We start from the raw sequence: 72089 nt of genomic DNA, 5'->3' as shown, positions 1-72089 counted from the left end.
GAAAACCCAGTTCACATTCTGGCACTCAGAATTTGAAGTGAATTACTTGTACTTGTCAACTCACTTCTCACAGACAAACAAGTGGGCAAACTTAAAAAAAAAAAAATTACCCAGAAGTACTTTGGCCTTAGAATTGAGGTTGAAGTAGAAAATGAATTATAGCCCACTCATCTTCCTGCATAAAACATGGTTATAGAGAGTTAACTATGTGCCAATTGTTAGTTTTTGTTTCTTTTATTTTCTTTGGTTTTGAGTTTGCATCTTCCATTTCACAAATATTTTTCTGTCATTAATTAACTTTACTGTCAACCCAGAGTTTACCAAGATTGGAATCACAGCATGCATCTTTTCTCTAAGACCTTGGTTTATTGATGTAATTGAAGATATTTTTAATTGTGTATTTTAATAATAAGCAAATTCTGCAATATAAAGCATCCTAGTATACAAAACATAGCATAAATGTAGCAAAAAAATTGCAGAGGAAATCTCCATAGCCCTTAATTCTGTTACTTACTAGCCTCACACATATATATATATATATATCTTAGGAAAACTATACTTTGAACAACATATACCAAACATATGCCAAACATTGAACAACATATACCAAACATAATTTAAAATTTTAATGAATTACAAGTTATATGCAGAAGATTATTACCTACCAGATAACTTTCAAAATGCCAATCAATATCTAAGCACTCATTCTGGTTGGTGTTCAAATCTCAATCTTTTTTTTTCCTCAAAAGTGAATACTTGCTATGCTCTCAGTAGGAATCCCAAGGACCGAAGCATAAAGCACTTCCCTTGGTCTCTGAGGTCTTTAGCAGCAACAACATCAAGCAAAGGTCTGGCCATAAAAACAAACAAACAAACAAACAAAAAAACACACACACACAACAAAACTATCCTAATCAGAAAAAAATCTGATTATATTTATTTCTTTACTCTCTTTCATCCTCTCTGAGATCTTTTCTCCATTTAATTTTTTTTTTATTTAACCTACTGAGTTTTTCCTTCATTTAGCTTGGCTAAAGTCAAACTTTTTTCCTCCTTATGATAAAGGAAGATCTTTCATTATTGATGAAGTTACATTATTCCATTGATGTGACCACTCTCTTTTCAAGAAATCTCTAATTCCTTCTTTCCACTCTCTCAACACATACCCCTTGTCTTACTTTCTTAAGCAAAAACAAAAACAAAACATGATTATAACATGACCAAACTTCTGGTGATTAGCATTTTCTAAAATAGTTAGACTAGTCTTTCAACATAAGATGAAGTCTGGCTGGTTCTGGTCTTGAAACCTTAAGATTTCCGTTGAGTCTGCCAGATATTCTTTCCCTGTGTAGCTGTTGATAATTCAGGCTTCTCTTCACATAATAAAGTGTACCTGGAGTAAACATTAGTGGAAAAGTAAAGGAAAATACTATGACAAAGGCAACATTTTGAGAATGAATTTTTAAAATTTTATTTTTTTCAGATTATATTTTCATACAATTTCTTAATGTTTCTTTTTTGATATTTTGTAATCCATGTTCTCTCTCTCCCATCCCCTCTTCCTAAAAAAGGCAGGTCTATGACATCATTTGTACATATATTATAAAATGTGTATTTCAATGTTCATCATGTTGTGTAAGAAGACACATATTGCAAACATAGAGAAAAATTCATAGAGGAAATAAAGTAAAGAATGGTATGTTTCAACTTGCATTTGGACTCCATCTATTCCTTCTATGATGATGGATATCCTTTTGTTGTCACACGTCTCTTGGAATTTTCCTGGATCCTTGCATAACTGTTAATAGTTTTTATTCACACTTGATCATCATCATTCATCATTGTTGTTACTATGTAAAAAGTTATCCTTGTTCTGTTCACTTCACTTTGCAACATTTAATTTAAATCTTTCCATGTCTTTTTGTGATCATATTTTTGTCATTTCTTATGGGACAATAATATCCCATCAAAAGCATATACAACTTATTCAGCCATACAACAATTAATGAACTTCCACAAAAAGAGCTACTATAAATATTTTTGTACAGATCTGTTCTTTGACCTATCTTTAATTAATTTGGGATACAAACCTAGTAGTGGTATTCTTGGGTCATGGGGTATGTATAATTTTATGACTCTTTGGGAATGGTTCCAGATTGTGTTTCATAATGGTTGTATCAGTTTTCAGCTCCACCAGAAGTGTATTAGCATCCCAATTTTTCCATATCCCCTTCCTGCATTTATCATTTTCCTTTTATACTGAGAATTTTAAAAGTAATTTTGTGTTTTAATACATATATATGTATTTTAAAATTAGTTTATAACCTTTCTCTTACTATAATTCACATCAAAATTTTTCTACAGTAAAGGCTCCTTCAACTGCTTTTCTTTATTAGTAATAATTATTACATTAATATTTAAAGGACAGATACCTGACTGACTTTTTTCATTATAGCTTTAAAACAAATTCTTTTTTTGGATTTTGTCTGAATAAATCATAGGATATTTTCTTCTCTAGTTTCAATTCTGCTAACTTTCCCCCATGTATTTAAGTTTTACAAATCTTTAATTACTGTTTTTTTTATTCTTGTGTCAATCTCTTCTTAGTTGTGAAGTTCAAGACCAAATAGAACTCCAATAAGCATTTTAACAATGCTCCTCACCAAAAAAAAAAAAAGTAGTATTGAATCTAGAAATGCTTTATGGACTTCCAGGTAGACATGGAGGTAGTCTAGATGTAGAACTCTTCCACTCCTCACCACCTACTGATATAGATTACCTCAAAAGGCCAAAAAAACCCCCAAATTCATATGAACAAAGGGACTCTACGGTAGGGGAAAGCATTGAAGATACATGCAATTTGTGCATTTCCACACTATAAGGGGGTGAAACAGCTTCCACCAAAATGCAAACTGATCAACCCTCCCCCATTCCATGTATGGATCCAGAGTCAGAGTCAGTGCTCCAGGATCAGTGAGTGAGGAAAGAGCACTTCTAGAGTGAGTGAAGGGTATCTCTAGATCCTTGGCAGCTGTCTAAGACCACCATAGACCTATCCCTGAGAGCAGCTAGACTTGAGACCGCAACAGGCTGAAGAGTGAAGACCTTGGGCACCCACAGGAAGATAGCTAAGAGAAGGGAAGTAAATAGAAGAATCAGAGACTGGATAGGTGGCTTCAGGCAAAAAACGTACTCCTAATCTCCATACACAGAGAACCTGCCCCCCTCACTAAGACTTCTAATTGGAAAAGGAAGGAAAAAACCACCATAGTGAGGGAAAACAATAGCCAGGAAAAACTACTTCCCAACACCAAGAAAAACAAGAAGAAGGCTTTGACTCTGAATGATTTTTATGGAGGAAAAATCCAGACTACACAGGAAATAGCAGAAGAACACATACAAATAAATGCATCCAAACTTTCCAAAAAATGGAAATTGTCCACAAGCTCTTGAAGAATTTAAACCAGAGCATATCAAAAAGATGGAAGGATTCAAGTGGGAAATAGTTCAAAAATAAAATAACAGTTTAAAGGATAGGAACTCCCAATTGGAGAAACAGCTGGAAGCTACGATAAACAGGATAGACCAAACTGAAAAGGAAAATCAAAAGATTATAGTAGAAAATCAAAAGATTATAGCAGAAAATCAGTTCTTAACGATCAGAATTATGCAACTGAAAGCCAATGATATGGAAAAACAGCAAGAATTAATAAAGCAAAGTCAAAAGACTGACAAAATAGAAGAAAATGTAAAATATCTGACTGACAAGATGACAGATCAGGAAAATTGGTCTCGAAGAGACAATATGAGAATCAGTGGTCTACCTGAAAAACCAGAAATAAACAGAAATCTTGACATAATACTACAAGATATTATCAAATAAAACTGACCTGATGTTCTTGAACAATGGGGCAAAATAGACATTGAAAGAGTTCATAGAACACCCTCTACACTAAATCCTCAAAAGAATACCCCCTGGAATGTAATTGCCAAATTCAATATCTTCCAAGCTAAGGAAAAAAATTTTACAAGAAGCCAAAAAGAGATATTTCAGATATCAAGGAGCACCTATCAGGATTACACAAGATCTGGCACCTTCCAAACTAAAGGACTGCAAGGCTTGGAATATGACATTCAAAAAGGCTAGAGAATTGGGTCTTCAATCAAGGATCACCTATCCATCACAACTGACAATATACTTCTAGGGGATAGAATGGGCGGGCATTCAACAAGATAAAAGATTTACAAGTATTTGTAAAGAAAAGACCAAAACTAAGTGGAAAGTTTGATATCCAAATACAAAGATCAAGAGAAACCTGAAAAAGTAAATAAGAAAGAGAGAGAAAAGGGGAAAATGTTTTTTTTTATTCAAACTTTCTTATTTAAGGACTTCAATAAGGTCAAATTATTTATATTAATATATGGGGAAAATGTTATTTGTAACTCTCAAAAATTATATTCACTATTATTGTAATTAGAAGCATCATTTACTGGAAGAGATTGGGGTAATAAGTGGTATACGATGATATAAAAAAATGAAAAAGGGAGAGGGGAATCAAAGATGGCACCAAGAGATACTTGAAGAAATAAGTAGAATGATCTTTATCACATAAAGATGCACATGGGAAGGGGAGGGGAAGAATAATCTTATATGAAGGAGAGGGAGAGAGTGCTAATAGGTAATACTTAAACCTTACCCTCAGTGAAATCAATTCTGAGAGGAAAGAGCATCTAGAACCACTGGGGTATCAAATTCTATCTTACCCTACAGGGAAAGTGAGAAGGGAAAACTAAGGGGGGCAGTGGGGTGGGGAGTACAAAAAAGGAGGGAAAGAGAAAGGGTAAGGAAATTAAAAGACCCTAAAATAATTAGAAGAAAGGCACAAAAAGGGAAGGGGCAGAAAGGGGTGCATAATAAGGGTGGGGATTAAGGGGACTGATTGAAAGCAAACCACTGGTTTAAAAGGATATAGCAAAAGAAGAAAGGGTAGAACTAGGAGAGGATATCAAAATGTTGGAGAATACACAAGTGGCAATCATAACCTTGAACATGAATGGGATGAACTCATCCATTAAAGAAAAACAAACAGCAGAATGGATTAGAAACCAAAATTCTACCATATGTTGTGTACATGAAACATACATAAGGCAGGGAGACACACACAGAGTAAAGGTAAAAGGCTAGAACAACATCTATTGGACATCAACTGAGAAACAGAAGGCAGGGGTTGCAATCTTGATATATGACAAAGCCAAAGTAAAAATAGATCTGATGAAAAGAGATAAGGAAGGTAATTACATGCTGATAAACGACAGTATAGGTAATGAGGAAATATCAGTACTTAACATGTTTGAACCAAATGTTATAGCATCCAAATTTCTAAAGGAGAAACTACTAGGGATTAAGGAAGAAATAGATAGTAAAACTATACTAGTGAGAAACCTCTCCTCTATCAGATCTAGATAAATGAAACCAAAAAATAAATAAGAAAGAGGTAAGAGATGTGAATGAAATATTGGAAAAATTAGAGTTAATAAATATGTGGAGAAAAATAAGTAGGGACAAAAAGGAATACACCTTCTTTTCAGCAGCACATGGCACATTCACAAAGGTAACCATGTACTAGGGCATAAAAATATGACAAACAAGGTTAAAAAACAGAAATAATAAATGCAACCTTTTCAGATGACAATTCAATAAAAATAATAATTAGTAAGAGTACATGGGAAGCCAAATCAAAAATTAATTGGGAATTAATATCATTCTCCAAAATTGATTAAAAACAAACCATAGAAACAATTAATAATTTCATTGAAGAAAATGACAATGATGAGACATTCTTTCAAAATCTATGGGACACAGACAAAGTAGTACTCAGGGGAAAATTTATATCCTTGAGTTTATATAGTAACAAATTAGAGAGGGCAGAGGTCAATGAATTGGACATGGATATCAAAAAACTTGAAAGTGAACAAATTAAAAATCCACAGATGAAAACCAAATTAGAGATTCTAAAAATTAAAGGAAAAATTAATAAACTCTAAAATGAAAGAACTATTGAATTCATAAATGAGACTAGAAGGTGGTATTTTGAAAAAATAAATATAAAATAAAAATGATTGTATATCATTGCATCATTGATGTTTTCTAATGGCTTTATGAACATATTTTTCTATTTTAATTCCAAATTGTAATGGAAGTGCCCTTGTCTTCCACAATTCAGAGGATATTCAGGGACCCTCTGTTTCCTATTATATACCATGTGACTTTTAATTAGATGCTCAGATGAATCTAAGTATGCAAGTGAAAGGCTTAAACAGACAAATTTTTTCTTCCTTTATAGTCTTCAAGTAAAAAGTAGGTTGGACTCAGGTATGGAGGGAAGGGAAAGGTAAGGATTAGCAACATAAAGCAGTACTGGCTGCCTTATCTCTTTACCTGATTGTCATGGACCTTATAATCACCATGTTGCCTATGATTCTTCTATCCCTGCTAAATTTATTTATTTATTTTTCTTGGTCTTGTGTGAATAAGGAGCAGAGATAGACAGAAAATATTAATACCTTGTGAAATTTAGAAGGCTAGAAGAGGCATCAGAGAGCTCCAGCCCAACAACTAGACCTATAGCACAGTCTGCTGGTAGCAACAACATTTAATCTTGGAGGGGAGCCTACATTGATCTAAGCCAAAAATTGGGTTAAACCTGCAGACATGAAACTGTGTCCCACAAGCAACCCCAAAGCAGGGAATTGGCAGTGGAAAGGAGTGGATGCTTTGAGGCTATCAGTGTGAAATTTGAGCCCATTATCTCTAGGACCAGTGATGGTAGGGAGAAGAGTATGCTCCATTCTGAGGAGATTTGATTCTGTTCTTGTACTTTTCCCAGGACATGTTACTTTGCTAAAGATAATTAATGTTAATTGGTGAATTTCTCTCAAAGACTTACCAATATTGGGCAAATAATAACTGAATTAATCATATGGGGAGGAGGACCCTACCTAAGGCCTGGAGAATTAGAAATATAATTAGAAAATACCACAATCCCTCAGTTATCACTCAATCCCTGAGGGGAAATGTAGATGAGCTCTTGGAAGTAGACCAACTAGAAAAATTGGAACTGGGTGAGTAAATTCAAAGTTTATGTGCTATATACAAGGTATTTCAACCACACTAAAAATTTTGGGACACCTTGTATAAACTTTATTATGTACACATTATTTAAGCACTGATGCTTTTTTGCATTTGTAGTCACAGTGCCTAACAGATGCTGGCAACTAGTAAGTACTTTATAAATGATTGTGGATGGATTGGGGGTTGGGTGGAGTTCTTATTGGTCTGTATTTAGTTTGTTTCCATTTTGCCAGTCTATCCAGTACAAATCTATGTTCAAAATTTCTGAACTCTTTATTTTGATATTATTTGTAGTTCATTTGTTCCTTTATCTGAGTTGATAATTAAAAATAAATAATTTACAATGCTCTTCCCTAAAATGCTACTTACGTCTCTATACCTCTATGACAGCTGACATGATGAAATGAATGCCACTCCTTAACTTAAGAAAAAAAAATTGCCTATCTACCCCATTCATATCGCAAGAGATAGATGTTTCAAATGTTTAAGTACACAAAGAGGACATGGTATTAGTGGACAATTCAGAATTAAATTATGCTACATAAATTTGATGTTTTACTATATTGTAATTTCTTTACAAACCTATTGAAAATTTATATTATCACCCATAAACATAATAGTTTTATATTCACATAATGTTTCTAAAATTCAGCTCTGCTCAGTAGAAAGCCTTGTCACTTAAGTAGTAAAAGAAATAATAAAAGATAGTCTGCCCTCTCTACCCTTTCATTGCAAGAAATTAAGATAAGAAGTTAGGATGTGTTTATCATTAGAATGCTCCATTGTCTAAAATTATGTGGACTAGCATCTATCACTATTGTTTCTCATTTCACTTCTTTTTTTATTTCAACTACTGTCCATATAATGTCAAACTTAGATTTTACATGGAAAATAAACAAATAAAACCTGAAGAGAAAATCCATTTTGCAAATCTGAATATTCAAATATTTACAATTCAATGTAGGAGTAAGTTTTGGAAGGATTTCATATGGTCAGTCAACAAACACAGTAAATGCCTAACAATGGGCCAGACAGTGTGGTAAGTGCTGGAGATACAAAGGTAAAAGGTAGTCTCTCTAATTGAAGGTTAGAATTTCATTCAAATATGAATTAACTTATTCTGAGAAGGGGTTAATAAGCTTAAATGAAATCCCAAAGGGGTCTATGATACTATAAGGTTAATAACTCCTACACCTTGGATTTAACATTATTTCAGGTTGTTTCATCTATACAGATAAACAGAAAGACCCTCTCTGTTGTACATCTGTTCCTTGTTTTAATAGCCGTCATATGTCCTTCCTGAAATCTTGCCAGTGAAATCATAGTATATAGATTTGTGTTTGATTAATTTTGCTCTATGAAATCCCCAAGAAAAATCTCAACCACTTCAGGAGGAAAATTTGAGTTTGCATAAATGTAAGAAATGAAAAATGAGATTTTCAGAAATATTTTATTTGTGAAGAGACAGAAAGTTATTTTTAGGGTAGGTGCTTCTGGAATAAATACTTGGGGGTTGGAGGCTTTCTATAAAAGAACAAATGCATCATATTGACATTAGAGTAGTCTAGTTTGGTAAATTAGAGTTTATTAGTGCTTAAGTCAATGTCACAGATTTCTTTCCATGATAGTCAATGTCATTCTTTCTCCAAAGGCAAATTGGAGTAACAAAATGGAATAACAAAATGCTGTTATCCAAACTAAAGATATCCGTCCTCACAATTTATGCCTTTTCGTTTAAGAAACTTCAGAGACATAGCCACATTGATACAGTAATGAGTATCATCCAATTTGGAGATATCTAGATCCCGACTGAAAATCATACCCTAATAACTGAGATAGCATATTTTTGTCATGCCCATAAACTACATTTTGAACTTTATTTTATAAAATTCCAGCATCCTGTTTTGGAAGAATGTATAAAATATATTCCACATTTGCTCAAATATTCAACACTGGAGAATTCATCTAATATATGCTTTCTAGATCAATGAGCCCCTAATGACATCTTTGAAGAGAAGTGTAATTATTATCAACTTGAACACTAACTTCATACTCGATATTTTAATGATCTATTAACATAATTATTATTATTGATATATCCAAAAACAAACTGATAAATCAATAAATATTTATTAAGCACTTACTGTGTGCCAGGAAATGTGCTAAGAATTGGATTCACAAATGGATGTGGAAAGTTTTTAAAAGTGTGCAATTGCTATATACATATATATATATACACACACACATACATATATATACATATATATTTATGGTATTATTTAAAGAAATAAGTACAACTATAGATTTTAACTAATCAATTAAACAAAAGTTAAGACTAGTATTGCTCAATAGCACACATAGAGCTGGGTTCAAGAGTTGGGTTCAAATTCTACTTCTGATTCATATTGATTGTTAAGAGTGAACAAGTCACAACCTCTAAATTTCTCAGGCAACTGTTTTAGATGAAAAATTTCAGAGCAAATATTAATATAGTAGAGAAAGTTTACTCTGTGTCAATAAATTTGCTTGAGTCAGTGAGTTCTGTCAAAGTTTCATTTAAAAAAAAAAAACCTAAACAGGCTGTTTTTATGATGTTAACAAATGGTTTGGTTTCATTTTTTAACTTAATTTATAAATGATAGGTTTTTGATTGGATGCAGATAAAACCAGTTTTAGAGACTTTTTTTACAAGTTAGAGTAGTAGCAGTGTGAATTTTAATTATACATAAAGAAGCTTCATTACTTAAAAGGTAAATAATTCTTATGAAATTTCAAGGGAATTCCATTATTTTAAGGAAGTATTTACTCAGCATTTCATGAGTCACAGTTATGGATTAGAGAGGCTTTTGGGTTTTGGGGTGGTTATTTTAAAAATAAAGTAGAAATTTCTCAATGATGTAGTTCATTTTCAGTATTAAGATTTGTTTAGTAATGGAGAGACCGAAATGACCTTTGAATGTATAGAATTCTCGACAGCTAAATCAGAAATTTATCAACTCAGAAGAATAGAGAACCCCCTCAATAAGTGTTAATGTTTGTATTTTAGTAAGAAATTGTAATTAAAAAATTATATTGCTAAAAACAATATTTTGCTTGGATATTTTAATAACATGTATTATTCATAATTCTTTATGTAATTAGCCTACTATATCTCTTTTTAGATTTTAATGATCACTAATTTATAACTTTTATAAGAAATATAGATTATTATTTTTATCCCTATTTTATAGAAATAAAGGAGTATTGTCATAAATAGAGTATTTAGACAATTTGTTATTCTTATAGAATTTTTTTTTCCAAAATCAAAATAAAAATTCTGGATATGGAATGTTCATAACCATAGCATATTCTCAAATGTGTTTTGTTATTTTTCAAAGCAAAGCAACTTGAGTGTCCTAGATAAAGAACTTGTTGTTGGAGTGCTCAATTTAATTATATAGATCATTTAATTGAAAAGAAAAAAAGAATGATCATTGAATATGCTTATTTAAAAAAAAAAAACTTATCATAGATTTTTGTTGTTATTCAATTTTTTGTTATCCATTTTGTTTGACTCTTTGTGAAATCATTTGGGGTTTTCTTGGCAGAGATCCTAGCATGGTTTTCCATTTTCTTCTCTAGCTCATTTGACATATGAGAAAACTGAGGAAAATAGGATTAAGTGACGTATCCAGGTCACACAGCTAGTAAATAAGATGAGATTGAACACAGGAAAATGAGTTCTTCCTGGCTCCAGGCCCACTTATTCTATCCACTATGCCATGTAGCTGACCTTCATACACATTACTCTTCTTCATACACAATAGTTCAGCAAAACTGAACTATTTGCTGTTCCCAGATATGGCATTTTATTGCCTATTAGATACCATCACATAAGCTGTCTGTCCCCAGTGCCTGAAAGTGTCTCAACTCAAATGCAACCTCATTTATGTTATTTATATTGATCTTGTATTTGGGAGTGTCTAAAATTGAAAATACTTATTGGGTGAATATGAAAATATCATTTTTTTCTAAGCATACTACTCAATAACACCTCTTTTCAAGGGAAATATTACATTAAAAGTCTTGTTTCTACTTAGCATCACAGACTTAAGAGTTGGAGGGCCAAAACAGTTATTTAGTCCAATCCTATCTTTTTACATATAAGTAAACTGAGAACCAGGGAGATTAAATAATTCTTTCAACCAAATTTTATTTGCCTCTTTAAAAGTTGTTTAAATACCTATTTCCATCTCCCTCAAAGAATATAGTCTCTCTGAGGGCAAAAACATTAAAGAAAATTTCAATTCCTATACTCATATCTAATAATGCTTTATATAACGTAGGAATTTTTTACATAATGTGCATAAAATATATGTAAAGTAATTAATACTTGTTGAATTTAATTAAATTAATTTATTAAGGGAGAGGCAGCTAAGTGGTAAACTGGATAGAACACTGGGCTTGAAGACAGGAAGACCCATCTACTTAAGTTCAAATCCAGCTTTAGAGACTTAATAGCTGTGTGACCGTGAACAAGTAACTTAAATGCCTCAGTTTCCTCATCTATAAAATAAGCTCGACAAGGAAATAATAAAATATTCCAGTATCTTTGCCAGGAAAATCATACATGACTAAAATTACTGAATAGCCACAATTAAGGGATATCTATATCTATATATGTGTGGCATATATTTATATATGTGCATAACACAGACACACACATATATAAATAATATCTACAAGTTAAACAAAGATAACAACAAACACATTTTGATATAAAATGAATCCTCTTCATGTAAGGGAGTAACATTCCCAGTAAAGAGAAATAAAAAATACAAATGTTGATACATTTAACCTATGGAAAATAAGGATTTATGTTCCTGCAATCTACGTAAACTATAATCTTTTGCTAGAGATTACTGAAAATACACTTTTCTAAATATAATTCATACAATTCTATATAATAAAACATTATTTTTGGTAATGCACATACCTTTCTACCATAATAACAATTAAATGATCCATAAAATGTAGTTCGCAAAGTAAAATTGGTAACATGCTAAACATTTTTCTGTTATACTTTATAGAATTCTGTGACCTTTTGTGCTACCATTTCAATTAAAAAAATTCACATACTTTTCATGACATATGAAATCTACAGTACCATAAATAATATATAGCAAATAAAATCCTTAAATCTAAAACTTTTTTAACCTGAATTTTATTTTTCACCATCAGAGGGTTTATATGAGGCCATTACTATATAATAAATTGGTGATTTGTTAACACCAAACTTGTGCTGAGACGTTCTAGAACAAAGTATATCTAAAATACCCTTATTGTCTCACTAAGCTTCATCACTAACTTTGTACTCTTGGATTTAGAGCTCAAAGAATTTGCACTATAACTTGAGAGCATCTTGAATTTTATAGGCAAATAATGAAAATGTATAATTAAAGAATTGTGAACTCTTTACAACAATAAACAAGACCAATAAAGCACCAAGTAGGATACCAATTGTCATACAAACTTGCCTATATTGTGCCTTTCATTTTTTTTCCTATGCTCTGTATAGACTTGCTTATGCATGCTTACCAATGGGAAAATGAAAATGAGGTTATTAATACAATCATGGGAATGCTTGAAATGTTAATAGCAGGAATGTTGAGAATCAGCTATAAACACATATGTGTATATATATATATATTATATGCATACTCATATATAGATAAAAAGAAATAAAACTCCAAAATCTATGTCCTTATCTCTCTATATTTATACTAGAAATTTCCCAATAACTTTGTTAGCCAATAGTTGTAGAAGTTCTGTCTTGACATTTCAGACCTCAGTCCAAAAAAACATAGTACTGAAACAGTATTGATGAAAAAATTAAATGAGCATAGATAAAACATACTTTTTTTTTACAAATGTGAAATGCTTTCATTTCCTTTTCTCCACATAAGAGTTTCTTCATTTTCATTCTTTATAGATGTAATTTTCAATAATCATAGATGTCTAATCAATTGAGGTGTTTGATTAAATGTGATAATAATTGTAAAAATTGCTTGCTTAGTTCAGTGTTTGTCACATAATAGGCACTATATAAATGATTGTTCCTTCACATAAACAGTTTTGTTTTCTAGCTTATTAATTTATTCACAGAATAATTTAAATTGAGTTGAAAGGGACATCCAAGGTTTAGTTTCATCCAGTTCCATTCATCCCTGAAAAAGAGACTTCCTTATATAAAATAACCAAAAAGTGGTTATCTAGACTTTAAATGAAGCCCTCTAAAATAATGAATACCTGCTACTTCTTTAGGTACTTTTTCCTTCCATCAAACTTAAACCTACCTTTTAACAAATTCCACCTATTATTGTTAATTCTGTATTCTAGGATCCAGCAGAATGATTAATTCATCTTCATCATGAAAGCTATCATATTTTAGATAAGCTTTCCCTTTTCCAAATTAAACATTTCTATTTCCTTTGGCTGATCTCAAACCCTTCACAGTTTTGTTCACCCTTCTCTGGACATTTTCTAGTTTAGTAATTTTTTTTTAAATATAATACCCCAAACTAACTACCATACTTGATATGAAGTAACCAAGACTAACTACTCTCTCTTCATTCGTTTTGGTATTGTGCCTCATAATCAAACCTGAGGCAATATGAGTTGTTTTGGCAGCCATGTCACACTTTTAACTATTTGTAATTCACTAAAACCTTCAGATTGTTTTAGATAAAAGCCACATCTCCTCATTTTGTGAAAGGACTTTTTAAATCCAAGAGTAAAATCTTACATTTTCTCTATTAAATTTCAGTTTATTATATTTGGCCAATTATTGTGGCCTGTTAATATCTCTCTGTCTGCTTACTTTATTATTCAACAAGTTATTTATCTGTGGTTGCTTTCTGTTACCTACAATATTCATATGCATACTATGTATGCCTTCATTCAAGATACTAATAAAAGAGTTCAACTCTGTGGGCATAACGATATATCCCTGAGGTGATCCAATGGAGATTTCCTTTCATAATAACATAAGGCAATGATTATTTTGGGCTCCAACCATTAAATGAATTGCTAATTCACCTATCAATACAATAATCTTGCCCACATTTCTACAACTTGAACACAAGAATAATATGAGCTTTTATGTGAAAAGATTCCTGTACTTACATTTTCTTTGGTACCTCAAATATCCAATCCTGAAGCCTGAGAAAGATAGATGATTAAAACTCTGCCCCTACTCTTTAGAAGCTTACTTTGCTTTCTTTTCTCTTTATTATTAGTAACAAAATAATGTCCCAAAGACCTCTCTAAACAGCCACCTATTTGTTCATGCTTATATCTCAAGCACATTTTATTTTGTTGTTGTTGTTGTTCTAGCTCAGTCCTATTGGACTCTTTAGGACCTTACTTTGGGGTTTTCTTTTTTTTTTGTTTAATTAATTAATTTAGAATATGTTTCCATGGTTACATGATTAATGTTCTTTTCCTCCCCTCATCCCTATAATATTTATTGGGAAAGGAAATGGGAAATTGGAAAAATGGGGAATAATGGGAGGTTTGTATAGGGTATGGAGGAGAGAGGGGAGAGAGGGTATATTTCTTGATGAGGCAAGAGAGATGCCCCCTGCTGAGAGGAAACAGCAGGGGTCCAATAAGGTCTGTTTTGTCTTGAATGACTGAACTGAAGTTTAGTTTCCTCTATGACCAGAAAAGATAGTCCACTTATCTGATTGCGAATTCAAAGAATATAAAGTTTAATAACCAGTTGGAATTGGAGTTTTTCCTTAGCTTCAGAGTATAGGGCCAGGCCCTAGAGGCTGGCGGAGGGTTCTCCCACTCCCGTCTACTCTATATCAGTCCAGTTTTGTCTTTTGTAGAATCTTAGCAGTAGACAGAAAGCAAACAAGAACAGGTCTAACTTTCAGAGGTGATTGGGCCTGAATCTTCGGGCTGAACCAAGAAGAGGAGGCACACCACACCAGACTGGGCTAAACAAGTTCCTCTCTCCTCCAACACCAAGAAGCAAGTACCACCCCAGCAGGAAGGAAGGGCTAGTCACAAGACCCAACTGCCACTCCCAGTTGCCCCTTCCCCCACAAAGAGTCTTGTTTCCTTTCTACATCCCCACAGTCACCAAGCTATTCCACTGGGTTTTACATGTGTCATTGATTAAGACCTATTTCCATATTATTGATATTTGTAATACAATGATCATTTAGAGTCTATATCCCCAATCATATCCCCATCAAGCCATGTGATCAAGCAATTGATTTTCTTCTGTGTTTCTACTTCCACAGTTCTTTCTCTGGGTGTAGATAGCATTCTTTCTCATAAGTCCCTCAGAATTGCCCTGGATTGCATTGCTGCTAGTAGAGAAGTCCATTACATTTGATTGTGCCACAGTGTATCAGTCTCTGTGTACAATGTTCTCCTGGTTCTGTTCCTTTCACTGCATCACTTCCTGGAGACCATTCCAGTTCACATGGAATTTCTCCAGTTTATTATTCCTTTCAGCACAATAGTATTCCATCACCAACAGATACCATAATTTGTTCAGCCATTCCCCAATTGAAAGATATCCACTCATTTTCCAATTTTTTGTCACCACAAAGAGCTCAGCTATGAATATTTTTGTATAAGTATTTTTGCTTATGATCTCTTTGGGGTATAAACCCAGCAGTGGTATGGCTGGATCAAAAGGCAGACAGTCTTTTAAAGTCCTTTGGGTATAGTTCCAAATTGCCTACTAGAATGGTTGGATCAATTCACAACCCAATCAGCAGTACAGTAATATCCAAATGTTGCCACATCCCCTACAACATTTATTATTTTCCTTTGCTATCATGTTAGCCAATCTGCTAGTTGTGAGGTGGAACTTCATGGTTCTCAAACACATTTCTAAAAGTAATACCAATGATTTCTTGTTGAGGAAAAGATGATGTTCTTAAAGTGCAGTGACAAGTTAATTGTTTGGAATTTGAAACATTTGCCCAGAGACTCAAAATTGGAAAAAAGGTGCAACATTTTCTATTTAAGCCATAAATTTGCAAAACGAGGGTTCTAATAATACTTTCAATGTATCTCCAAGGGCAGTTAGTTCAGATTTCTGTGTCATCAACACAAGGTCATATGAAGAAAGCAAGGAACCCATATGGGATCCAGATTGCTAAATCCAAGGGAGAATTTAAGAGCAGAAACTAGATAGCATAGAGTGGAAAGAAGCGAACTATTAAACAACTGTTAAGAGAATATTAAATGTTAAGAGAATGCAACATATAACAAGGAATGGAAGATCCTGGAACAAGAAATTAATGCTAAATGAAAAAAAAATGAGAGTGATTAATCTATGGTGGGAAATTTCATATCTTGGGAGTCAATGGAACTAGAAATGAGCAAGTGCAATGATTATGTTTTATATAGAGGGATTCTGAGGTCCAAAAAAGGAGAAAACATTTTCTTTACGTCCAAATTGATATTTCAAAAAAGGTTGAAAAATGAATGAAAGAACAGGAGATTTTCTAGGAGTCTGACTAAGAGAGCTAAAAGATATATGGGACATGCACTGGAGGAATGAGGGAAATTTTTTAAGGAATATCACTGAAGATACTAGGAAAACAACCAATGGATAGGTAGAGAGTCAATTAATCTATGAACAAGCACTTATTTAATGCTTTCTCAGTATCAGAAAACCAACCAAGTATTAGGGATTCAAAGAAAGACAAATAAAGTCCCTGCCCTCAAGTAGGTCACATTCTAATTGTGGAGGCAACATATAAATAACTATATCTATATCTATATCTATCTATCAAATTCATACACATATATATGTATCAATGTATATATTGAGAGAAACACAATGAGAGACAGAGACAGAGAGTTTCAATAAGGCAATCACTAAAAAGAAGTCACTAGTAGCTAAGCACTCATATCAGCTTTTCTGCCTCCTTGTGGAGCAAGTGAATGCAAAGAATATTCTCCAGAGTATGAAATTACCCCACCGTGTTGTCATGCAACTCAAGAATATTTTAAGGTTGTAGTCATCTGTTCTGACTTTTCACATGATGTGGCAGGCCATGCTCAGTTAAGATCAAATCATCACTTTGCTTAATATCATCTAGCACATGAGAAAATGGATTTAAAATATGTGTGCACTAATCATTATTACTTTTAAGCAAAAAGCACACATTTAAAAATTAAGTGGAATTGAACTGACAAATTTAAATTTTAGGACCAAATTTAGTCTAGCTTCATTCTTAATAACTTTTCTTATAATTTGCACATTACTAATGTGGTAGGTATATTGTTCAAATAAGGCTGGTTGGTCTGATATGTCTTCCATCTCTGAGATGCTCAAAAGTCACCTTTGGAAATTATTTTGTTTTCATCTCTAAAAATTCAAACTCTTACATCACTGATTTAAGTGCCCCCTGAAATGTGTAATTACAAAAACATTTTGAAAATTAAAAATGCTTCCATTCTTGTGCCCATCCATTACTACTGAGGTGTTAAAATAATTTATTCCATTATATTAACGATTGCTTGATGCATCAAAAGATAATTTGCCATGTAATTTTGTTAAACCTGAAACTCTAGCATATTTTCTTGATAATACCATTAATATATCAAGAGTAAATAAAATGTTTAGTGGTAGGCACATTAATTATCGCCTTCATCTACTGGTGTTTAAAACTAAGAAATAATTAAATGTGCTTTAATAAGATATGGTTCTGAGAAAGCAGGATCATTTATGAATTGCTAGAGGTGCGTAGAGCTGCGTTTCCCTTGAGAGACGGAATTTATGCCTAACACCCCGCTGATTGTTCAGGAGGTAAGGAACCAATAGCTGCATGTACAGAGGTTTAATTTAAAGTGTGTTTCTCACTAGGCTGCTCACAACACTTAATTAAACTCTGCTGTTTTGGCAATGACAAATGCTGTAGTGCAAAAGGAACCCGAATAGCAGTGACTGAGAAGCTTTTGTAATTTCTTTCATGAGCAGTGGCAGCCAGATTTAGGTCAGAAAAGAAAGCAGGAATAAAAAGAGACTTATTTAAGGTGTTTGGCCAAAGTTGCCACTTTTAAGCATCTATTTTAAGTACCAAAAAGTGCTGCTTTATTTAAAGGATTTAACCATGTGGTGTTTATGGGAAATAATGCCTGTAAATTGAGAAAACAATTTGTAGCTTATTTTGATGCCTTTTTGTCTTTGGGGATATTAAAAAAAGCACTTCCTTTGCATGAGTAATTATAAAAACTGAAATAATAATTGGTTCTAGTTCATAGTTAGTATTTGTAGTTATGGCTGAATACACACTATAACTATCATCAGATTTCATAGTGGATTTTTGTTTCAGATGCAAGTAGATTATTGTTGATATATATGTATATATTTATGTATATGTATATGAATATATACATATATATATATAGTTTCAAAATGAAAAGAAGTGATTATATTGTATTGATCTAAGCAAAACTATCTGATCTTTTCAATTTATATGATGTTTAGGCTGTGAGGACTACTACAGGCAACTCATGTTAAAAACTCTTGAGTACTCAAGTTCTAACTTGGTAAACTTGGGGTCTAGTACAGTAGCCTAAAAACAACTGCTCAAATTTATTTATTGCTTTGTGATTCTATAGTTAGGTTTTCTTTACTAGAATAAACTTCCTTCCAAAAGAGTTCTATAGAAACATTGATCCATGCTGCTAATCCTCCTATATCCCTATAGTTCTACAAGAAATGATGTTTAGAAAATAGGCTTAAAGTCAAAGACAGTAGTAAAAGAGTGCCAAGTCTCAGAGTGATCACCAACATGCCAAACTGCACAGTATTTAATGCTACAGAATTAAAAATTGTTACAAATGGAAGGAACCATGATCATCTCATAAGAGTCTATCTCTTACTTTACAGATAACCAGACTTGGGCCCAACCAGCTAAGTGACTACCCAAGGTCTCACAATTAATGGATGGCAGAACCAGGAATGAACCTCAAGTCTCTGAGCTCTTAATCTAGTTCTCTTCTCAGTAAGCAATTTTTCTGCCTATTCAATCCGTACATATGTGGTTTTATAATGTAAAGAAGTTGAAAAAAGAAGCCTTGGTGCTTACTTAGATTTTTAATTGTAGCTGAGGTGGAAAGTATTAGTAATCTTCTATTCCCCACCTCTTTAAAATACAATTATGAGATTTCATATCATCAGCAACACACCATTTTAAGGACTCCTTTCAGTGAAGAGAAAGCTCAACTACTTGTTTAATACTGCTGACTTGATATAATTCATTGACTGGCTTGACTGACCCTTTTCTATGAAATTATAGTTATGGATGCCTCACAACAATCTATTCTTCTCCATCGCTTTCATAAACACATATGTTCACCAAGACTTAAATTTGGAAAGGACCTTAGAGTTATGTAGCCTCCCTTTAATACAAAATTGGAATCAATTCAACTCAACAAGCATTTACTTGCATGTAGCAGCCACTGTGTCATCTACTAAAAACCCAAATACCAAAAGGTTATCATGTCCTCAATGAGTTCATAGTCTATTAAGAGGGAACAATATGTACACTGATTAATACATGTTAGGTAAGAATAAATATGATGGGGGAGGCTTTTTGAGAGAGAGGAGGAGAGGAGCACTAACAAATGAGTGAATATGGAAAGACTCCTTGGAGGAGGAAAACTAGGAACTGAGTGGAATAAGGCAGTTCTAAGAAGCACAAGGGGGGAAAGCAAGCACACAAGCATCAGAACTAGACTATGCAAAGTCATGTTTTGGTATGTGAAGTATTGTACAAGAAAGAGTAAGTAGAACAGAGTGGTAGGAAAAATAAAGTTTGCAAAGGATAGAAATACAAAATTCACCTGAAAAAAAAATCTTGAGCCAGATGGAAATGGTTTTAAAACTCCAAAGAAATGCATTTATATTGTATCCTAGAAGTATTAGAAAGCCAGTAAAGAAGTTGCTCTAGAGGGAAGTGATATGGCCAGACTTGTACTTAAGGAAAAATCAATTTGGTAGCAGTGTGGAGAACCTAAATGCAAAGAGAACAATTAAAAGGCTAGAGCAATAGTATAGGCAAGAGCTGAAAGCTTGAAATAAGGTAGAGGCCATGTGAGGAGAGAGAGAGAGAGAGAGAGAGAGAGAGAGAGAGAGAGAGAGAGAGAGAGAGAGAGAGAGAGAGAGAGAGAGAGAGAAAGATGGGTATAAGAAATGCTGAGGAATCCTTTTCACTACAACTTTGACAGGTAGTAATTCAGTCTTAGCTAGGGCTTTCTAAATAACAGAAGCCCTTTGCTTTGTAAGGCAGAATATCCTATTGTTGGACATCTCCACTATCTTAATATGTCTTTCTGCCTGATTGAAGAAGCACTTTTGGTATCAAGGAAACCTGTCACATTGGTGAGACAGGGGCAAGGGTTCTTGTAAGATTGTAAAATCTGCAGTAGGAATAAAAATGCTTTTAAATATTATAGGTAGAGTAGGGCTATAAACTAGTATAGATTGGCCACAGCTTTGGACTATAGACTATATGGTGGACTTAATTTTATAAGAGAATATATTTATATTTCATTATGACATCTATTTGGCAAAACCTATGTATTATGCAAATTGTGCTTTTGGTAATAGAAATTTGTATTTCCTTTGTTCCTTGTGATGCAGGGAAAAGTGTCACATTCACATAGAAATAAAGGAAAATTCTCTTTCCAATTGGAATATAGTGTATATTCAACATGACAGTTTTAAAGACACAGTACATCAAGAAGTGCCATATTTGAAAAACTGGGTTGGGACATGTAAAACTATATTTCATGACTGAAAAAGGGTCATGAAAAGATTTGTATATAATATAGTTTTTAATCTCATCTAATTTATTGAATATCTGCTTTCTTAAGAGGAAAAAAACTACTATTCATAGTATAAGCTATAGAAAGCTACACAGATTTAGAATGGCAGAAAAATTAGTGGTATTCTCACAATTATCTTCATACACTTCACTCTATATTATTTGTTAACGGCTTTAGCTTCAATACATAGTCTCAAAACCCTTGACCTGATTATTGTGAGTTTGAATATTTTACAAATATTCCATTTGTTTTCTGATTCCCTCATTCTTTTTCTGCTTAGATTGTTACTATTTTATGTGTTTCTTTATTTTCATTTCATCACTCCCTACTTTGCTCCATTACTATTTCTTAAAACATATGTTGCTATCTCATCTCCTTCCTCTAGAAGAATGTAAACTCCTTAAAGGCAAGGACTAAATTATTCTATGAATGAATGGGAGAAATGGATTAAGTACATATTATATGCCAAGAACTATGCCAAGCACATGTAATGTAAATACACAAAAACAGATAGTGTCTGCCCTCAAGGAGCTTATATTCTAATGGAGGAAAATTAAATATTTTTGGGAATGTTAACCAAGGATTTGTATTTTTGTATAGAGAAGAAACAGGATCAATCAGTGGAGCCTTGAGAGAATTGATTGACATGTCATTTCTGGAAACAATATCATCAATCTGATTATTATTTGCACTCATTCAATCAATAATTACTATGTGCTTAGCATTGTACAAAATACTGGCAACTAGGAAAACAACCAAACCAAATCAAACAAACAAAAAACCTTCCTGAACTTAAATAATTTTTATTCTATGAGAGTGGACAGTATTCAAAAATTACATACATACATATATATGAAGCATAAATGGGAAATAATCCCATAAAGAGGTTATTGGGGCGGTAGAATATACACAAAAGGAAATAAAATATAAGAAATCCAAAAAAGGAATGATAAATTGGCATGTGATTGCATTGAAAGCCAACCAAAGGCAATACTATGTAAAAAAGTTATGTTGTAAAAGTAGAAATAATGAGATGTGGCATTGGCTTGAATGCCTGAGATGAATGCTAGTGAGGAGTCACACTACTGGAAGTATAAGTAACTGAAAAGAAAATTATGTCTCTGATAGTAATAGGGAATTCTTTTTTTTTCCTTTTAAAAAAATTATTTAGTTAATCACCACCACCACCACCACCACCAAACAACATTTCACAAAGGCATAAAAATGTGCAAAACCAAAAACTCCACATTGTTTACAATTTATTTATAATTATGTAAATATGTGTGTGCGCTAATATAAACAGCCTCTACTTTTTAGTTCCCTGTGGATTTGTATTACTTGGATATTTTTCTCTTGATTTTTTGGCTGTTATTTTTTAAAATGTAATCATCATATGTATTATTCTTACTTCCTTTTCTTCTCTTTTCATCTCTTTGTATATTTTCCTTATTTTCTTTTTACTTCTAATATTTGTCATTTCTAATAACTTCAACTATCATGATCTATTCAGCCATTTCTCCCATTCTTTGCATTTGTGTTATTTCAAGTTGTTTTGTCGTTACAAAGCTTCTATTAATTATTTTCATACACATACAGCTTTTTACCTTTTCAATAATGCCCTTAGAGCTCAATCCTAGTAATGGCATCCCTAGGTCAACAATCATGAATAGCTTTATAACTCTTAATTCATATTTCCATTTTGTTTCCTGAAAACAACACACTGTCAGGTCTTGGTTTTTGTTCCTTTTTGCTATCTATCGTTTCCTGTGAATTCATCCCATTATACTCAATGTCACAGTAACTAGCTGTGCATTTCCATCTGCTCTGCTCCTCTTCTTTGCTCCCCGCTTTCTTTCTTTCTACCATAGACCTCATTTTGACCAATACCTCTCCAGTTCATATCATATTCCCCCAAATCCTCCCTTATCCACTCCCTTTTCCCTCCTAGTTCCAAAATGGTCTGCCTTTTCTAAGGTGCCTCTTTTGTCCCTTACCTTTTAATTCTTATCTTATCTGCCTGTCCAAAAATCCCTTTCTTATACCCATAACTATATCATCCTACTTTTTGATATGAGTTTGATACTTAAAATTCCTCCCATATATTTTCCTAAGAGTCCTTCATCCCTTTAGCTTACTACCCTTCCTCCTAATATGCACTCCCCTCCACAGGCTCTCCCTTATCCCATCCCCCTTCCTTCCTATTTCTCTCTACATTAAGAAAATGTTTCCCCTTTTAATTGTATATATTATTCTCTCTTTATCTATGGTATGATGAGAAATAGGGTTCTATTACTACCAGCCCTCTACCTCCTTTTCTCCTTATCCAGGGCAGTTTTTCCACTCATTCCTCCTTCATATGATGTAATCATTCCCCAGACTTCCATGTGGTTTATTTTGCTACCAGTTAGGCTCATTCCATTACATTTATCTTGTCCTTGAGTCTTCTATTTATGCATGTCCCTTCAAAATACCCAAGCAATGATGCCATTCCATGGGACATAGATGATATTTTCCCATAGAGGAATCAAACAATTTGATTTTTTGCTTATAATTAATCATTCATTACCTTTGCATATTTCTAATAGGTAGAATTGTCTGCTGAATTCTGAGTTTTCCCCCAGGAATAATTGAGACTACTTCTTGTTGGTTGTAGTATTTTCTCTTTAACCTGGGAGCTATGGAACTTGGAAATGATGTGCTTGTACATTTTCATTTTTGTGTCTTTGAGGTGATGATTCTTTCAATTTCTATTTTACCTTCTGATTCTAAAATTTCTGGGCAGTTTTCCTGGATATTTTCTTAAGAGTATGATGTCTAAATTCTTTTTTTTAAAATTATAACTTTCTGGGAGTCCAACTATTCTCATATTGCTTTCTCTTTGATCTATTTTCTAGGTCAGTTGTTTTTGTGATAAAATGTATCATATTCTCTTCTATTATTTCATTATATTGATTTTGCTTTATTATATCTTATTGTCTTAGGGAGACATTAGCTTTTCCTTGTTGAATTCTTGTTCTCAATTAGATGTTTTGTTCCTTAAGTTACTATATCTTTTTTTCCATTTGGGTAATCTTTCTTTGCAGATGATATGTTATATATTGAGATCCCAGAGGATCAACCAAAAATTAATAGAAATAATTAAAACTGAAGCAAAGCTTCATGATATAGAATAAATACACATAAATCATCAGAATTTCTATTTGCTATCAATAAACTTCAAAGGAAAAAGATAGAAAGGGAAGTTCCATTTAAAATAATTAGAGATAATATAAAATATTTGGGGGCATATTTACTAAAACAAATGTAGCAACTATATGAACACAAATACAAAAAACTTTTTAAACAAATAAAGTGAGACATCAGCATTTGAAAAAAAAATATGAATTGCTCAAGGATAGGCCTAGCCAATATGATAAAAATTACAATCCTACCTAAATTAATTTACCTAGTTTAGTGTCATAACAGTAAAATACCCCAAAATATTTCATATAACTGGGAAACTGATAAAAATTAATCTGCAAGAACAAAAGATAAAAATAATCAAGGGAACAAAATATGAAGGAAGAAGATATAGCCATACTCTATCTCAAATGATACTTTAAAGTGGTAACCATCAAAAGGATTTGGTACTGGCTAAGAAATAAAGTAGTGGATCAAAAGAATAGAGTAAGAAATCAACATACAGTAGTTAATGATCATAGTAAGCTAATGTTTGATAAACCAAATTTTGAGGAAGAATTCACTATTTGACAAAAAACTATTAGGAAAACTGAAAAAACAGCATGGCAGATACACGTATAGACAGAGATCTCACATCATCTACAAAGATAAAGTCAACATGAATAACTGATCCTGAAAAAAAAGTAATAACATAAACAAATTAGGGGAATTAAAAAAAATTTATCTTTCAGACTTGTGGAAAAGGGAAGAATTTATGACCAAACAAGAATAGAAAGCAATGAAAAGTAAAATGGATAATTTTGATTAGATTAAATTTTTAAAAAATTTTTTACAATCAAACCAATAGAACCAAAATGAGTAGGGAAACAAAAGGGAAACAATAAGCAGTGTGGGGGGGGGGCGGTTATACCAAGTGTCTCTGATAAAGGCCTTACTTCTCAAATATATAGAACATGGAGTCAAATTTATAAGAATACAAAGCATTTCCCAACTAATAATTGTCAAAGGATATAAACAGGTAGTTAGATGAAGAAATTAAAATTTTATATGCTCATATGAAAAAATGCTCTAAATCACCTAAGGCCTGATTTCATTTTTATTCAAGCTACAATTTAGAGGGTAGGGATGGGAGAGAATATAAAATAGAAAAAAAATTAAGGAGTAGATAGTATGCAGAACATAGTGATCAACATGATAAAAGGTTTTAAACTTTTGAAGTAGGGTAACAGGAAAAGATCATTCATTACATTTAATAATTAAGGGATAATTTTGAATTTTGGAAATCAATTTCTATTGATCAAATCAGAAGCTAGACTTCAGAGGGTTTAGAACAGAGAGAAGAGAAAGTAGAGGAACCTAAACCATACAGTTTTCTTAATCAGTTTAAATAAGATGGGTATGAGAAATCTATGGTAAAAGCAAGTGGATATAGTTATATTGAGTGATATCTTTTTGTTAATTTTTGTTATTTTAAAGACAAGACTAATGTTGGGCAGCAAGGAAACAAGGAGATGGTGATAGATAAAAGATTAGTGAGGCAGTGGTGATAATAAAAGGAAATAAATAGAAAATACAGAATACATTGGGAATACTTGTGCATATTATAGGGTTTGTATTAGCAAGAAGGGTCACCCCTTCATGTGAGACAGAGATGGAGGAGATAGTAGGGGGAGATATCTGAGTTTTGTGAAATGAGGAAAAAGGGAGAGAAGGGAGCTTTTTGGTGAATGGTTTAATATTTTTGAAGCAAAGTGTGGGAGAAGAGGTACCACATGTCCACCTTCTTCTTTTTAAATGATAACATAAGTTTTAATAATTATTTTCTAATATTTTGTGATCCATGTTCTTCCATTCCCTCCATCCTCTTTCCTGAGATAGTAGGTAAAATGATATAGGTTATACATGGACTATCATGAAAAATATATTTCCATATTCCTGTTGTGAAAAATACACATATCACTTATACAACAACATAAAAACATATGAAGGAAATAAATGAAAGACTGTATGCTTCAATCTGCATTCAGACTCCATCAGATCCTTCTATGGTGGTAGATAACCCTTTTCATCAGGAATCTCTTGGAATTGTCCTGAATACTTACATTGCTGATAATAGTTAAGTTACTTACAGTTTATCACTGTACATCATTGCTGTTACTGCATATAAAATTCTATTAGTTTTGCTCACTTCATTTTATATTTCTTCATATAAGTCTTTCCATTTTATATTTTATGATTTTCCTATTTGTCATTTCTTATGGCAGAATAGTATTCTATTGTAATCCTATATTACAACTTGTTCAGCCATCTTTTTGGTTTCCAGATCTTGTCAGCCCAAAAAGGGCTGCTATAAATATCTTTGATTAGATCTTTCCCCCCATCTGTGATCTCTTTGGGATAGAGGTCTAGTAGTTATATTGCTAGGTGGAAGAGGAAACATAGTTTTATAGCCCTTTGGGCATGGTTCCAAATTGCTCTCCATAATGGTTGTATCAGTTCAAAGCTCCACCAACAGTAAATTAGTATCACAATTTTCCCATATGCCCTCCAAAATTTGTTGTTTTTCTTTTTTGTCATACTGGACAGTCTGATGGTTATGAGGAGATACCTCAGAGTTGTTTTAATTTTAATTTCTCTAATTAATAGTGATTTCTAGCATTTTTGATATGACTAAAGATAGTTTTCATTTCTTCATCTAAGAACTGCTTGTTCATATTATTGAACCATTTGTCAAGTGGGGAATGACTTGAAGTCTCCCAACCTTCTTATGTGAGAGGGTATATGATCAAAAGCTTGAAGATGAGTAAAAAGGTTTGGAAGGGGCCTTTGTGGTGAATGGGATAATGAATAAATTAGAGAAGTTTAAAAGGATTGCCTCCTTCAGTGAGGGCCTAATTGGGATTATATGCAATAAATTTATAATAAATTTATTCAGCATGGTTTGATGATTTTTTCCAACTCTATTTAGTAGCATATGTGTATGAGAGAAGCTGGTGGTTTGTGCAAGTACCCAAGATTGGGGCTTAGTGAGGCATGACCAGCAATAAGACCAAGAGGCAAGGGATTTGAGTATAGTGGGTAGGTTTGAATTGATTCATCAAGGGGTTGAGATATGGAAGGAAGGAGAATACAGTCAGTGCAGGGGAGATGATTTGGGAAAAAAGTGAAAGGATATTAAGAAGGCTGTGTGATATTGTAACATGAGAATATCTAGAGAATAGCTGTGTTATGAGTATAGGTCAGGTTAGCTATAGAATACTCCAGCCAGTTTTGTCAGAGCTGATGACTCCCACATTAAAGCTGGACATGAGAGCTAGGAAGCAGGTTCTCTATAACCTGCACATATCCACCATTTAATAAACGCTTGTTAAATGAATGAATTCTCTTTTGGAAAAATTCATTCTTTTCCCAAATATATACATCTCTATCAATATTCTACTATTCACTAATATATTGTATGTCTTTCTACTATACTATTAAAATTTTTTTTAAATTGAGTTGCTTAGAACTTGAATCATCTCATTTGCTCATTTTTATTATCTACCAACAGATTTGTTGCTTTGAAGAATTCTCAGCATCATTTTAATTTCTTTGTCTTTTTGGTCCTTTTTCCTGGAGCTCATCTACTATTAGTAGTTGAGCTCATTGACTGCTACATTTTTAAACTTAGAAAATATTAGATAAGCAAAGGAATTAGCAAATTATTTGGAGTTAGCTAAACCATTTTCTATATGAGGGAAGTAAAGAAGTTGAGTAGCAGAAGTGGTGTGTGTAAGTACATAGAGGAAATATTGCTGCACTAGACATGGAAAGAATTAGATTCTATTTCTCGATTTCAAATCTTCTTGCTATGTGACCTTGGGCTGGCTATTTTCCTTCTTAATATCTCAATACAGAGAATATTGTAACAATCCATCCAGAAAAAGGGTATTTGAAAGTGTTTTTGGAATATGTAAAGTGCTTTAAAAACTATAAAGTTGAAAAGAAACATATTGTTAATAATATTACAAAATTTATAGGATCTCATCATTGTGGCGCCTCCAAAATTCTGACTGTATCACCTCTATCCTTTCCCATTTAGCAAAATTTAGTCTTCATCCACACATGAGCTGTAATGAGATCACTTCTTTATGTTCTTTTTGCATCTCAAGAATATCAAAAAGCACAACTTTCTCTTCTAGGGAAATGTTTGCATTTTTCTTTTCTTTTCTTTTCTTTTCTTTTCTTTTCTTTTCTTTTTTCTTTTCTTTTCTTTTCTTTTCTTTTCTTTTCTTTTTTGCTTTCCCTTTTCTCCACCTGAATTATTTTTTATTTAGATCACTCATTTTACATTGATTTCTTTCTTTCAACAACTCTCCAATTTTGCCATAGTAAAAGTGGGAGAAAGAGAGACGGTGTGGTGCAGTAGAGAATTAGATTTGAAACTAAAAAAACTTGGACCAGCAACCTGGCTTTGCCAATATTTAGCTTCTCTGAGACATTGTTTCCTTAGTTGTAAAATGAAGGGACTGAACTAGATGATCAACAAAGCAAAACAAAAACTAAACTAAACTTCCTTTCTCTTTCTAAATTATTGAATTTGTACAATAATGTATTGATTCCTAACATCAGTTAACTTAATTTCATGTTGTTTGTTATTCAGCTTCTTTCAAAAATCTGACCAGTTTCTGAGTGGAAGTTTCTTATTATCCTTCAGTCATCTTAAGTTCAGAAGAAACACAAGGCTCCAAAGACCTTGGTCACTTTCAATACCCTTCCTATTCACGGTGCTGAACTTCTATTGCTTGTATTTCATCCCCCAAGATGAAGCAGTTTACAGACTCTACTAGAGTTGTTAAGGCAAAACTTCATCTCCCCAGTGTTTAGAGAGAAAAAGCCATTCAAAACAGATAGCAAGCAATTCAGGCAGGACCTATTTACCCTCGTCATTTATTTTAAAACTGTAACACTAAAACCAGTCCATTTTAAATGGTAGATAAAAGGCAGTGAAATTGATGAATGCCTTTTGGCAAGTACAGTTGAGTTTTCATGGGGTTTATACATTACTGACACTGTCAGTGATTTCCATGATTGGGGCTACAGCTGGGATATTATTATTACCATGTTACAGTACTTCTGTTGGGAGGCTATTCCATAGTCACAGCTGGAAGTGTTAGTGGCATTTGATGTTCATGACCTGTGGTAATTGTACCATTTTATAATAGGAGTTTAGAAAATCCACGGTTAAGAATTAAGCAGTACGGTACCAAGTGACTTAAGTGAGTAGGAGAGAGAGTAAACAGGAGTTGCTCCAGTCAGAATTCAATCTTTGTGAGGAGAGATTGAACAGGATGGCATGAGGGTAATGTCAAGACACAATTACACTCATCAACACAAAAATCTGGGGAGGACAGGTTGACACTGATGCATATCCTCCAGGGTGAGGACCTTGTATGTCTTCAGGCCCAAGTATCTTTTGTCACACAAACTTATGTGATAGAGGGGTTGTGGCAAATAATGAGTGATATTATGGATTCTTGATAAGCGCTGTCAGGCATGAAATCAGAATAAGAAATTTAATTTCAAAAAGGAAGGTGAGACTTTCCCCTAAAGCAAATTATTCAGACTGTTGCTGCCTTTGCATCCTGGGGAAGTAAGTGACTTTGGTTCTCAAGAATTTCAGTTTCTTTATCTATACAATGGAGGGAAATAATATTTAGAAAACTTACCTTACAGAGGTTGGAAACCTTAAAGCTCAATGTGCCTGTGGGCTAAATGAGCTATTCCTTTGCTGTTAAGCATGCCAGTTTTACACAGAAATGGAACAGATAACTGCCTACATAGTTCTTTAGAGTAAGGAAAACACATTTTTCCATTCTATTTTCATAGCCGTATAATCTCTTCAACTCTCCTGGTGAAGCTACTGAAATCCCAACATTAGTTAACTATTCTTAGATGTAGATACATGGATTTCCTGATAGAGCCGTTTATTAACCTCTAATGTTTTATTGTTGATTAAAAAGAAAGGTTTTGAGGAGATAGGATATAAGAAAAATATGTTATGTAAAAAAGGAGTTGTAGAACTGGGGCACTGGATACTATATAACAGTATATGGCATGCTAGACTTTGAGTCAAGACACCTGGCTTCTTACATTTAGAAACTTTGTGCAGATGATATTAGCTGATAGTTTTAGATATATACTCTTTATTATTTTTAGGAACGACCCTCCTATTCCTATGCTTTCTAGTGTTTTTAATAGGAATGGGTGTTGTATTTTATCAAATGCTTTTTCTGCATCTATTGAGATAATCATGTGGTTCTTGCTGGTTTACTTGTTGATGTGGTCAATTATGTGGATGGTTTTCCCAATATTGAACCAGCCCTGCATCCCTGGTATAAATCCTACTTGATCATGGTGGATGACCCTTCTGATCACTTGCTGGAGTCTTTTTGCTAGTATCCTATTTAAGATTTTTGCATCTATATTCATTAGGGAGATTGGCCTATAGTTTTCTTTCTCTGTTTTTGACCTGCCTGGTTTTGGAATCAGTACCACGTTTGTGTCATAAAAGGAGTTTGGTAGAACTCCCTCTTTGCTTATTATGTCAAATAGTTTGTATAGTATTGGGATTAACTGTTCTCTGAATGTTTGATAGAATTCACTGGTGAATCCGTTGGGCCCTGGGGATTTTTTCTTAGGGATTTCTTTGATGGCCTGTTGGATTTCATTTTCTGATATGGTATTATTTAAGAATTCTATTTCTTCTTCTGTTAGTCTAGGCAGTTTGTATTTTTGTATATATTCATCCATGTCACCTAGATTGGTGCATTTATTGCCATATAATTGGGCAAAGTAATTTTTAATGATTGCCTTAATTTCCTCCTCATTAGAGGTGATGTCCCCTTTTTGTCTTTGATGCTGTTAATTTGCTTTTCTCCTTTCCTTTTTTTAATTAGATTGACAAATACTTTGTCTATTTTGTTTGTTTTTTAAAAGAACCAGCTTCTTGTCTTATTTATTAAATCAATAGTTCTATCACTTTCGATTTTATTAATTTCTCCCTTAATTTTTAAGATTTCTAGTTTGGTTTTCTTCTGAGGGGTTTTAATTTGGTCACTTTTGAGTTTTTTTTTATTTGCATTTCCTATTCATTGATCCCTGCTCTCCATAGTTTGTTAATATATGCACTCAGAGATATGAATTTACCTCTGATTACTGCTTTGGCTACATCCCAAAAGTTTTGAAAGGATGTCTCATCATTGTTATTTTCCTCAGTGAAATTATTAATTGTTTCTATGATTTCTTCTCTAACTAAATGATTTTGGAGTATCATATTGTTTAATTTCCAATTAGTTTTTGATTTGGTTTTCCATGTACCATTACTGATCATTATTTTTATTGCCTTGTGATCTGAAATGACTGCATTTATTATTTCTTTTTTTCTGCATTTGTATGCCATGTTTCTGTGACCTAGTATATGGTCAATCTTTGTGAATGTGCCATGTGGTGCTGAGAAGAAGGTATATTCCTTTTTGTCCCTATTTATTTTTCTCCATATGTATATTAATTCTAATTTTTCTAAGATTTCATTCACTTCTTTTACCTCTTTCTTATTTATTTTTTGATTTGATTTATCTAAATTTGATAATGGTTGGTTCAAGTCTTCCACTAATATGGTTTTACTGTCTATTTCTTCCTTCAATTCTCCTAGTTTCTCCATTAGAAATTTGGGTGCTATATTATTTGGTGCATACATGTTGATTAGTGATATTTCCTCATTATCTAAAGTTCCTTTTAACAAAATATAATTACCTTCTCTATCCCTTTTAATCAGATCTATTTTTGCTTTGGCTTTATCAGATATCATGATTGCTACTCCTGCCTTTTTTCTGTCAATTGAGGCCCAGAAGGTCTTACTCCATCCTTTAATTCTGACTTTGTGAGTGTCTGCCTGCCTCATGTGTGTTTCTTGAAGACAACATATCGTAGGGTTTTGGATTCTAATCCATTCTGCTATTCGTCTACATTTTATGGCTGAGTTCATCCCATTCATGTTCAAAGTTATGATTGTCACTTGTGGACTCCCTGGCATTTTGATATCCTTACCTAATTCTAACCTTTCTTCTTCAGCTCTACCTCTTAATCCAGTGATTTACTTTAAATCAGTCTACCTTGTCCCATCCCTTGATATGTTTCCCTTTCTAGCCCCTCCCTTTTTGTTCCCCCCCCCTTGCCCGTCTTCTTCCCTCCCTTTTTTGTGTTCCCTCCTCCCTACCCCCCTTGGTTTTCCCTTCTCCCTACCCTTGTTGGGTAAGATAGAATTCAAGATCCCAATGGATCTGGATGTTCTTCCCTCTCAGAGTTGATTTCCCTGAGAGTAAGGTTTAAGTTAAAACTCTCTTCCTCTCCTTCTTATTGGAGTTTTCTATCCCTCCCCTTCCCATGTGAATCTTTGTGTGAGAAAGATTATTCTATTTGGTCTTTCTTTTCCCCCTATTTACACATTATGTTTTCCCCACATGTTAATATTCATAGATTGATATAAATGTAGTCCTTATAGAAGAGAGTTTGAATAAAAGAAAAAGATAACATTTTTCTCCTTTTCCCTTTCCTTCATATTTACCTTTTCAGGTATCCCATGCTCTTTGTTTTTCGATATCGAATTTTCCACAGAGCTCTGCTCTTTTCTTTGCAAAAACTTGGATATCTTCTATTTTGTTGAATGCCCATACTTTCTCTTGGAAGTATATAGTCAGTTTTGATGGATACCTGATTCTTGGTTGAAGGCCCAGCTCTCTTGCCTTTCTGAAAATCATGTTCCATGCTTTACGGTCATTCAGAGTGGCACTTGCAAGGTCTTGTGTGACCTTGAATGCTATTCCTTTATATCTAAATTGTCTTTTTCTGGCTTCTTGTAAGATTTTTTCTTTTGCTTGAAAGCTTTGGAATTTGGCAATTACATTCCTGGGAGTTGTCTTTTGGGGATTTAGTGTAGAGGATGTTCTGTGCTATGAACTCTTTCAGTGCCTGTATTGCCCCCTTGTTCTAGGATCTCTGGGCATTTTTCTTTGATTATCTCTTGTATTACGATGTCGAGTTTGCTGTTTATTTCTGGTTTTTCTGGTAGTCCAATTATTCTTAAATTGTCTCTTCTCCCTCTATTTTCCAAGTCTATGACTTTGTCAGTGAGATATTTTATGTTCTCTTCTAATTTCTTGGTCTTTTGACTTTGCTTTATTAATTCTTGCTCTTTTACATGCTCGTTGTTTTCCAATTGCCTAATTCTGACCTTTAAAGCCTGGTTTTCCTTTTCATTTTGGTCAAACTGGTTTTGTAGATGCGTGAATTTCTTTTGCATAATTTCCCACTTTTCCTCCCAGAAGGCTTCCATTTTTTTTTAATAATTTCTGATTCAAATTCTTCATGGGTTTGTGGAGAGTTTCCATTTCCTTTGGAAGGTTTTGGAGCATTTGCTTGTGTTTCCTCTTCAATCTCCTCTGTATTGTGTATTTTTGCTCCATAAAATGTGTCCAAAGTTGCCCCATTCTTCTTGTTTTTCTTGGTGTTTTGAGTCTTTTCTGTGCTGTTTGCCATCTCTTTCTGAGTGGGGAGGACTAGCTTTTCTTATCTCTGTCTGATGTTCAGAGGCTTTAGCCCTAGGCAAATTGCTGTTGTTGTTCTGTCTTCCCGTGGAAGCCAGGAATTGCTGGTGTTTCAGTGTAATTGCCCTCCTCAGTTCCCTCCCGATGCTTCTCTGTTGCCTTACTTCCAAGCTCTGAGCCTGGCTTGGCACTCTCCACAAGGTATCTCAGTCCCTTTGCGGGCCAGAAATGGGCCAGAAGATCCTGCACTCTGAGGGGGGAGGGGCCGCGGCTTCCCTGGAGCTCAGAGGGCTCCTGATAGGATTAACTTCAGCTGGGTTGGACTGAGTATGCCCTGAATCAGGGACCATCTGTGAGACTTGGATGGAAGGATCCATCCAGGGGTCTACAGGTCCCCCCCCCCCCCCATCGCTCTCTGTTTCCCTGCTTTCTGTGTTGGGTGCCCCCGTGACTGAGTCAGGTTGTTTTCAGGATGCGGCCTTCAGAATAGCCAGCCCTGAGGTCCTTTTGCAGGCTTTGAGGTTCCCGCTGCTGCCTCGGACTTAGAGCTCTGGGCTGGGGGGGATGGGTCCTGGGACCTTCCTTCTTCCTACCCCTTAGATCTGAGTGATCTAGGGTTCTGGCTTTTGGGGGCCTGTACCCTTTGATCCAGGTCCAGGAGGAGGGTTCCCGGGGTCTATGCTGTTGTTCATTTTGAATTTCCTTGCCCTAGGAGCATATAGTTTGAGATCGGTAAGGAAGGGTTTCCGGAGATCTGAACTTTAGCTTTCTCTAAGCCGCCATCTTGACCGGAAGTCTCGATACACACAATTTCTGAGACATGGTCTTAAAGAATCGGAAAGGGACCCCAAGATTTGCTTCCTGGATAGATGGTAAACTCTTTGTTGATCTTGTTATCCCTAATACCTAGTATAGAATCATGTATATAAAGATAATAAATAGTTCGTGCATTTTATTTTTACATATTTATTTTTTCAGTTACATGCATAAACAATTTTTGACAATAGCTTTTTGAAATATAAAATTCATATTTTCTCCCTTTCTTCCTCCCCTCCCTGAGACATATATACTTTGGTGAATGAATATATTGTCTGATATAGGTTATAGCCATATTTTCTTTCAAGTAATATATTTTTCATCATATCTCACATAAAATAGAAATCTAATGAAGGGTATAGATTGGCTGTTTGCATGTTTTCATCTGCTCTCACATTCTAATATTTCCATCTCTGACTATTGATATTATTTTCTTCATGAGTTTTTTGGGATTATCTTGGAGACTTATGTTGTTGATAATGGTTGAGTCCTTCACAGTTAATCATTGCATAATATTTGATGAACACATTGTTCTCCTGGTTTTGTTCACTTCACTTTGCATCAGTTCATATAAGTATTTCCAGGTTTTTCTAAACTCATCTGGTTCATCATTCCTTATGGTGCAATAGTCTTCCCTTACAACCATATACCACAACTTGTACATCCAATCCTCCAGTGATGGACAATTTGTCAGTTTCTAATCCTTGGCTCCTGCATAAAGAGATTCTAAAACTATTTTGATACAGATAGGTCTTTTCACCTTATCTCTGATCATCTGGGGATATTACCTAGTATTAGTATTGCTAAGTCAAAGGGTATGCATAGTTTTGTATCCCTTTGAGCCAGGTTCCATATTGCTGTCGAGAAGAATTCTATCATTTCACAGTTCCACTAACAGTGTGTTAGAGTCCCAATTTTCCCACATCCCTTCCTATATTTATTGCTTTCCTTCTTGGTCATTAATCAATAAACTTTAGTCATTTATTTGGGGATTTTGAAAGAACCTAACTCTAAAGCAAATGTTTACAGAGACCAAAATTGATTGATATTTTGAGATTTTCCTAGAATACAGCTTTTTAATGGAGTTTCCATTTTTGTAAATTTACCTGGATTGAATCTAAATAATTTTCTTGCTAGATTTTAAGGGTATTCATGGATTAATTCTCTAGTTATCCCAAGGAAGGAAATATTTACAAAGCATGCTAGAGATTAGGGAGTCTACTTTTACAATAATAATTATAAGAAGGCATAAACAACTACCCACTTATATGACTTACTCTTTTCTCATCAGTTTTATGTAATCCCTCACCTATCACAGGAGTTATATTACAGAGACCACCACAATAGTTGAAAATCTACAAAGTAGTGGTGTTATATTTATTTTATCATATATATGCACATATATGTATATATAAAAGCTTTATAAACCCTTCCCATTCTCTTATACACCCTTTCAACACTCTTATTAGCCTTTTCCACAATCTTAAAAACACTGAGCCAATCAGCACCCAGGATACAGAACACAAAGTTGTGGTTTCCCACATTGATATAGTGAAAACTCTGTGATAAATAATTAGATATATATTTTTAAATAACCCATGATATAGTGAAGCTGCAACAAGTGCGATAAAGCAAGGTATAATTGAACATATATACACATATCTATATGTGTGTATATATACATACATACATATATATATATATATATATAATTGAAGGAGGGAGGGACTAGGGAAAGAAAAGAAATAGATATTTATTTAATGTTATATAGTACTAGACAATGTACTGAGTGCTTTTTACAAACAATAACTCATTTGATACAACAATAATGCAAGGGAGGTACCATTATTATACTCAGTTTTCAATTGAAGAAACTGAAGGAAAAGATGTTAAGTGGCTTGCCTAGATTCAAGTAAGTAGTAAATGTCTCAAGTTGTATCTGAACTCAAGTCTTCTTAACTCCAGGACCAGTACTCAAACCAGGATGAGTCAGCTGCCTCTATACCCACTGATAATAGGCATGATAAAAAACATGATAAAGTTACAGGCAAGCTTTTGTAGGCAATTTTCTCTGGCAGACAACTTTATAGTCACACAAGTAACTAAAGATTTTTGGGAAAATAGACATTTCTATAGTAATCTATTTAAAAAAAATCCTTACCTTTTCATCTTATAAAAAATACTTTGTATCAGTTCCAAGGCAGATGAATTGTAAGGACTAGATTGTGGGGGTTAAGTCACTTGCCCAGGGTCACACAGCTAGGATGTGTCTGAGGCCAGATTTGAACCTAGGACCTCCTGATTCCAGGTTGTCAATCTACTGTACCATCTAGTTGCCCCCTGCTTTACAGTTTGAAGTAATTTCTGTCTACCATTATACTTAATTCTCATAATAAATGAATGAGGTAGATAGTAAAAGTATTATTATTACCATTTTACACATAATGTACAGATCAAGGAGGAGAAATAATAAGAGTGAGAATTTTAATCCCAAGCTAAAATATAAAATGTCCCAAAAATTATTTAATAGTATGCAACCATACTAAGACTTTTTGAACAGCCTGTACAAGTTATTAAAAAAAAAGAATTTGTAGAAGAAAATGTAGTATTACAGGATCACCTTGGCTTTATTTTCCAAATGTGTATTTAAAACCTACTTTGTTATATCTGTGAAAAAGAAATTATTTTGCTCAACAATTCTAAGAGTATTTATATCAACTAAGTAGTGAAACAGGAAAACATATCTTCATTTAAACTGCTTAGGAATGTCATAGAAGATGCCCTGTAGGTAGGAGGATTTTCTTTTAGTGACAAGGTTCTTTAAATAATTTTATTCTCAGATGATTCTGTATTTATTATATCTAGCCTCAGATTACTATAAAGCCTCTTTGGCAAAATACATCGGTCTAGGGATTCAGAAAGAAAAAAAAAACAAATTAGAAGGAAAAAGCACATGGTTCCTAGACTTTAATATTCAGTTTTCTATGTAACCTGCTGAAGTAGTCCATTTATGAGTATCATTAACTGGCATTACAAACTGTCATTGGAAATGGACAATGGACTGAGCCCAAATTTGATGAATATCAGACTGAACTGACTTGGGAAATTGTGCTTATTTCCTATGATCCCAAACTAATTGCTACTCTGAAGTCAATTTTTAATCAAGTGATTCTAAAGAGCTACAAATCATAAAAGAATATGTGGAAGAATACAAAAATATAACAGATTAACTGTTAAATAAAAGGTCAAAAATTACAAAGGAAATAATGAAAAATAAATAAGAATGAAAGGGGTCTAGCTATTAAACTATACTATGAAATGTAAGCACCAAAACTTTTTCTAGTCAGTTTAAACCATGCTACCTGTAAACTGGTTATCCTCCTTAGTCCCCTCCCCCATAACTAGGACTTTGTTTTGGTACTCAGGCCTAGATAGATGAGCTGAAGCTTTTCTTATCTGGAACAAAACAATAATGCGACTTCCTGGTCTTTTTCAAACACTCTTGCCTACATTTTAACTATTCTTCTCATTCCCTCCTACAAGAGCTTGGTCTCTACTCCCCCACCATTTGGGACTCTGGGCTCTCCTGTACAAAGTTCTACCTTATCTTTCTTAGAGAAAGGTAACCATAACATTTCTTTGCCATTTCCAAATCTTGCTACCATGAGTATATCATCTTCCCATCTTCCATTTTTTGCTCTCTTTCCTGGGATTATTTTCTATCTTTAGAAAGAAGTTCCTGGTCATGTGAGGAACAAAATGTAGGACTAAATATTGTGTCTGCTCATAACCCCTCAAATTGACCCTATAAAACAGAAATCATGTGCCAAGAAATTATGTGCAACTTCAGCTGTCTCCGGGGTCTAGACCATCCAGAATTCAAAAGAAGGTTTTAAGAAATAAACTCAGCACCCTTTCCCCAGCTACAACTCTATATGTAGGGAAACCATATTAAAAAAAACCCCAGGGGTTCATTCAGTGTTACAACAAAACCTATTGCCATGTTTTGGTCTCCCTTCCCTCTTTCAGTGTCATGGAGTCTGTAGTTCCAAACTGCAAAGCGCTGAAATACTGATTCCAGGGCATAAACTTTGTAGTATTAGCCTAGAAGCTCTCTGAATTGCCAATGCTGTGGTGGACAATCTGGAAGTACCAGTGTGGTGAAGCTCTGAACTGCTACCAGGGCCAGAGGATTAAGAAACAGGGAATAAAGGAGGGTACTAGACCATTTGAGAATGAGGAACTATGCAGAACTCTAAATACATAGGAAAAAGCATACCATCTAGCTATGACCAGTTCTGATCATCCAGAAGTCACTTGAGGCAGGGTCTTAGGTTCGTAAATATGAGTTGTACAATGAAAAAGGAACTTAAGATGCTTTGAGATCCAATTTCCTTAGAAACCATTATTAGAAGAACAAAGTTAGAAAGCGAATGGGGAAAATCAGGAAAAGTAAAAAGAGTGAAATTGGCAAAGCTCTCATAAAGGAGAAAACTCAAATTTTAACTGGATAAAACAATCAGGGTAACAACAAAAGAAAGAAATATGGCTTCTAGAGCTAATATGGCATGATTTTACATGTATGACTGGTATTATATTGTTGCTTTCTCAGTGGATGGAAGGGAGGGAGATAATTTAGAACTCAAAATTTAAAATAGAAAGTTAAAAGTTATTTTAAAAATCTTAAAAATACAGAAGGGAGGGACAACTACATGACTCAGTAGACAAAGAATCAGTCATGGAGATCGTAGATTCCAAGTTCAAATCTGATCTTCAGACACTTTCTATCTATGTTATCTTGGGCAAGTTCCTTAACTCCAATTACCTAGCCCTTATTCCTCTTCTGTCTTAGAACTAATACTTAAGATTGGTTTTAAGTGAAAAAGTAGAGTTTTAAAAATAGGGAAAGTGAGCCTCTTTGGAATCCTAAAGACTTTATTATATGACCCCATTGCATCTAATATATGGCATGACATGGATAATTTGGGAATTTATGTTGCTTGACTATGCTTATTTATTAGAAGGGTTTTGTTTTTCTTCTTTATTTAAGTGGGAGAGTGTGGGAAGGAGAAAAATAAATATTTATTTGGTAAAACAAAATAAGATGAAACAGTGTTAAAAAGAAAAATGGACTGAGAAAAGATTAAGTAGTTACTAAGTGTTTAGAACTTGCAGAGTGTATGAAGTTTTATATTCATCAATTTAAGAATTATAAATTTAAAATTTGAAAGCAAAATATACATATGTCACTTTGAACAATTATGAGAATACATATCATATTATTAAGTGTTTTTCCTTTAGTCCTTCATTATTACCCTTTCCATAGCTAATTCTAGTAATATTAAAGAAAAGAAAAAAAAGGAAGAAAGTGAGGCAGCTAGCTGGTTCAATGGATAGGAAGCCAGGTCTAGAGATGGGAAATTATGGAAAAAGCAAATTAAATTAAAAATACATATTACTGAAAAATTAATGACAAAATAATAAGAAACAAAAATTAAAGATTCTAAAAGTAGATTGGATATTAAAAGAATATGCCAATTAATGAGATCACAAATTCATTGACTTTTAGATAAACTTGACATTTACATAATTCTTTAGAATATAAAACATACCACTTTCATTCTAGTAAACCAATGTAAGAAGTAGTGTAAGAATTTAAATTTAAGGTTTATGCTAAATATGAGAATTCTAAAGTAATTTTGTGGTCACCAATTTAAAAATATTAAAATTCAAATCAAAATGACTTTTAGCAGCTTTATTTACAAAGAGGGGGAAATAGTGAAAGTGGAAAAACATAGATAAAGAGACAGAAAATAGTGCCTAACTACCAATACCCTGAGATTAATCCTAATGTCTCCAGAGTACAAATGTGAATCTGAAAGCAAATCTCACCAGAATCCAAAGTCCTAATTAGGAAGCCGAAATCTGAAGAACCAGGAGATTCTGAAGAATCTGCCCAAATCCTTCAGTGCACATGAGGCTAAGACTACCAAGAATCTCACCATAACTCATGCTGAAGGGAGTGTCCCAATGAAGTGCCAACGAACAGAGATGGTCTCCTCACTGAAGAACCAAGGAAGGAATCACTTCACTCACAACTACAGGATCAAAGAAGAGTCTCCTCCTCCAGTCCACTCACCAACATAGAGAGCCCTCTTTGAAGCAGTTTTCTCAACATAACTTTCTGTTGCCTCACCCCCCCCCCCTTTACAGGAACTAATCTTAGTCTTTTAATTTGACTGGGGGGTGAAGGAGTTGGGCAGTGAAGGGAATAGGGGGCTCAGAAACCTTTGGAGGTGTGAGATTACTCTAGTAAGTGACTTTCAAACTCTCTTAATGTCAAGTATGTAAAGATTGAATTAACTCTCTCCTGATTGTGAAAATGAAATTAATTAACTCTCCCTTGATTGTGAATTTTAAATTAACTACCCTGCCCATTTTTGATTTAATCACCAAAAGTGTAAACATCCCACTTAATTATTAAGTGGGAGAGGTCTGTGACCCATGTATGTAATAGTGGGTGACAAATCAGAATCAAACTGACTGCCCCCTGGGCAATCCTAAGCAAAGCTACAACTGTAATTGGTAGACAAAAAATGGAGGAAAGCACAGATAGTGACCCAAAAAAATGTCTTTAAAAGGGAGTTACAACTTCCTGTGGAGAGATCTTCAGACATCTTTGGAGAGATCTTTGGAAAGATCTTTGGAAAGAACTTCATCTTCTGGAATTCTGAGTTTGAGTTGGAGGATGGTGAAGAACCTGCTGACTAGAACTGAGACCTTTTCTGGTGAGACTGTTCTTAAATCTCTCCCTTTGGACTGACATATAGTGATTGAAAAGAGCTGACTCCTTTCCTGGATTTTCTGAAGAGACTAGCCTCAGGAGAGACCTATCCTATTGAGGGAGGCTCCCTGCATCCCCAGGTCCTCAACTACAAGGACCAAGGTTCCTCTGGCTAAGGTCTAAGTCTCCCCTGCCTTGGTTGAGCCAGGGGCCAGAGCAAAATACTTAGTGCTTAGACTAGATATCTTACCCTATCGTCTATCTGATTTCTTACTTCACTCTCTATTTTGTAAATACAGTGTAAATAAATCTCTTTGGAATTCATTAAATTCCTGGCAACCCTACTCTTGAATAATCCAGTCCAACCTTTCATAAAAAAAAACAAAACAAAACATTTTCCCCCTCACAAGTAGGGGTACTTTAAGTTCTTGATTTGTTTAGCTAAAAATAGACAAGGGGAGAGTTAATCCTATCTTCACAGTAGTACTAGTATTATTATAGTCTTATACTTGTATCATGGTAAGACTTTGGCAGGTCTTGGAATGGTCTGATATGATAATAAGGTTTGACAGAAACCCAATGGGCATTCATTTCTGTTAGTAGCCCCAGGAAAATCATGAAAGTGACCTCATGGGTGTTGAAGGGACAAATGCTGACATGTCTAACTAGTTTCATTATTCATCCATTGCAAGGTATATAAGTAAGTGGAATTGAGAAAAGGAATATTAAGTGGCAACAGTGATCAAAGATTCCCCAGGTCTGTTTCCTTTCTGATGTCTTTCTCTGGTGTGCCACAGCCAGAGAGATGAATGGGATGCAATTTTTCTTTCAGGGATGAATCTCCATAGACAAACTGAATATGGGCTAGGTACCTGCATTGCAATAGAAGATTGGCTGATAATTAACTGAGTGACTGCAGATCAAATTAATTGCTGTCTTCCTGATACTTCATCCTGAACCAATTTTCCCTTTCATTAAAGGGAGTCCCCCTAAAGAAGCCATAGAGACAATTCCACTATTGGCATGTTGTTTAAATAAATAAATATGTAATGGATGATACATAATCATTTAAAAACCTATATTAAGTAATATATGTATATGTTATTTAGAAATATATGTATAAGAATTTCTAGGACTTAGAATCAGCTTGTTTGTATTTCTATTGATAGAAGAGATAGAGATATCAACAAGTAGATTAGAGATAAAGAGGGAAATGTGAGATAATATACAGAAAAATGTTTTGTGAGCCATATAGTGATATACATATATATGCAAATATATAACTATTTTTCATAATTATTGTAGAAATTTTTTATATTAAAAACATTATTTTATACATGTGAAAATGTATTTTTAGAAATGAAATAATATATAGATACATAGAGAATCTCTGCTCCATTATACATAAAATCATTTGAGCAAAGTAAAACCCAGTGGAATTGTGTATCAGCTATGGGGGAGGGAGGAGAGGAGGAAAAGAACATGAATCATGTAACCATGGAAAAATATTCTAAATGAATTAATTAAATTAAATTTTTCAATTAAAAAAAATCAGTTCAGCAGATAAATAATGTCACTCAGAAAGAAGTTAATATTCTTTGGGAAGAACCAGAAACACTGAATTAAAGTATTCAGCTATGGCCTGTTTTAGATTTATATTTCCATAGACTGAAGTTCATTGGACAACATTTACAGTACAGGTATTGAGTTTCTGATTTTTCCAGACTAGGCCCAATTTATTAGGTATAGGAAAGTCATTTTACAACCATTAAAACTACACAGGGAATACAACCAACTCTCAATTATCTACACATTGGTTATTTGTATTGTGGATTATCCATGGTCATTTTTATAATCCCAGGCTGACTTTATTCTGCCTCTCAACATACTGCCAGGCTGCCCTCACTGCCTCTCCATGGCCCAATCCATCTGTTCTCAGGGAATATGAACACATTGTAATATTAGCCCAAGCAAAATATGATTAAGAAGGTAAATATGCCGCAAAAAGAAATCACATAATGTATTCCCAAATCAAATAGGAACTGACATCCAATAGTTTGTTATCCACACTACTGTCCCCCTCTTCTAGCATAGATAATTAAGAACGAGCTGGATCAAAACTCATGTCCCGGATTTTGATTCAATTCATGTCCTTTGACAGAGAGGGAGGTATTTAGCTTGGAGAAGAGAAGACTCAGAGGGCAAATGATTGCTCTCTCTATATTCTAAAGGACTGATCTGTGAAGAGCTTAATTGACACTCTTTTATCCCAAAGTGTGGGCAGATTAATGAGCAATGGCTGAAGCATCCAAGAGGTAGAATTGGGCTTGAGGTTAAGATAAAACTTCATAAAAATTGTTAGTGTCTGAAAGTGAAATTGGTTGCCTCATCTGCTTAGGAGGTTCCACAACCTCTGGGGTCTTCAAGCAGAAGTCATATAATTGTTGGTCAGACATGATTTCCTAGAAGTTCCTTTTGGGTATGGGTTACCAGTGATGTGGAGCTCCAAAATAAATGGATCCCTGTGGACTGCATATTGACTTAGAAGATGATCAATGATGGTTCAGTGGCTAGAGCCATGCACCTGAAGTCAGGAAGACTCATCTTCATGAATTCAAATCTGGCCTCCGATACTTCCTAGCTGTGTGACCCTGGGCAAGTCGCTTAACCCCCATTGCCTAGCCCTTACTGTTCTTCTGACTTGGAACCAATCCAATTATCCATTATATCCAATCCATTATCAATTATAAGAAAAAAAGGTTAGGGTTAAAACAAATCTATGCTATATTGTAATTTCATTTGATTAAAACTATTTCCCCATTACATTTGAATTTGGCTTAGAGCTGAGAAGTTTTCATGGCTGGGTTAGACTATTCCTGGTGACTCCAAAGAATTTTCATCTACCTCTAAAATTGTGTGATTTTAAGTGGTTTTGCTCTTTAGTTCATAACTGCATAGATAAGAGAAGTGAATTAATTCAACTGAACCAGTGTTTGCTGATAATTAATCTATAGTTTGTGAGAAAGTATAAGAGAGAATGGATCATATAATCATAGATCTGGAGCTGAAATGGATCCACTCATTTTACAGGGGAGGAAACTGAGGTCCAGAAAGCTTAATTGACTTTTCTTTAGTCATTATTGGTGAGCATTTGAACCCAGGTCTCCCAAACAAAATATCCTGTCCACCAAAGTATTCTACTTTAGAATAGCTATATAAAGTTTGGGATTGCTAGGCAGCATAATCTAGTGGAAAAGTCACTGGATTAGAAATCAAGAAGAGGTTCCTATATTGTGTATGACTCTTACTAGCTATGTGGCCACTAGCAAGCCCCTTATCATTTTTGTGTTTCAATTTCCTCATGTATACAAGTTGGATCTTGACTTTTGAGGACCTTCAAGTTTCATTCTAGCTCTAAGTCTTTCATTCTATGGCTCTAGGAGTCTCATGGATTCACACTGGACCCCATGCCTTGACACTATGAAGGACTAATGGTGGCAGAGAGTGGGGAAGAGATATTTGGGATCCCTGTGTTTCCTCACCCAAACTATTACATCTTTGAAGTCAAGGCCATTCATTCCTCAGTACCTAGCACACCATGATGCACACAGTGGAATTATATTAATATCATAAATATGAAATGATTTCTATTAGGCAGATGAGTGAAATATCAGTTATACATTCTAAATTTTAAAAAGTGATAACAATGATTCTAATTTTTAGCATTTTCTTTCAAGAAGCTCTTTTTTATTTATTTTTTTTTTGGTAGGAGAGTCAGTACTATTTTTTCCTTAGGCATGAGACTTGAAGAACTTGAACCCACTAGAAATTAATCAATGGGCATCTATAAAGCACCTACTATGTATCAGGCACTGGACTAAGTACTCTATATACCAAGTCAAAAACAAAAATTCCCTACAAGCTTACATTCTCTTAGAAATAGCAACAATATTGTTCATTAAGGTTTGCAAAATGTTTTACATATGATACCTCATTTAAGTATCACCATAAACCTATGCGAGAGATGATACCATTATCTCCATTTTACACACTAACTTTCCTACATTTGTGGCATGATATAATAGGTTTTTAGCAGTCAGGAAACTTAGAGATTACCTAGTTAGATGTCAAAGGCAGGTCTGGAACTCAGATCTCTTTGACTGCAAATTCAACACTCTGTCTCCTGTGCCACCTGGCTGCTTCATCAACAACAAACATTTACATAGCCAGTTGTCTTAGAAAGTGACTTGAACGTCATTACAATACTTAATTAAATAGTCACAAGGGATTCTTTCTACTTTTGTCCTAGAGTGGATCGTATTTAATGCTCCATTTAATTTGTTGAAATGTCAAAGAACATCAAAAGGGAAAATTTATTGTGTTAGTAACTAAAGGACATAGAATAGAAACATCATACTATCTGAAGGTGGTTAATAAAAATAGCTATTGATCATGGATCATTCTCAGTCAATAAATCCAACTGTTTAAGTGTTAGAGCTTATTAGAAAGTGGCTTGTATAAGTGGGTATTTTATTAGTATTCTTTGACTTTTAAGACTTCTAGTGTAGTCACAACTTGTAGAAATCAATGAATCTTAAAGGGGTCACTGAAAAAATGTCTGTTTTTCTAGGTGGAATCATAAGACCAATCCAACTAGTCTATTTGGACCCTTTAGTTAAATATATGATTGATTCAATAGGTTAAAATCAGGGCTATACTAATAAATGTTTAACAACAGAAAATTATATAGGACCTTAACACCTACATATTTGTATGTGGGTATTGAAATTAATATTCAATGACTAAGTATTATATTTTAAAAGAAGAGCATGAGGGAGGTGTATACAAATGTGACCACTCAACATGGTGTAGAGATTAAAAGGAATTTTGGGAAATACTAAGGGACTTCTGGGGGATAAAGTCCAAAGGTTCAAAATATCAATTTATACATGTATGTAAATATTTACACACATGTATATATTTATATAATATAAACCACCTTAAACATATATATGTATATATCATTGCATACACACTATATTTTTAAAGTTGAATATGCACTATTAATATTTTTCTACTTTCTTTAGTCTAGGCAATCAATACAACAATAAATTAAGCTCTGACTTGTAACTTTTGCCAAATTTCAAGGTGTAAATGCTAATACTGAAAATTTGTATCTTGGCTCCTGTCAGCTGGTGCCACTTGGCCCAGAACAACCCTAGTTCAATTCCACTTCCATTATTTATTGCTTGTATGACCTTGAGGAAGTCATTTAATTCCTCTTAGCCTCAGTTCCCTCAACTATAAAATGAAAGCATTAGACTTGATGGTCTTTAAATTCTCTATTTGCTCCAGATCTACTGTTATCAGGTGAATAAACTCAGAAATCTAATTCATAGCAGTGACCTAATTGAATTCAATAGTTGCTTTTTTTGCCAAGTTTTGCCAAGGGAGAGATTTTTCTCTATTTTGTTGAGTCCACAATTATATTTGTTTAAAAATACTGCATATGATTATTAGATTACAGATTTAGAGTTAGGAGGAATCTTAGATATTGTGTTATCCAAACCCTTCATTTAATAGATAAGGAAACAGGCAAAGAAAAGGTTGTGTTTTCTTCAAAGTCAAGCAGATCTTTAGCTGAGCCTGGAACCTTAACTCTGACTCTAAATCTAGAACAGTTTTGAATGTAAGTTTTTCATGAACTTGAGCTTGTAATTAATTACAGCTAAATCAGGCATTTTACTGTCATTTTCTCTGTAGGTGGATCAGAAAATTATATGGGACTTTAAGTTCATTAATTTGAATTTTATAGAGACAAATATTCTGGCTTTTATTATTTTTCTTGTGATTGGGATGGCTTAAAAAATAATTCTTACCTTAAAATAATCACATTTGATACTTGCAGCACCTCTGTGAAGATGGAAGGAGGAAAAGGTCTCCTTTTTACAAAGGAGGAAAATAAGCATCAGATTGTACAGAGCAGTGCAAAGATCCAGGAAAACACCAAGGCACTTGTGATGAAAAAGGCTCTCCACTGCCCCGGAAGGAACTGATGGAGTCTGCATGGAGAATGAAGCAGGCCCTTCTTCATGATAATTCCTTCATGAATTTATCTCTACAATAAGAAATATAGGTCTTCTTTCACAACACGATGAACTTGGAAATATGTATTGTATGATAGCATATATAAAACCTACATCATATTATCTGCTGTCTTGAGGATGGGGGATGAGTGAGAGAGAGGGATATAAAATAGCCAAATGTCAGAAAAGATTATTAAATATTGTAAGAACATGTTAAAAAAGAAAATGTTCTTTCCTTAAAAACAAAACAAAATATTGTATGAGACTTACCTAAGTTGTTACAACTTGTAAAAGATAGATTTGAAATATAATTTTATACTCTCTTTTAAAGGAAATATAAAAATCCCAAGTATAATAATTAATATTTCTTCTAGTATCTTTAAGATTTAGATATTATCAAAGTGAGTAAAACGAATTTCAGATAAATTATTTATTTCTACTCTGTCACATAGGGCATCCATAACAGGAAAAAGAGCTTGTGAATGGTATTTTCTATCTCCTACGCTGACCATGTCATCTCACCTTTGCAAACTAATATATGTAGCATTTTCACTCTGCCACATATTGCAGCTAAATCATAGGTTCCCTAGGATTAGCCTTTTCAGAATAAGTAGGCAAATAAAAATTTGCTTTATCACTGAATATCACAGGTTTCTCTTTTCACCTTTAAATTCTTCTAACACAGCTATGTGGTGAATAGGAATCCCAGGGAGTGGGGGATGGATGGAAACACACACCTTTCAGTCCATTTTCTGTACAGAAGGGGAGATTCATGAGTCAGTGAAGGGAAAAGAAAAGTATTAAATTAAAGTCTATACTTTTGTTTTTTTAGGTCTCTTGGCTAGAAGAAGGATTTCAGGTGCTTAAAATACTTATCAATTTATCAAAGTGTTGTTCATGGTGTTACAATGTCCCAGCATGAGTGATATATATATGTGTGTGTGTGTGTGTGTGTGTGTGTGTGTGTGTGTGTGTGTGTTTAGTGTTTATTTACACCAAACATTTGTATCTCTGGGGATAAAAATACAAAACTGAAGAGTTCCTTGTCCTTATGGAATTTATTCTAATAGGGAAGGAAAAGGGACATCTATTAAGCTCTAATTAAATATATAAATATTTATTAAGCACCTACTATGCGCTAAGTACTGTACAAAGTGTTTCACAAATGCTATCCTCACAACAACCTTCTGAGGTAGGTGCTGTTATTATCCCAAATTTTACATTTGAGGGAACTGAGGTTTAAAAGAGGTTAAATGATTTTGCCCAGGGTCACATAGCTAGTATAAATGTCTGTGGCTAGATTTTTAACTTGTGTCTTCCTGAATCTAGGTCTAGCACTCAATTAACTGATTACTCTCTTTATCTCTATCTCTATCTCTATCTCTATCTCTATCTCTATCTCTATCTCTATCTCTATCTCTATCTCTACACACACACACACACACACACACACACACACACACACACACATATATATATATATATATAGAGAGAGAGAGAGAGTGGGATGGTGAGTAATCTAGAGGAAAATAAATAGAATAAATGAGTGAAGGAATGAATGAATGGAAAAATACTAATTAAGCACATATTATGTGCTAATCCCTATGTTAAAGGCTAGTGCTACAAATAAAAAAAGAAAAGGTAATCTATGCTTTCAAGGAAATTACATTCTAAAAAGGGTGAAAATTTTCATAGCGGTGGCTGAAGAGATTTGTTTTAATTTGGAAAGTTAAAGCGAAGTGAGTTAGACTCTAACCCTTTCCTCTGACAATGATAGAATTGTTATAATTCTAGTTCCTGAATTGGAATGGGGAGAACAGTGTCACAAATCTGGACATCAGGGTCTCTGGGCTGATGAAATGAAATGGGTTAATGAATGGGTTAAGATCTCTAGGGAATGATTTCTGATCTAGGAGAAAAACTATCCATAGAATTCAAAGGATGATCAAGGTCTTAAAAGACTATATAATCTATCTCTCTGCAAATGGACCTGATAATGTTTGACGATATTTTCAGTTTTTAACTCCTGCTTTTCCAATACCCTACCTCCTTTCCCGAACTCCCTCCTCTACCAAAAAGAGATTCTCATGTTAATATGCCAATGTTACAGAATCGAAGGGTTAGAAGAACCTCTAAGGCAATCTGTCCTACCAGTGGACGTTAATCTTTATTTTTTAACATCTATAAGTGAGAGAGAAACCATGACCTCTGGAAGCAGCCCACTACACTTTAAAATAGCTTTAATTATTAGGCAGTTTTTCTTTAATTCAAGTCTAAATTTATCTCTTTGCAATTTCTCAACATTATTCATATTTCTTCCTTCTCAATCCAAGAAGAACAAGCATAAACAGTCTTCTCCACTACATCCCTTTAGAAATCTGAAGACAGCCAGCATACCCCTACTGTCTTCCATTCTCTAACTGAATATCTCCAGTTGCTTTAACTAATATGCATATAGAGTGAAATATGGACCTTCCTTGTTTATCTTGGTTACTCTCAAGATACTTTCTGTCTTATTAATGGCCATTAGTCTCCAGGGAAGGGTCCCACAAGAGCAGAGTATAATGGAACTATCAGTTCCTCCATTTTGGATACTTTATTTATTATAAAAATATTTAATAGATCAAAATTTTTCATTCCAGAATAAGAACCCTTGATTTAAATGAATAAAGCTCAACAAGAACAAAAAACAAAGAGACTGACAACAACAACAACAAAAAAGCTACTCTTACACAATTTTTTTTACAAAAAGAGAAGAATGATGTGGGAAAAAATCTCTATCTGGAAGAACAAAAGGGTTGGAGGAGGGAAAAAGGGAGCAGAAAGAAGAGCAAGCTAAAGGCTAAAACTCTTCACTCTCAGCTATATTGCTATTGCCCCATATGTGGGCATAGCTTGACCTGAATAACCTGTCTTTTCTGTCCTTTTCCCAAGCCCATGGCTCCTTACCTTAAGCCTTGCTCCTTCGACTTTTCTCCACATAGACCTGATATTCAAATTTCACTGGCTTTAATATCTCACACTATCTATTTTTAGACTTTGACTTTAACCACAAACTGTCTCTCTTTGGTCAGGGCATTTACAAATATTCCTAGGAAATTAGAGGGCAGTTTATATTCTTATTTTTTTTTAATTTCATTTACTTTAATATTTTCAATTATCACATCCATATAAAGAAATTGAAAATCTATATATATCCCTACCAATCTTTTCTTTCATGCATATTCTAGTCTTGTATCTCCAGATTCCTGCAAGAAATTTTCACCTTCTTGTCTGCTTCTTAAATTTGATGTGTTCAGGATGGAACTTGCCATTATCTTCCACAAACGGCCTCTTTTCTAAACATTTCTCTGTCTGTAGATGGCACTAAATTTTGGATACTTTTAAATTTTATTTATTTATTTATTTTTAGTCAATTTAGAACATTATTGCTTGGTTACAAGAATCATATTCTTTCCCTCCCTTCCCTTCTCCCACCTTTCCCATAACCGACACAAAATTCCACTGGGTATTACATCTGTCCTTGATCAGAACCTATTTCCACGTTGTTGATGTTTGCACTAGGATGATCATTTAGAGTCTCCATCCCCAGTCATATCCCCCTCATGTAATCATGTAATCAAACAGTTTTTTTTTCTGTGTTTCTACCCCCACAGTTTTTCCTCTGGATGTTAAAAGTGTTCTTTCTCATAGATTCCTCCAAGTTGTGCAGGATAACTGCATTGCCACTAATGGAGAAGTCCATTACATTTGATTGTACCACAGTGTATCAGTCTCTGTGTACATTGTTCTCCTGGTTCTGCTCCTTTCACTCTGCATCAATTCCTGGAGGTTGTTCCAGTTCAAATTGAATTCCTTTAGTTTATTATTTCATTGAGCACAAGAGTATTCCATCACCAGCATATATCACAATGTGTTCAGCTATTCCCCAATTGAAGGGCATCTCTTTATTTTCCAAATTTTGGCTACCACAAAGAGCACAGCTATGAATATTCTTGCACAAGTTTTTTTTTTTTCCTTATTATCTCTTTTGGGTACAAAACCAGCAGTGCTACAGCTGGGTCAAAGGGAAGGCCTAGTCTTTTATCGCACTTTGGGCATAGTTCCAAATTGTCCTCCAGAATTGTTGGATCAATTCACAACTCCACCAACAATGAATTAATGTCCCTACTTTGCTACATCCCCTCCAGCATTCATAACTTTCCTTTTCTGTCATGTTAGCCAATCTGCTATGTGTGAGGTGATACCTCAGAAATGTTTTGATTTCCATCTCTCTGATTATAAGGGATTTAGAATACTTTTTCATATGCTTATTAATAGTTTTGATTTCTTTATCTGAAAACTGACTGTTCTTGTCCCTTGACCATTGGAGAATGGCTTGATTTTTTGTAAAATTGATTTAGCTCTTTAAAATTTGAGTAATTAGACTATTCTCAGGGGTTTTTGTTATGAAGATTGTTCCCAATTTGTTGTTTCCTTTATCATCTTGATTTCACTGGTTGTGTTTGTACAAAACCTTTTTAATTTCATATAATCAAAATTATTTATTTTATATTTTGTGATTTTTTTTCTAGCTCTTGCTTGGTTTTAAAATCTTCCCTTCCCCATAGATCTGACATGTATACTCCTCTGTGATCACCTAATTTACTTGTAGTTTCCTTCTTTATATTCAAGTAATTCATCCATTCTGAGTTTATCTTGGTGTAGGGTATGAGATGTTGATCCAAACCTAATCTTTCCCATACTGTCTTCCAATTTTCCCAGCAGTTTTTATCAAATAGTGGATTTGGGTCCCCAAAGCTGCGATCTTTGGATTTATCATAGACTGTTTTGCTGAGGTCATTTACCCCTAGTCTACTGCACTGATCCTCCTTTATTTCTCTTAGCAAGTACCAAATTATTTTGATGACCACTGCTTTATAGTTAAATTTGAGATCTGGGACTGCAAGGCCTCCTTCCTTCGCATTTTTTTCATGATTTCCCTGGATATCTTTGATCTTTTGTTCTTCCAAATGAACTTTGTTATGCTTTTTTAGTCTAATTCAGTAAAAAAAAGTTTTTTGATAGTTCAAAGGGTATAGCACTGAATAAGTAAATTAATTTCGATAGGATTGTCATTTTTATTATGTTAGCTCTTCCTACCCATGAGCAATCAATGTTTTTTTACAATTGTTTAGATCTAGTTATAATTGTGTGGAGAGTGTTTTGTAGTTGTGTTCATATAGTTCCTGTGTTTGTCTGGGCATATAGATTCACAAGTATTTTATATTGTCTAGGGAGATTTTAAATGGAATTTCTCTTTCTAGTTCTTGCTGCTGAGATGTGTTGTATATGTATATATATATATATATATATATATATATATATATATATATATATATATATATATAAGTTTGTTGATTATTTTCACTAGCTTTTTAGTTGATTCTCTAGGACTCTTTAAGTAAACCATGATATCATCCACAAAGAGTGATAGCTTGGTCTCCTTATTGCCTATTTTAATGCCTTCAATTTCCTTTTCTTCTCTAATTGCTACAGCTAGTGTTTCTAGTACAATGTTAAATAATAGAGGTGTTAATGGGCATCCTTGTCTCACTCCTTATCTTATTGGGAAGGCTTCTAATTTATCCCCATTGCAGATGATGTTTGCTGATGGTTTTAGATATATAATGTTCCTTATTTTTAGGAAAGACCCTTCTATTCCTATAATTTCTAGTGTTTTCAATAGGAATGAGTGTTGTATTTTGTCAAAGGTCTTTTCTGCATCTATTGAGATAATCATGTGATTTTTGTCAGTTTGCTTGTTTATATGGTCAATTATGTGGATGGTTTTCCTAATATTGAACCATCCTTGCATTCCTGGTATCAATCCTACCTGATCATAATGAATAACCCTCTTGATGACTTGCTAGAATCTTTTTGCTAGTATCCTATTTAAGATTTTTGCATCTATGTTCATTAAGGAGATTGATTTGTAGTTTTCTTTCTCTGTTTTTGACCTACCTGGCTTTGGAATCAGTACCATATTTGTGTCATAAAAGGAATATGGTAGAACTGCCTATTTGCTTATTATGTCAAATAGTTTTTATAGTATTGGGGTTAGGTGTTATTTGAATGTTTGATAGAATTCAATTGTGAGTCCATCAGGCCCTGAGGATTATTTTTAGTGAGTTCATTGATGGCTTTTTCAATTTATTTTTCTGATATTGGGTTGTTTAGGTATTCTATTTCCTCCTCTGTTAGTCTAGACAATTTATATTTTTGTAAATATTCATCCATATCACCTATATTGCCATGTTTATTGCCAGATAGTTGGGCATAATAATTTTTAATGATTGCCTTAATTTCATCTTCATTAGAGGTGAGGTCTCCCATTTCATCTTGGATACTGTCAATTTGGTTTTCTTCTTTCCTTTTTAAAATTAGATTTACCAGTATTTTATCTATTTTATTTGTTTTTTTCAAAGTACCAGCTTCTAGTCTTATTTATTAAATCAATAGTTCTTTTACTCTCAATTTTATTAATTTCTCCTTTGATTTTTAGGATCTCTAATTTAGTCTTCATCTGAGGATTTTTAATTTGTTCACTTTCTAGTTTTTTTTTTTTTATTTGCATGCTGTAACCGTGAAAATGTGGGTTTCAAGACTATGAATTGCCAAAACTGTAAAGATAATTTTTGGTGTCTTGATTTAAATCAAAAATAAGTGGTCACCATGGGAAAATTCCCAAATACGAAAATACCCAAGTCAGCTGGGTTTTATGGAGATTTTAATTAATACAAATGAAGAAATTAAAGAAAGGGGGAGAGAGAGTAGAGAGTAAATAGTATGAAGGGCCTAGGCCAAATGGCCTAGGCCTGAGCCTTAAGACAGTCTAGTCAGTCTTTTATCACTAACCACAAGATTTGTCCCAAGCAAAACTCCAATCCTTCACTGAAATCCTCAACTCCTGAACTGAGTTCAGAGACCCAGCTCCTCCAAACTAACTCCAAACTCCAACTAAGTTGAGAGAGCAAGCTCCTTTTAAAGAGAAATTCCTCTTATGTTACCTCCCCTAAATTTTCACATCTACCAATCACAGTAGACCTTTTCCCCAGGACTGACCATTCTTAGTTCACATCTTCTTTTGTTATCATTTTCTCTGATTAGATTATATCTTCTGAGTATTTCACATCTCTTTGCTAAGCTTGCCTTTTGTAAGTTGCTTGACCTTTTAGTGATTAATTTAACCTTTATAGGTACTTAGCACCCTTTTATATTAGATCTAAAACTAGACCTAGCTTAAGGTTCTAGCTTTACTATAAGTATGAGTTGGGGACTTTTCATTGTTCAGTAAGGAGTTTACACCTTTATCTTCCCCTAAAGTATGCCTAAGTATGGGTGGAGTAATGGTAAAATTCCCAATACATTCCTGATCAAGTACCTATATTGTTACAATAGTGGAATACCTTAACCAAATCTTCTAAGGTATAGTTTGAACAATTTTAAGATTCACAATGCCCAATTCATTGACCTCTGCCCTCCCTAATTTTTGGATACTTTTTTATTATTTTATTTTTTAAAAATTTATTTAGTCAATTTAGGACATTATTCCTTGTTTACAGGAATCATATTCTATCCCTCCCTTCCCTCCCCCCACCCTTTTTATAGCCAATGCACAGTTCCACTGGATATTACATGTGTCCTTGATCAGAACCTATTTCCATGTTTTTGATGTTTGCACTAGGATGTTCTTTTAGAATCTACATCCTCAATCATATCCCCTCAATCCGCATAATTAAGCAGTTGTTTTCTTTGGTGTTTTTACTCCCACAGATTTTCCTCTAACTCTGGATAGTGTTCTTTCTCATAGATCCCTCCCAGTTGTTCAGGATCACTGTATTGCAAATAATGGAGAAGACAATTACATTTGATTGTACCACAGTGTATCAGTCTTTGGGTACAATGTTCTCCTAGTTCTGCTCCTTTCATTCTGCATCAATTCCTGGAGGTTATTCCAGTTCCCATGGTATTCCTCCACTTTATTATTCCTTTGAGCACAAGAGTATTCCATCACCAGCATATATCACAATTTGTTCAGCTATTCCCCAATTGAAGGGCAGCCCCTCATTTTCCAATTTTTTGCCACCACAAAGAGTGCAGCTATGAATATTCTGTACAAGTATTTTTCCTTATTATCTCTTTTGGGTACAAACCCATCAGTGTTATAGCTGGATCAAAGGGCAGATAGTCTTTTAGTTCTCTTTGGGCATAGTTTGGAAACTATTTTAAATGAGGTCTGACATCTTTCTTACTTTCTTAGCTGTCAAAATAGACTTTTGACTTCTTTGAACTTAAAATTCTGGAGGAAATTCCAAAACTTGGTATACCCTAGACTTCCAGATAAGATTAATTAGAGACTTGCTGCCCCATTAAGATGGTCTGTGATTAACTACAAAAGAAAAAGGAATAAATTTGGATCTTCAAAGACAAAGTTAAAAAAATTTTTAAACCCTTACCTTCCGTCTTGGAGTCAATATTGTGTATTGGCTCCAAGGCAGAAGAGTGGTAAGGGTTGGGCAATGGGGGTCAAGTGACTTGGCCAGGGTCACACAGCTGGGAAGTGTCTGAGGCCAGATTTGAACCTTGAAACTCCCATCTCTAGGCCTAGCTCTCAATCCACTGAGCTACCCAGCTACCCAGTTGCCCCCACAAAGTTAAATTTTAATCCTGAATTTGACATTATCCCTCAAATCACCTGCCATCTTCTTCCTATTACTTAACTTGAAAAAAAGATAGGAAAGTATGATGAATGGTTTTGGATTCTGTACTAGGACTCTGTAAAACTTTATATATTTGTAGAATTGTTAGCCACCTGGCTCATTAGCTGATGCTAATTAAACTCTTTGTCTTCTAATCTTGTCCCTGGATTTATTGACTTCCAATTAAATGGACCTAAGTGGGAGGAATTACTTTACCGGAGGATCTTGGGATTTCTGAGTTGAGGAATTCCCCAATGGAATAAAGAACTCAGATATATTTCATAGAATTTAATGATGAGTTATTGCTTCGTGTTATGTTTGATTTTTGAAATAAAGTTTGAATGTGAATACCTTTATTATGTTTTGCATTATTCAGTTAAAAAATGTTCTAGTTCATACTGATCTCTCTGGATACTATTTCTATCATTAACTATATTAGTTATTCCTTCCAGCTATACACATTATATAAGTATATTATCTATCATTTATTCCAAGTCATTGATTTTTTTAAATACTAAAAGAAAACTATGACAAACATAGGTTTCTTGGACAGTCCACTGGAGATCTATTTCCACATTGATGGTGGCACATCAATAACTATTATTTGGGCCTAGTCATTCAAACATTTCTGACGTTTCTTAATTTCCTATTTTCTAGCCTTTATCTTATCATATTTTCCACAAAAATCACACTAGATAGTTCTTTACATTCTTAGCTAAAAGCCAAAACAAAAAAACAAAAAAAACCAACTATACAACATTGACCTAATTTTGTTGCTTAACTCTTTTAATAAATATGTATTATTTCTCCCAATTTTATGTAAAAACAATTTTAGCATTCTTTTCCTAAAATGTTAAGTTCCAAATTCTCTCTCTCACTCCCCTTTCCTGAGATGGCAAAACAATATGTTTATTATACATGTGTAATCATGCAAAACATATTTCCATATTGATAGTGTTGTGGGAGAAGTTCCGTATAAACAAGGATAATTGTATTGCTGAGAATAGTTAAGGCATTCATAACTGATCATTATACATTACGATAGCTACTGTATACAATGTTCTTCTGATTCTGTTAATTGCATTTTGCATTAGTTCATTTAAGTCTTTCTAAGTTTTTTGGTAAGCATCCTGCTGGTCATCTCTTATGGCACAATAGTATTCCATTATAATCATATACCACAACTTGTTTAGTCATTCCCAAATTGATAGACATGCCCTAAGTTTCCAGTTCTTTGCCACCAAATAAAGAGCTGCTATAAACATTTTTGGACAAATGGGTCCTTTTCCCATTAAAAAAAAATCTCTTTGGAATATAGACCTAGTAGTAGTATTGTTGGGTATGCACAATCTTATAGTCCTTTGGGCATACTTCTGAATTATTCCCAAGAAAGTTTGGATAAGTTCACAAGACCCCCAAAGTGAGTTAGTGTTCCAATTATACCACATTCTCTCCAATATTTTTCATTTTCCTTTTGTCATATGAGCCAATAGGCTCAGAGTTGTTTGTGTTTGAATTTCACTAATCAATAGTCATTTAGAACACTTTTATATGACTATAGTTTTGATTTCTTTGTCTGAAAACTTCCTGTTCATATCATTTGATAATTTATCAATTGGGGAATGACTGATATTTTTATTGATTTGACTCGTCTCTATATATTTGAAAAATGAGGCCTTTATGAGACACATGCTGAATTTTTTCTCTCATTTTTCTGGTTTCCTTCTATTCTTGATTGTATTGGCTTTTTTCTGCAAAAGCTTTTTTAATTTGATGCAATAAAAATTATCCATTTTATATCTCATATTGTTCTCTGTCTCTTATTTGATTCTAAATTCTTCCCTTATTCATAGATCTGACAGGTAAACCATCCTATATTCCTCTAATTTGCTTATGGTATCACCCTTTATGTCTAAATTATGTAGTCATTTTGATTTTTTTCATATACAGTGAATGATCTATAACTAGTTTTTATAATATTGTTTTCCAGTTTTCCCAGCATATTTTGTCAAATAGTGAATTCTTGTCCGCAAAGCTGTAATTCTTTGTGCTCATCAAACACTAGATTACTTTGGTTATTTAATACTGTATATTGTGTACCTAACCTATTCTACTCTATTTATTAGCCGATATTACAATGTTTTAATGATTATCACTTTATATTAAAATTAGTTTGAGATCTGCTAAATCTAGGCCACCTTTTTCATTAATTCTTTGGATATTCTTGATCTTTTGTTCTTACAGGTTAACTTTATCATTTTTTCAAGCTCTATTAATATTGGGGAGTTTGATTGATATGGCACTGAATAAATAATTATTTTTGTAAATTCTTACCTTCAATCTTAGAACCCATACAGAGCATCCCTTTCAAGGCAAAAGAGAGGTCAGGGCTCAGAAATTGAGGTTAAGTGATTTGCCCAGGTTCACAAATCTAGGACGAATCTGAGAAGAGATTTAAACCCAGGACCCCTATCTCCAGGCCTGGCTCTCTATCCACTAAATCACCTGGCTGCCCTAGTAATTAATTCTTAAAAAAATACAATTAGTGAGACAACATTTTCTTGATAAAGCTATATATGTTTTTAGGTTTGTTTCTCTTTTTCTTTCTTTCTTTCTTTCTTTCTTTCTTTCTTTCTTTCTTTCTTTCTTTCTTTCTTTCTTTCTTTCTTTCTTTCTTTCTTTCTTTCTTTCTTTCTTTCTTTCTTTCTTTCTTTCTTTCTTTCTTTCTTTCTTTCTTTCTTTCTTTCTCTTTCTCTCTTTCTTTCTTTCTCTCTCTCTTTCTTTCTCTCTCTCTCTCTCTCTTTCTTTCTTTCTTTCTCTTTCTCTCTTTCTTTCTTTCTCTCTCTCTTTCTCTCTCTCTCTCTTTCTTTCTTTCTTTCTTTCTTTGGGGTGTCTCTTTTCTTTTCAAATATTTGTGAATCATCTCTTTAACAATATAATCTAGATTCTGCTAGGAATTCAAGTCTGGCTTCCTAATCTATAGTCTTCCTAGTCTAGTCTCTAATCTTGATTTGATTTTTCATTTTGTGAAAATTTAAGGTCCAACCATTATGGATGGCAATTTGGAACTATGCCCAAAGGGCTTTAAAAGACTTCCTGCCCTTTGATCCAGCCATACCACTACTGGTTTTATACCCCAAAGAGATCATAAGGAGAAAGGCCTGTGCAAAAATACTTATAGCCACGCCCTTTTTCGTGACAAAAAAAATGGAAAATGAGGGTATGCCCTCCATTGGGGAATGGTTGAACAAATTGTGGTATCTATTGGTGATGGGATACTATTGTGCTCAAAGTAATAATGAACTGGTTAGATATCACCTCCTATATGAAATTAAGTTTCTTTGATCCTCTGTGTTGTCACTCCTTTTTCCCCTGAGAAGAGAAACTCTTTTAGGCATTGATTATTTCCATTGTGGTCTTTGTATACCTAATATAGCACAATGCCATTATTTCATAGAAGTGCAACATTAATTTCATTAGAATGGAGAACTAACAGGTGAATAAATCCCCTCTAGCAAGTTTGGCACTTTCTCTACAAATTATATTCTTAGACATCTAGAGTACTAAAGACTAAGTAATTTGCTCAAGGCACATTTTCTAGTTGTTCAGTCATTCCAGCAATATCAATCCATTCAATCATTTCTTGGCAAAGTACCTGGAATGTTTTGCCATCTCCAGCTCATTTTATAGATAAGGAAACTGAGGTAAATAAGATTAAGTGATTTATCCAGCATCACTTAGCTAATACATTTCCAAAGACAGATTTGAATTGAGAAAAATGAGTTTTTTTCTGAATCCAGACCAGGTACTCTATCTATCCACTGCTCCACTTAGCTGCCTCCTCCCTCACTCCCACTACCCTAAGGCACCTGGTCAATATGGATCAAAGGTGGACTTGAATACTGGTCTCCTTAGCTATGAGGCAAGCTTTCACAACAGTCTCTCAAAGAACTTCATTGACACTTAATAATTCTTTACTGTATTGAATTGAATTCAACTGAATAATTTTAGCAACTCTACTTTCCACCTAGTACACAGAGGGGGTGCCTTATAAAATTTGGAACTACTGGAAACTGTCCATATTACTGACAGGCAATGCTTTCAAACAGAGAAAGTTCATTATCATTTGTGACAATCACATCAGAACTCAGGAATCTCTTGAAACTTGAGAATAAATGGACATCCTGATAGGTTTACATGTCCAGAGGATGACTGGAACAGTTCTTAAATGTAATACCTTTAATAACAGGAAAGCCTAGATTCAATATTGTGAATATGTTTTATCAATAATGCTTCTATCTCATGTGGGCACATTATTGTTAATGGACATCCCAATACTAAATCAACGGTTTTTGTTAATAGTAAGGCTGTAGCAGCTACTCCTCTAAGGCATGGTGGTGCTCCTGCTGCTACTGGGTCTAGTTGGGCAGAATAATAAGCAATTGGGTGCTGAGAAGGTCCCAAAGTCTGAGTTAACACACCAGAGGCTACTCCTCTTCGCTCATGCACATATAAAGTAAATAGCTTGTTGTAATCTGGGATGCCTAGAGCAGGGGCAGACATGATAGCCTTTTTTAGATCTGATAGAGCTGACAAGTGTTCAGGCTCTAATTTGAGGGGTTCAGGAACCGAATCCTTTGTTAATGCTATAAGGGGTTTAGTGATTTCCCCATAGCAAGGAATCCATTGTCTACAAAACCCTGTTGCTCCTAAAATTGCTCTCAGCTGTTTCTTACTGGTAGGAGCACTCAATTTTTGAATATTCCCAATTCGTTTTGGAGAAATATAACGAGCACCCGCAGTCAAGATGAATCCCAAATATTCTACTTTTTGGAGACACCATTGAACTTTATCCTTAGAGATTTTATGTCCTCTTTTGTGCAATTCCAAAAGAAGGTGTTTGCTATCTTCTTGACATGTTTTTGCATCTGTTGAAGCCAAGAGTAGATCATCTACATATTTGATTAATTTGCTATTTTTAAATGTTATATTGTGTGTCTTGGCTCAAAATTTGCTCAAATAAGCTCGGACTTTCGACATAACCCTGTGGCAGCCGACACCAGTTATATTGTGAGCCCTTCCAGGTGAAAGCAAAAATATGTCTGGAGTTCTCATGTATTGGTATGGAAAAGAAAGCTGAACACAAGTCTACTATTGTAAAGTATGTAGCTGTGCTAGGAATAGATGAAATAATAGTATGTATGTTAGAAACTATGGAGTGTCTCTTTATAACGTGATTATTCACTGCCCTTAGTTCCTGTACGAATCTATAGATGTGCTTGCCATCGGGCCCTTTTTTTGTTTTTTTAATTGGCAGGATGGGCATGTTGTATTCAGATTTGCAAGGGATTATTATTCCCTGTTCTATTAATGAGTTAATAACTGGTGTAATACCCTCAATTGCCTCCTTTGAGAGGGGATACTGAGGGATAGAAGGAGGTGGGCTAGATTTAGTTTTTATCTGTACAGGAACAGCTGATTTAAGTAAGCCTACATCAGAAGAAGATGTGGCCCAAAGAGACTCTGGTATATCTTTAGGTATTTCAAAAGTGGAAGCCTCTTTTGCCTCCTGGTTTTCCGAGAGAAGTACAGGGAGTAAATTTAAAGATTCCTCTGGTACTTCTAATGATAATGAGCCATCTGGGGAGCAGGTTATTGTGGCTCTGAGTTTGCATAGAAGGTCCCTCCCCAGAAAATTTAAAGGGGAGTCAGGCATCAAAAGGAAGGAGTGTTGTACCTCTAGGGGTCCTACAGACACCATTCTAGGAGGAAGTCTTTTAACTCTGGGTTATTCCTGATACTCCCATTACATTCTCTGAGCCAACAGAATAACATTGTAAATCAGGTGTTCTCTTTAATACAGACCAGGAAGCTCTGGTGTCTAATAGACAATCATAATAGGTGTTACCCACCTTTAAGGTAACATGGGGTTCATTAGTATGGGGGGCAGTGGATAGGGACAACGGGTAGTAGGACATCAGGGTCCGGGAAATCAAAGGTTGTATCCTCTGATTCCTGTGCCCCAGGCCCCCCGGACACCATCATTGTGTTTGGGATATTCCTTGGGCACCTCCCTGAAGGGCACCTCTCTGAGGGTCATTAGTACCTCGAGTATTTTTTGGACGAGCGCCATTTCTCATATATTGTTGTTGTTCATTATCATTATAATTTTCTTCAATTGGAGCATTGTCATTATTTTCCCAATTCCTATTTCTATAATTCTGGTTTCTAAAGTTCTTATTTCTATATTCATTATAGTTATTTCCATAGTCATTATTATAATTTCTAGAATTCTGGTTTCTATAACCATTAACATCATTTCTATAGTTATTATTTCTAAAGCTATTATTAAACTGTGTATTCCTTCCAAACATCTTAAGAAAGGTTCTACATTCCATCATTTTGTGGCCCTTCTTCTCACAAAAGTGGCAAGTAATGGATTGATAATTGGATTTCTGGAGAGGGGCAATTGTCGTTGGTTCATTATCATGCCCACTTTCTAATTTAGTTATCCTATCTATTAAATATCTCATTTTTTCTTCATTTCCTCCATGTCATCATTATTTTCTTCCTCCTTTTATTTGTTTCCCTTTAAAACATATATAGCTGTTTTTCACAATTCTTCAAGGTCCATATCTGACCATCTTGGGAATTGCGTTCTAAAATAATTCTTAATTGCTTTGCAAGAGTTATTTACAAAGATCCTTCTAACTTGTCTTAAACTACTCCCTTTAGTTAGATCCCAATCTAAGTATCTGTCCCCAAACTCGATAATTCTATCCATAAATCTGGAGGGTGATTCTTCTTCCTTTTGCTTAATTTTTTCCAGTTCCATCCACTTATCTGTACTGTCTGCACATTCCTTCATTGCCATGAGGATGGCCTCTCTACAAGGGTATAGTTGTAGATAATCCTCAGGATTGTTATAGTCCCATTCGGGATCCTGAGATGGCCAATGTGCTGCATTATGCCCACGGGTTTTGTTGACATGAGCAATTATTTTATTTTTTTCACGTTCACTTAAAAAAGCCTGTAGTAAGTTCTCAATGTCCTTGTAAGACGGATTATACTGAAAAAATATGTCTCCCATCTTTTTTGTTACTAGAAAAGGATCTTGTTGATATGTGGGGATATTTTGTGTAAATTCATTTATTTCTTGGGGAGTAAATGGTATCCTATGCCTTAAAGTCACCACATCCCCATTCCGTCATATTTCAGGTACTTCTCTTAGAGGAAACAGGCCTCTAGTTGCATTTTGTACCTATGGGTCAGTTCTGGAGGGCAATTTGGAACTATGCCCAAAGGGCACGATAAGCCTGTCTGGCCTTTGACCCAGCCATAGTACTTCTGGCTTTTTACTCAAAGGAGATTATAAGGAAAATGACTTGTACAAGAATATTCATAGCTGTGCTCTTTGTGGTTGCAAAACATTGGAAAATGAGGGTATGCCCTTCAATTTGAAAATGTCTGAGCAAATTGTGGTATATGTTAGTGATGGAATACTATTGTGCTAAAAGGAATAATAAAGTGGAGGAATTCCATGGGGACTGGAACAACCTCCAGGAATTGATGCAGAATGAAAGGAGCAGAACCAGGAGAACATTGTATACAGAGACTGATACTCTGTGGTACAATCGAATGTAATGTACTCCTCCATTAGTTGCAATGCAGTGATCCTGAATAACCTGGAGGGATGTATGAGAAAAACCACTATCCACATTCAGAGGAAAAACTGTGGGAGTAGAAACACCAAAGAAAAACAACTGCTTAAGTACATGTGTCGAGTAGTATATGATTGAGGAAAGACTCTAACTGAACATCCCATGCAAACATCAACAACATGGAAATAGATTCTGATCAAGGCCGCATGTAATACCCAGTGGGATTGCAGTAAGGATGGGGGTAGGGGAGGGGGGGATAGAATATGATTCTTATAACCAAGGAATGATGTTATAAATTTTCTTAATAAAACATTTAAATAAAAATAAATGACAATAGAAAGCCATGCCGGGATAGAGTGGCTCTAATAACTTTTGAGGAGAGTTGTCAAAACGATGAGGCCATGAATAAAGGAACCCATGGTTAGATACCTATGGGACTCAGGTAGCACAGTAGCCTTGATTATGGCAGTGTAATACTCTCATTCCAGAGACATAGAGGATCCTGCCAGACTCTAGCTGAGATCTGACAACTGAGAAATCATTCGTAAAGCATGAGCTGATGACTTATGGCTATGATGTTGGCTTCATGTCATAGATATCTCTTGTAGCCAAAAGCAGAAGTAGCAAAATGGATAAGTCCAGGAAGATGGCAAGAGATTAGCCATTGAGGTGCCTCATCTTTGTCTAGAGGGCAGTGGATGCTATGAATTTCATATACATTACACATAGTTCACAGAGCACGTTCAATCACACATCCTGATGTTTGGGAATATGTGCTAAAGGGACAGTTAAAAAAAAGTTTTGAATGTGCTAACTTGCTTTTATAACATCAAGTAGGCTTTTATGCCATGTGAACTTTGTATAGCAGAGACTCTAAAATGTTGTTTAATAATAAAGGCTGCTAGATAGGTTGTTTTTTTTAATTCAAGAGTTGACTTGTAAAATAAAATTTTTAGTAACTGAAAATTTTAACCTGAGTTATTCAAAGGATTCATGTAATTCATTCTTAAAGAACAACAAGAAGGTAGATGAATCTGAGTAAGCAAACTGATACTTAAGAATAATGCATGGAAATGAGCAAATTTATTTCTCAAGACCTATTATACTGAAGACTCTACTATAAAAGAATTGTTCTGATACTTGGGTTCATTGGTATATCTTACAGGAACAGATACATCATCTACTGTGGTACATTAGAAACTTTCATACCTCCTCATCCTGTGGCATTCTTGGTTATGTCCTCCTGTAAATTTTTTGTATAAGATCCACCCAATGTCCTTCTAATCTTCTACTACTTCTTTTATTTCAGAGATGTCAGTTCAGTAAAATGAGCACTCAAAATGTTGACATTCCTATGAATATTATTTATTATCTATGAAGTGTTGACCTTTCTCAGAACTCTAACAAATAAAGAGTAAGATGGCAGCACCCAGTGAGTTTATTATCTGAATTTCTATTCCATGAATAGCTATCACTTTATTTTATTAATGTGGGTGAGGACATTTGGAAGTATCTTAACATATAAAAAGGACCTGTGTTCAAATCTGATCCAGCCATTAGATTTCACTTTAATTCATGAATATATATCAGGAAATTTGCCCCATTGCTAAGTGACAAAGAACTTAGAATTGAAATAAAATATCCTCTGACTCAAAATATATTGTCCTTTCTTCTTCACCATAAAGTCTTCTTTATAATTCATTTCTCTGGATCACAGTTTCCTCATCTGTAAAATGAAGGATTGAATGAAGTAATCTTTAAGGCCTCTTTCAACTCTAACACTATAATTTTAAATTTTCTCATGGAATTAGCTCCTGACATGTTTTACCTTCAACTCCGATTATTCTTGAACTCTTAATGATTTCTTTTTTAGCTTGATATCTTTATATTTCTTCCCAATGCCATCATCACAGAAACAATAATTGTCTTAAATAAACATTTAAGTATAGTAAGTAATTTTCAGGCATGTGCTGAATCTTGTTTAATATGAATAATCAACCTCTAATCTTCTTGTAAAAATAATTTCATACAATTGTTTCTCAGATTTTCTGAAAGTAGGGCACAACTCTATTCCAAACTCTTAAGATGATAATAATAGTAATACAAAATAGCCTTCATCAAATTTTCTTCTATAATTACAATGGCAGAAAGGAGGGAGGTGGTAAATAATAACATGATAGTTATATTTTCTTAAATATTAACTTGATACTCTAAATGAATTATTCAGCAAATAGTGAATCTGAAAAAAAAATAAAATCAATATTGACATTTACAATTAATGGAACAAGAAGAAAGTATATGTGAGAGGTAGGACTTGAACATATATATTCCTGGCTCTTTACTTAGAATGCGAAGCTATCTCTAAGAATGGCTGATATAATGTCAAAAAAAGAAAATGGCAGACAGACAGGAAGAAACAGAGAGAGAGACAGAGAGAGAAAGAGAGAGAGACAGAGAGAGACAGAAACAGAGACAGAAAGAGAGAGATGGCTACTCACCTGGAAGTTTTCTTCACCCTTATAGCTATGGCTCCATTCCTCATGCTGCAGAATCTTTCTGCCATGCCACAGACATTACACACTGGAAGTGACAGCACTCAATCCACTCTACTTCCTAATGGCCAAAACAGTCTAGACAAAAACAGTCTAGGTAAGACAAACACTTAATACCTTAGCCACGTAACATATATGGCATGCAAAGCCAATATGCATTGATAGAGTAATTTTTTTAAATATATTTTATTTGATCATTTCCAAGCATTATTCGTTAAAGACATAGATCATTTCCTTTCCTCCCCCCCACCCCCCACAGCCGACGCGTAAGTCCACTGGGCATTAGATGTTTTCTTGATTTGAACCCATTGCTTTGTTGATAGTATTTGCATTAGAGTGTTCATTTAGAGTCTATCCTCTGTCATGTCCCCTCAACCTCTGTATTCAGGCAGTTGCTTTTTCTCGGTGTTTCCACTCCCATAGTTTATCCTTTGCTTATGAATGGTGTTTTTTTCTCCTGGATCCCTGCAAGTTGTTCAGGGACATTACACCACCACTAATGGAGAAGTCCATTACGTTCGATTATACCACAATGTATTAGTCTCTGTGTACAATGTTCTCCTGGTTCTGCTCCTCTCACTCTGCATCACTTCCTGGAGGTTGTTCCAGTCCTCATGGAATTCCTCCATTTTATTATTCCTTTGAGCACAATAACATTCCACCACCAACATATACCACAATGTGTTCAGCCATTCCCCAATTGAAGGGCATCCCCTCATTTTCCAATTTTTGGCCACCATAAAGAGTGCAGCTATGAATATTTTTGTACAAGTCTTTTTCCTTATTATTTCTTTGGGGTACAAACCCAGCAGTGCTATGGCTGGATCAAAGGGCAGATAGTCTTTTATCTCCCTTTGGGCATAGTTCCAAATTGCCCTCCAGAATGGTTGGATCAATTCACAACTCCACCAGCAATGAATTAATGTCCCTACTTTGCCACATCCCCTCCAGCATTCATTACTTTCCATAACTGTCATGTTAGCCAATCTGCTAGGTGTGAGGTGATACCTCAGAGTTGTTTTGATTTGCATCTCTCTGATTATAAGAGATGTAGAGCACTTCTTCATGTGCTTGTTAATAGTTTTGATTTCTTTATCTGAGAACTGCCTATCCATTTCCCTTGCCCATTTATCAATTGGAGAATGGCTTGATTTTTTGTACAATTGATTTAGCTCATTATAAATATGAGTAATTAAACCTTTGTCAGAGGTTTCTATGAAGATTTTTTCCCAATTTGTTGTTTCCCTTCTGATTTTAGTTATATTGGTTTTGTTTGTACAAAAGCTTTTTAGTTTGATGTAGTCAAAATTATTTATTTTACATTTTGTGATTCTTTCTATATCTTGCTTGGTTTTAAAGCCTTTCCCCTCCCAAAGGTCTGACATGTATACTATTCTGTGTTTACCCAATTTACTTATGGTTTCCTTCTTTATGTTTAAGTCACTCACCCATTTTGAATTTATCTTGGTGTAGGGGGTGAGGTGTTGATCTATTCCTAGTCTCTCCCACACTGTCTTCCAATTTTCCCAGCAGTTTTTATCGAATAGTGGATTTTTGTCCCAAAAGCTGGGATCTTTGGGTTTATCGTATACTGTCTTGCTGAGGTCGCTTTCCCCCAGTCTATTCCACTGATCTTCCTTTCTGTTTCTTAGCCAGTACCAAATTGTTTTGTGAATGTGCCATGTGGTGCTGAGAAGAAGGTGTATTCCTTTTTATCCCTATTTATTTTTCTCCAGATATCTATTAATTCTAATTTTTCTAAGATTTCGTTCACTTCTTTTACCTCTTTCTTATTTATTTTTTGATTTGATTTATCTAAATTTGATAATGGTTGGTTTAAGTCTCCCACTAGTATGGTTTTATTGTCTATTTCTTCCTTCAATTCGCCTAGTTTCTCCATTAGAAATTTGGGTGCTATATTATTTGGTGCATACATGTTGATTAATGATATTTCCTCGTTGTCTAGAGTCCCTTTTAACAAAATATAATTACCTTCCCTATCCCTTTTGATCAGGTCTATTTTTGCATTGGCTTTATCAGATATCATGATTACGACTCCTGCCTTCTTTCTATCAGTTGAGGCCCAGAAGGTCTTACTCCATCCTTTAATTCTGACCTTGTGGGTGTCAACCCGCCTCATGTGTGTTTCTTGAAGACAACATATGGTAGGGTTTTGGATTCTAATCCATTCTGCTATTCGTCTACGTTTTATGGGTGAGTTCATCCCATTCACGTTCAAAGTTATGATTGTCATTTGTGGACTCCCTGGCATTTTGATTGCCTTCCCTAATTCTAACCTTTTCTTCTTCGGCTCTACCTTTTAGTCCAGTGATTTACTTTGAATCAGTGCCCCTTGTCCCCTCCCTTGATGTTTCCCTTTTTAGTCCCTCCCTTTTTCTTCCCTCCCCCTCCCCCCTCTCTTTCCCTCCCTTTTTGTTCTCCCTCTCCCCCTCCCCCCCTTGGTTTTTCCTTCTCCTTACCCTTGTTGGGTAAGATAGAATTCAAGATCCCAATGGATCTGGATGTTTTTCCCTCTCAGAGTTGATTTCCCTGAGATTGAGGTTTAATTAAACCCCCCCCTCTTCCTCTCCTTCTTATAGGAGTTTTCTTCCCCTCCCCTTCCTATGTGAATCTTTGTGTGAGAACCATTATTCTATTTGGTCTTTCTTTACCCCCTATTTATACATTACATTTTCCCCACATGTTAGTATACATAGATTGATATAAATGTAGTCCTTATAGAAGAGAGTTTGAGTAAAAGAAGAAGATAACATTTTTCCCCTTTCCTTAATATTTACCTTTTCAGGTATTCCTTGCTCTTTGATTTTCGGTATCAAACTTTCCACAGAGCTCTGGTCTTTTCTTTGCAAAAAGTTGGAAGTCTTCTATTTTGTTGAATGCCCATACTTTCCCTTGGAAGTATATAGTCAGTTTTGCTGGGTAGCTGATTCTTGGTTGGAGACCCAGCTCTCTTGACTTTCTGAAGATCATGTTCCATGCCTTACGATCGTTCAGAGTAGAACTTGCAAGGTCTTGTGTGACCCTGATTGGCATTCCTTTATATCTAAATTGTCTTTTTCTGGCTTCCTGTAGGATTTTTTCTTTTGTTTGATAGCTTTGGAATTTGGCAATTACATTCCTGGGAGTTGTCTTTTGGGGGTTTAGTGTAGAAGGTGTTCTGTGAGCTCTGTCAGTGGCTGTATTGCCCCCTTGTTCTAGAATCTCTGGGCAATTTTCTTTGATTATATCTTGTATCACCATGTCCAGTTTGGTGTTTATTTCTGGCTTTTCTGGGAGTCCAATTATTCTTAAATTTTCTCTTCTCCCTCTATTTTCCAGATCTATCACCTTGTTGGTGAGATATTTTATGTTCTCTTCTAATTTCTTGGTGTTTTGGCTTTGCTTTATTAGTTCTTGCGTTAAAGCCTGGTTTTCTTTTACAGTTTGGTCAAACTGGTTTTGTAGATGCATGAATTTCTTTTGCATTATTTCCCACTTTTCCTCCCAGAGGGCTTCCATCTTTTTGGTCATTTCTGATTCAAATTCTTCATGGGTTTGTGGAGAGTTTCTATTTCCTTTGGAAGATTTTGGAGAATTTTCTTGTATATCTTCTTCTATCTGCTCTGTATTTTGTATTTTGGCTCCATAGAATGTGTCCAAAGTCGCCCCTTTCTTCTTATTTTTCTTGGTATTTTGGGGCTTCTGTGCTTCTGTGGAGTTTGTCATCTCTGAATGTGGAGGATTAGCTTTTCTTATCTCTGTCTGGTGATCAGAGGCTTTAGTCCTGGGCAGATGTTGGTTCTATGAGCTTTCCCTCGGTTAAACTGAATATGCCTCACTGGAACTGGAATGGAAGGGTCGGACCACGAGGCCACACTCTCCCCCCGGCTCGCTTTCCGGAAGTTGCCTTCAGAATCCCTGGCCATGAGGCTGTTTCGTCGGCCTGAGGGGGGATGGGCTGCAGCTTCCCCAAGCTCCGAGGGCAAGGACTTTCACTGAGACTTGGATAGCAGGATCCAGCCCGTGGGGCTGTCTTGCCCGCCCTGAGGGTTGCTGTTGTTTCGACCAGCTCTCTGCAGCGGAAGCCCCAGGCAGTAACTTTCACCGGGACTCGGGTAGAAGGCCCTGAGGGTTGTTGTTCCGAGGACCCTGCTCTCTGAGCGGGGCCGGGCTGCGGCTTCCGGGAGCCTTGGACTCTGCGCTCCTACCCCTGGGGTCCGAGTGATCTCGGGTTCTGGCTTTTGAGGGGAGCCGTACCTTTTGAATCGGGTCCAGGTCCAGGAGGAGGGTTCCCAGGGTCTGTGCTGTTGATCATTTTGAATTTCGGTGCCTTAGGAGCTTATAGTTTGAGATGGGAAGGGTTTTCTGGAGATCTGAACTTTAGCTTTCTCTAAGCCGCCATCTTAACCGGAAGTCGATAGAGTAATTTTATCCCTTGGCCATTCCTGTACCAGTGAAATCAGAGGTCTGAGCCAAAATTCTATATGTCTATGAAGGCCTTACAAGAATGGAAGGGACTTAGGGAGGACTTTCATACCTGGTAAACTATACAGATTGCATCTATAAGCTTCATGAGTACCTATGAAGTTCAGAAAATATAAACATTCCATGGGTTTTTTTTTTGTTGAATCTTTCTGTCTCTGTCTCCATATATATTGTGAAGCTTAAAAATTCTCAGACCCTACTTCATAAGGTTGGGTTAAGACCATTCCCCATTTTAAACAATGAAGGAACTTAGATCAGGAATGTGAGACTTCTACTTAGATCAGGAATGTGAAGACCTCTACTCCACCCCTACTTAAGCATACTTTAGGGGAAGATAAAGTTGTAAACTCTTTGCTGAACAATGAAAAATACTTAAACCCATACTTATAATAAGGCAAAAAGTTCTTAAGCTGTGCCTATTTTTAGCACTAATACAAAAGGGTGCTAAGTACCTATAAAGGTCAGACAACTTGTGAACTTGCAAAAGGCAAAGAGGTGAGAACTTACTCAGGCGTTAATTACCCAAAAGTTTAGACTACTTAGGTGTGAATTAAGAATGGTCTGTCCTTTGGAAAACATCTACTGTGATTGGTAGATATAAGAATTTAGGGGAGGTGACATAGGAGAAATTTCCCTTTAAAAATAGCTCAGAAAGGGAGCTGATTCACATGCAGATGCAGATTCTGCATTGAACTGGTGGAGTCAGCTGAGATGAAGCTGGCCTGGTGTCACTAGAATCCTTGCTTGGACAGATCTTGTGGTGAGTGATTAAGGACTGACTGATCTTTCTCTTAGGGCTTAGGCCTGGGTTGGCCAGGGATGCCCTGGGCCAGCCTATCCTTTTCTCATTATTTCCCTTTTTTCTCTTTCTCTCCTTTTCTTTAATTCCATATTTGTATTAATTTAAATCTCTATAAAACCCAGGTGACTTGGGTATACTTAATAATTGGGAATTTTCCCCTGGTGACCACCTTATATTTGATTTAAAACAAGACTCTATCTTGAAAACATATTTTCTGTGGTCACAATTTACTCATCCACTCTTATATCTACTACAATTTAAGTTTTCCACTATTTTAATCATTACAGTTTATGACAACCAACTATTTTAATTATTACAATATATGTATATATACATATGTATAAATATATACATATATAAATGACTAGTAATAGTAGTCTCTTGGTAACCGAGAATGACAATTGTCTTTGTGCGT

Source organism: Monodelphis domestica, chromosome 4 (genome assembly GCF_027887165.1).
Source record: "Monodelphis domestica isolate mMonDom1 chromosome 4, mMonDom1.pri, whole genome shotgun sequence".
Classification (NCBI taxonomy): domain Eukaryota; kingdom Metazoa; phylum Chordata; class Mammalia; order Didelphimorphia; family Didelphidae; genus Monodelphis; species Monodelphis domestica.
This window is presented reverse-complemented; position numbering follows the sequence as displayed.